The sequence below is a fragment of the Vigna radiata genome, chromosome 5 (genome assembly GCF_000741045.1).
Source record: "Vigna radiata var. radiata cultivar VC1973A chromosome 5, Vradiata_ver6, whole genome shotgun sequence".
Classification (NCBI taxonomy): Eukaryota; Viridiplantae; Streptophyta; class Magnoliopsida; order Fabales; family Fabaceae; genus Vigna; species Vigna radiata.
The window spans coordinates 36,160,522-36,229,517 of NC_028355.1; the positions used below are offsets into that span (position 1 = coordinate 36,160,522).

Consider the following 68,996-nt stretch of genomic DNA (forward strand, 5'->3'; position numbering starts at 1 on the left):
TCGGTAATGGCACTATCACTTACCGACGGATTTACCGAAGGCTTTTGGCCGTCGGTAAAAAGTGCGGGAATTTTCCCGCCCATTATTTCACTTACCGAAATTACCGACGGATTTACCGAAGGCTTTTGGCCATCAGTAAAAAGAGCGGGAATTTTCCAGCCCATTATTTCACTTACCGACATTACCGACGGATTTACCGAAGGCTCATGCCCGTCGGTAACTTTAATGTCACTTACCGACGAATTTATCGAAGGCTTTGGGCCGTCGGTAAAAAGAGCGAGAATTTTCCGGCCCAAATTCCGCCTCCAGTGTCAATATAATGGGCAAACACACTCATTTCTCCTTATTTTTCTTTACCATCTCAGTTTCACACCACCACTACTCATTTCTCATTTCTCCTTACCGTCTTGTGGCTTCAGCTCTCTGTCATTGCGGGTTGCTCTCCACCGTCGCAGGATACTCTCCACTATCACGGGATGCTCTCCACTTTTCCGATGAGCTTAACTTTTCCAGCGAGCTCCACTCAAGTTTTCCGGCGAGCTTAACTGTGCATGATAAAATGACACAACATCATCGGTCCTAAGCTTTTCCGGTGAGCTCAACTCTCCATGATAAAATGACACAACATCACCAGTCCTAAACTTTTCCAGTGAGCTTAACTCTCCATGTTTCCCTACGGTTATTCATGTGATGGTATTTTGGTGGTGGAGTTCGTGGAAATGAAAAAAAAATGACACAGAGCGAGGAAGGAAGAGGAAGAAAATGAACCAGGTCGCGACATTTACCGATGGATTTACCGAAGGCCTATATCCTTTGGTAATTACCGAAGGCTTTACCGACGGCCAATAGCCTTCAATAATTACCGACGGCCAAAATCCTTCGGTAAAAGTTACCGACAACCTTTTTACCGATGGTGTGTTGGCCGCCGGTAAGCCGTCGGTAAATGCTAATTACCGACGGATTTTGTACGTTACCGACAAATCATGGTCGTCGGTAATATCAATCATTCCTGTAGTATGCTGATCCGTGTGTAGGTTTTAATGGAGCTTCTTAATCGTGTGAAAAATAATTCTATTAATCCCATAGGAATCAAGAACCTCTCTGATAAAATATTGGATCAATATAGACTTGACCTTTACAGGTATTTTCAGACTTCCCAACAAAACGCTTTATAGTTATTGCATTTATGGTTAAATGTTTATAAATTTGCTTTGTTAGGTAATAACTGTTTTCGACTTAAAGCTTGTTCTAAAATACCTGGTTATTTATGACATTAATTTTTTTCTTAATGAAAAGAAAGCATATTATTTAAGCCTGATAAAACAGTCACTGACGGTAACTCACAAAAGAGAGGTAGGCTATCTGATTGTAACTCTAATTGAAAGAGGGAAGAGGGATTTAGCTAAAGAAAAACAATGATCCTGGTGGCATTGACTTTTGAGTCTATAGCTAGCCATCAAGTGCTCAACAAATAATACTTTCTTTTTCCTTTTCTTTTCCTCCTTGGTAGAATTGGGACTAATTTGAAGAAATCAAGGAATACCTAACTTGCTACATGTTACAATTTTACTACTATTAATTACTAACTACATAATGAGTTTTTCCTCACATAATATAACATAATTTTTCTTTTTTATACTTAGCTTCTCTAAAAGTTTTGTCTCAATCCTCAATTATTTAATTCTAGTTTTTTTTTTTTCAGAATTTTCTTTGTTCAGTGTTGAAGTTGCATTTCAAAGTTATTGAGTTGAGACATGCTTGAGGAAAAGTTTGACGTTTCCATTAATTATTTTCATTAATATTTGAAAAAAAATTCAATATGTTTTCACTTTGTTGGTTGTTTTGAAAGATTAGCATAGAAAATTATGAAAACAATATTTCTAACATAGGAATTTGGTTGAATGGTTTTCCTTCATTAATGGTTTTATTAAAAATTCCTATGTTAGAAATATTGTTTGCATAATTTCCTATGTTAATCTTTCAAAACAAGAAAAAAAGTGAAAACAAATTGAATTTTTTGCAAATATTAATGAAAATAGGAAATGGAAATGTCAAACTTTTCTTCAAGCATGTCTCTACCTAGATAACTTCGAAAATGCAACTTCAACAATAAACAAAGAAAATTCTGAAAAAAAAAAACTGGAATTAAATAATTGAGGATTGAGTCAAGGCTTTCGGAGAAAATTAGTATAAAAATGATAAGTTATGCTATATTATGTGAGGAAAAAAATCAGTATGTAGTTAGTAATTAATAGTACTAAAATTGTAACATTTAGCAAGTCAATTATTCCTTGATTTCTTCAAATTAGTCCCAATTCAACCAAGGAAAAGAAAAGGAAAAAGAAAGTATTATTTGTTGAGCACTTGATGGCTAGCTATAGACTCACAAGTCACTACCATCAGGATCATTGTTTTTCCTTAGCTATATCCATCTCCCCTCTTTCAATTAGAGTTTTCAGAATATAACACTTTCAGGACTTGCAATCTATTATTAAATCAGATAGCCTACCTCTCTCTTTGAGTTACCATCAATAACAGTTTTATCAGTCTTAAATAATATGCTTTTTTACACTAAAAAAAATTAATGTCATAAATAACCTTTAGGTATTTCAGAACAAGCTTAAGTAAAAAATATTTACTAAGGAGTGTCCTAAGGAGAAAAAGAAAAGAAAAAAAATGAGAAAAGTCCTTTGTGTCCTAAGGAGTGTCCCAAGGAGAAAAAGAGAGAGAGGAAGGATGAAAGCAAAAAGAAAAAATCGTATCAAAAACCCCTTCCTCACTCGAGAAGGACCATAGGAACAAAAAGGAAAAACAGTTTGAGCATTTCATGGAAATCTTCAAGAAATTAGAGATTAAAGTTCCTATGATTGGGACACTGCAACAGGTTCCTGGTTATCTTAAGTTCCTGGAAATCTTCAGTCGCTTAGTGCACACCCTCATTAAGCGAAACTAAAGGGTTTTCGCAGAACGACCCCAAATCGTTACGTGAATCCTCAAACAGATACCAACTCTTCACAAACATTCGCACAACGACTAAACTCGATGTGCTAATAAACTCACAAAGGTTCCAGACCTCAACTCCTCGCATAGCGCCCCAACTCGCTATGCGAGAGCCCCAGGTAGTGACTCAGACTCCCCAAACACTCGCGAAGCGCACCCATTCGCTATTCAAATTAATCTAGTATTTATCCCCGACTACCACTAGTCGCACAACGCCTAGATTCGCTATGTGAATCACCAAATAAAGAGCAACCCTCTACAACCACTCACACAGCGCACCAACTCGTTGTGCAAGTGCCCAAGTAGAGAGCAATTCTCTACAATCATTAGCACAGTACACCATTTCGTTGTGCGAATGCCTTAGTAGAGAGCATCTCACCAGGGTGACTCGTTGTGCGAATCCATTCGCTCAGCGAGTCTGCATAATCTACAGAACAAAATTTTGCAGAATTATGCAACTCAACCACTAATTACCAATTCTAACTATTTTTCCCAACTTCTAACACTTCTAGATTGTGTAATATACCTAATTAGGCTTTTCTAAGTGATTCTAAACCTTCCTAACATAAATCTAAAGTGTGTATGTTCCAATTTCTATTTCAAAACTGTAATTTTCTCAACCTAGAGACCCAAATCCAATTCTACCACTTTTGACATTTCTTGAACCACTTAGGGACTCAAATAAGTCCCAAATGACTTGTCTAAGCTATCCCAATAGACCAATACAACCCTTAACCCCTAGTTCTCATTTCCACTACCTCACTTCCTACAAGTTTACTTACAGACCAGCATAAACCATTTTAAACCATAACAAGGCGACTATATTCAAAATCAATTCATGATATAACAAATTTGCAACATTTACCACACCAAATCACATATCAAACATCATTCAAATCAATGCTAGATTTCACAGTTCAACAATTGTCACATTACAACGATACCAACATACAATTTTAGCTCTACTTTAAAACAGAAAATTTAGTCTAAACAACTAATGATCTAAAACTCATCTTATACCTACAATCTAATTGCTACAATCAAAGTACTCTAGCTTCCCTTACCTCTACATAACTGCACCACTTAAGAATTTGTCCCCTGACAGTTGCTTACACCGCAAGGTATTTCTATGAGAACGTACAACTCACCGATTGATGATGAAAAACCAAACTTAATACCAAATTGAAGCCAAGAATTGAAGGAAGATACCACAAGATGCATGCAAACAAACTTGTTGCATGATCAAAGTTTCAAAATATACGGAGAAAGGGGGAAAACGACTTACCAATGTAGATCAAGAAATTGATCGGTCTACATTGTTGCCCTTTACACTCTTGATCGTCAAATCGACAACTCAAATGAGAGATAATTTAGAGAAAAGGTAGAGAAACGGTAGGGAATAATGTTTTAGAGAGATAGAGTGTTCTTAAAGTAATGAGACACGTTTATAAAATTCTATTTATATTATAAGATTATTTTAAAGTAAAATAACCGGTCTCATTGTTTTAATACACATATCTACTCTAATACTATATTTTCTAGGTTCTTGCAGTTATTTTCACTTTAAATCATTTTTTTATAATTTAATATTTAACTAAAATTATTTCAAAAATCACATTATATTTTAAATTAACTACATTTATTAATTTTATTATTTAAAAATTAATCAAAAATTTATTTTAATTCATTATACTTTATTTTATATTAATTTTAATTATAAAAATAGAATTAAAATCTTATATTTTATTTTATTTTATTAAAAATATTTATATATGACATTTGATATAATTATATTTTATCCTTATTTTATTTTATTATTTTATCCTATTATATAGTATATATGAAATGAAATTAGCATGTATTACCACAATTCGTTCTCTTTCTTTTAGTGGATTTCAAAATTTATCCTCTCTTAGGTTTTTATTTTTTTACCTGCTTAACTTTCTTCTAAACACCGCATGCTAGACAAATGATTGTAATTTGTAAATCCTAAATTCAATGCCAATGTTAAAATTTTGTTATAGATTATACAATATTAAAATTAATTTTGCTTTTTGAATTTTAAACTCTAAAAGTTAAAACTGATTTTTAAATTACATAATATAAAAAATAAAATTAATTTTAAATAAAATATATTTTAAATTGTAAAATTTAAAATACAAATTTAATTTTTAAGTTTATACTTTAAAATTAATTGTATTTTATTTTTAGATTGTATAACACAAAATATCTTTATATTAAAGAATATGAGGTCATCAACTCATTTAACTTCAAATATTATGGAAAATTCAAATACCTACTTTGCTTGCATACTATAGTAACGAGATATAGAAATAAATTGGTTAAAATTTCATAACATTTTAAAGATAAATTCAAAAATAAAAAATAATCAAAATCACAAGGATTGAATGCAATCATGTAATAGAAAAGTAAAGAAATTTGGCTAAGCCAAGAAGAGGGAAGGTAAGATGCAACAAAAATTGGATCTCACACTTTTCTCTATTTTTTCTACTAGAAGAGCTTTGATAATTGATAAATGTTTATAATTAAAATAATTTGGGAAAAATATATCTTCAAATATTTTATTTGATATTGTTAAATAATTTCCTTATTTAACTATATTAATAAATATCAAAACATAATATTTACCAAATCTTTTTAATTTAGCATATATCTATTCTCAAATAATTTTAGATCTCTACAACAATCAAATATATTTTGAAGATATTGGATTATTCAGAAGATAAATCAAGGAGATTGCATTATCATAAAGAAGATTATAACAACAGAAAAGCCTAAACAAAACTCAATCCAATTTCTATAAAGAGACTTAGGAAAACACATTAAAGGTACTGAAGAATCCTTTAGGGATTCAAATTTCGTCCTCCCTCTCTTCTCTCATGTTCTCCACTCTTTCTTCTTCTATTTTCATGTTATTTTTACATTCCATGGAGTGTTAAACCTCTGGGTTGATTTTGCTATAATTTTCTAACTGGATTATGAGGTTAGATGAATAAATTTATTTGTTCTTTTTATTTATTCTTTTGATTCTTGTTGTGATTTATTTTTATATATGTCTTTTGCTTCTTAATCAATTATTAGGATTTATAAACACTATAAATTCTTTTTAGAGGATAAAAATCATTTTAATCCTAATATTTTGAATGTTCTATGTACAATAATGTAGTATGCAAGCAAATCAAACTTTCGTATATTACTTTAGACCAACATATTTCCGAAAGTAATTTATGAAATCAAGCTTTATAATTTTATATATTATTTTTTGAAACTGCATGTTCTAAAAATAAATTATCAAACTAAGTTTTAATAATGCTGATACAGTTTTAGAAAGATTGCTTTACGCAAATAGTTCTAAAATTTTAAAATGTAATACAAAAGAATGCTTTAACAAAATAAATAGTTCTTTATATTACCTTTTGAAATAACAAACTAGAAGTAATTTATCTAGTAATATTTTAACCAAATACACATATACAGATAGTAGGCTAAATTACCATCTAGAATAATATATAACAATTTCCAGAAGTGACTCTGAGAACTATATTTTAACAAAAATATGCATTTATTTCTAAATTATTTTCCAACACAGCCTACATAGTAAGTAAATTTCTATAGTAAAAAAGGGAAAATTAAATTAAAATATGTTATTGCCAAACCTAATAGTTATACATAGTTTTTAAAACACAAAATCATAATGCAACAAAATAATTAACTCTAATAATTTGGAATCACAACCCAATAACTTAACTTTGAAAGTCACACTCACTAGGGATAAAGATGGAGGTTTAAAATTTGAATTTAAAGATTAACAAAAATGGAAGTGTATAAATTGGGTTTAAGAGCATATACTTGATAATAACTGTGTATAAAAAGTAAATGGAGTGTGCTAAGTAAATTTAGAGATACAAATAGAAGAAGCCGGAGTTTAATTCCCCACCATTCCATTTCGGGCTAGCTTCACTAGGTGAAAGAATTGTTTCTTTTGTACCCCATAAGTTCCATCTCTACTCCCATAAATCTCAAAATACCCTTATTACACTTCTTCTACTATATAACAGTGGACTGGGCATAATATTATTATTATTATTTTTATGTTGGTTTAGAGAGCTCCCAAAGTAAGTGTAGGTGTTGAGATATAAATTTTGACATATTATGAGGTGAATATCTTTAAATTAATTTTAAAATATACACCTCAAAAGTTAAATTTGTATTTATAATTATACAATTCTAAATATATTTTCTTTAAAATTAAATTTGTTCTTTAAATTATGTAATTTAAAAATCAGTTTTAACTTTTAAAGTTTAAAATTCGAAAAACAAAATTAATTTTAATATTGTATAATCTACAACAAAATTTTAACATTGACATTGAATTTAGGATTCAAAATCATTTGTCTAGCATGGAGTGTTTAGAAGAAAGTTAAGGAGGTAAAAAACACAGATACGTAAAGAGAGGATAAATTTTGAAATCCACTAAAAGAAAGAGAAAGAATTGTAGTAATACGAGCAAATTTCATTTCATATATACAATATAATAGGATAAAATAATAAAAGAAAATAAGGATAAAATATAATTATATCCAATGTCATAGATAAAATACTTTTAATAAAATAAAATATAAAATATAATATTTTAATTTTAATTTTATAATTAAAATTAATATAAAATAAAGCATAACGAGTTAAAATCTTGACTAATTTTTAAATAATACAATTAATAAATGTAATTAATTTAAAATATAATGTGATCGTTGAAATAATTTTAGTTAAATATTAAATTATACAAAAATGATTTAAAGTGGAAATAACTATTATTACTAGTATTATTATTAGTTAAATAAAATTTAGAGTGATTAGTTTAAACAATAATTGAATAAAAATGTGTGATTAATAGAATGATTCTAATGTATGTAATTACTGTTGAATAAAATGTTAATTATAGATTTCCATAAAATTAATTGTTATCTAAATTTTAATAATTGTAAAAATATATTTATATTTATTTATAATAGTCCAATTGCATACCGTGCAGCTCTCTGGTGTGAAGGAGAAAGAAAAACCAAGAACGCATTCAGCTCTGCAGCACCGCCCACCAACAAACCGGCCACTAACAAAAACACCCACCGGCAGCACCACCACCATACACCACCGACACCTCAGCAATACCAGTCCACCAAGAAGGCGGCCAGCACCACCAACAAATACCCTTTATCAAAGTGCTTAAATCCTACCAACAGGGTTTAGTATCAATGGAAATTGATCTGTCAGAAGCAGAACCTGAGATCATTAATGACGGTTTCACGGCCAAGAAATCAAAGCAGCGTAAGAGGAAGAGTTTCATGGTGGAAGAGGAAGGGCAAATGGGGTCGCGAGAGAAGCTGGCAAAAAAAATCTTGTTGTCTCTTACTCGGCCTTCCTACGTCTTGGGATTGGGTCCCAAACCTCTGAGGAAGGAACACCGTATGAGGTTGCGCTATCTGCTGCGCAGACTCGTCAACCAGCATCAGTGGGTCGAAGCCAGTGGTGTTCTCAGTGTCTATATGAAGGGCACACTTAATGAGACCTCGCCCCTCAGAAATCGTCTTAAATTTTGGGTACCTCCTCCCCTTTTGCTCTTATTATTTATGGAATTGGGAATGTAGTGTCAAGTTTTATTTGCTTTTCAAGTGCCGATTTTTATTTATTTTTTACTTGTTTGATAATTGCTAGCTATTTGATTAATATGATTTTATATATTATTGTTATTATTTCTTCTATTTTTGATATCCTAATTGGCATGTATGCTGATCGGTGTGTAGGTTTTAATGGAGCTTCTTAATCGTGTGAAAAATAATTCTACTAATCCCACAAGAATCAAGAACCTCTATGATATTTGGTCGAAAAAAATTGGATCAATGAAGACTTGGCCTTTACAGGTATGTTTCAGGCTCCCAACTAAAGGCTTTATAGTTGTTACTTTTATTGTTAACTGTTTATAAACTTGCTGTGTTAGGTAGTAACGGTTTCTGACTTACAGCTTGTTCTGAAATACCTAAAGGTTATTTATGACCTTAATTTTTTCTTGGTGGAACAGAAAGCATATTATTTAAGCTTGATATAACTGTTATTGATGGTAACTTCCAATGTTATATTCTGAAAGTGTTATATTCTGGAAACTCTAATTGAAAGAGGGGAGAGGATCTAACTAAGGAAAAACAATTATCCTGGTGGCAGTGATTTGTGAGTCTATAGCTAGCCATCAAGTACTCAACAAATAATACTTTCTTTTTCTTTTTCCTTTCCTCTTTGGTGGAATTGGGAGTAATTTGAAGAAATCAGGGAATACATGACTTAATTTTACAACTATTCATTACTAACTACATACTGAGTTTTGTCTCACATAATATAGCATAACATATCATTTTCAAACTTAGTTTCTCCGAAAGCCTTGCCTCATCCTCAATTATTTAATTCCAGTTTTTTTCAGAATTTTCTTTGTTCAGTGTTGAAGCTGCATTTTTGAAGTTATCTAGGTAGAAGCATGCTTGAGGAAAAGTTTGACGTTTCCATTTCTTATTTTCATCAATATTTGCAAAAGATTCAATATGTTTCCACTTTCTTTCTTGTTTTGAAAGATGATAGGAAATTATGAAAACAATATTTCAAAATAGGAAACTGAACGAATAATAAGGGACAGTTTTTCATTATTAATAATGAAAACAGAAATGTTTTCTCAAACCAAATATTAAGTTTTTAGATTTGACTGTCTTAGTAATTTTAAAATTATTTACTTATTAACTTTTTTTCACGTGCAAGCTGTATGATAGCAATCAGGTTGTGATAATATGTTTGCTCCCATGTTATGTTTAAACTTGCTACTGGGAAGCTCTATCGTTTCCATTGCAAACAATCTCATCAAACTCTCTACTGACTTATTGTACCTGATAAATAAATTATATTTTGTAATTGAGACATCGATTGTGCATTCAAATTGTAAGCTTGATTTGCTTAGTCTTCAGTTCTTAATGTAGAATTTTGTTTATGGAGCAGAGCAGATACGCAGTCCACTTTGAGTTCATCTTTTTCTGTCTTATGCAAGGCAATGCAGGGGATGCATACCAACTTGCTTTATGGTATGTAATTTATTTTTAATGTGTTGCCCTTTGCAGAATATTATGTGTTGAACCATGATGCCAAGAGTGTATGATTTCATAATTTCTCATTACTAAATAATGTGGTGAGCTGGTTGCCTGGCATTGTCATTATATTTTTACCAGGATTGTATTTTTTCAATAAAACCTGAATTTCTCATAATGTTTGATAAGGTTGTAATGAGTTGGTAAGTTTTATCAATGTAGAAAAACAAACATAATTGCATAAAGTCAATATTCTAAATGATTGACACGACCCCCAATGACGAGGATGAATTTGGGATTAGTCTGATCCTGGAAATTTGGGGATGGATTAGTCTTTATAGTGACTTTTAAACATACCTTGAATTGTCTGATGTCCTAGATAGATACTTAGCAAGTCTTCTCACCATTCAAGAAGTGCCCAGGTGATGCATCGTTTGAATATAACAGTTTCAATATCCTGGCAGTTATAATTGCAGTTTGTTTCATTTATTTTCTGCTATGTTATTCAATATACATAGGTTAGGTTGCCTAGTAAGTCCTACTGGCGTAGCTAAGTACTAGATACACGCCCAAATATATGCAAATTGATTCAAACAAGACCAAATTATCATGTTATGCTTTTGGCACTGAAGTGTATTATGAAATGTCTTCTAATATGAACTTTCCATTCACAAATAGTTTTCCTTCATTGATGGTGGTTTTCACTTTAAAAAATATAAAAATACATGTCAGTGTTTGAAAAATAGTGTTATAAGGGGTCACCAGGTTCTAATTTATTTTCTTTATATTCCCTTGCTCTTTCTATCCTTTTTCATTTATTTTTGTCTTTTGGTTTCTCTTTTAGTATTGAACAAAACAAAGTTGATATTGATCCTGTATTAAAGATGATGATGGGTTTGACATTCTATGAGCTGTGGTATTCTTCAATCCCCAAAGAATTCCAGTGGAGAAACTCAGATCAGTTTGACTTGCAAGAGAACTCACCTATGGAGATCTCATTTACCAATAAAACTGGACAGTCAGAGTGGTACAATTCAGTTGAATCACACATGGCTGAGTCCCCTTGTCAACGCCATTCAGATGCCTCTATCATGAATGATAAACATATATCTAGGGATATTGTATTCAGTGAAGACATAGAGGTTGGTACGCATAAAAGAGAAAAAACACATCAGAACTTTCAACCAGAAGGTTTTTACTTAAGTTCTGAAGAGCAAAACGGATTTGGAGACCCTTTTTCTAACAATGGAGGTCTTACGCAAGATATCTTACACGGCCTTGGTAAGTGTTGTTTTTTTTTTTTTTTTTTTTCACTTAACCGGTGGAATATCTATATTTTGTCAACCTAAGAGTAGTTTTGCTAAACAACCCCTCCCACTATTACTATGGTTTATGTTGGTTCTCATCTGACTACTTGAAACTTCAGAAAATGCCACTAATTCAGCACCGAGACTTTTCATGTTTTTTCTTTTATCCATCTCTGTTTTGAGTGTGATATAATCCAACTGACATACTTTCACTGGATCAGAGCTCTAAATTGTTGTGGGTGACAATTTTCTTCCCCTTTGAATATCCCATGCTAATCTGTTTATAATTTTCAGAGGTCTGTGTTAAATACTTATATATTTTCAGTTCAGACAGGCTCCCCTACAGGAATGTCTCTCTGTAGGCCTCCATTAGATGAATAATTTATGATAGGGAGCTTATTCTTCCTGTGGTTATGATGTAGCAGAGAGATTTCCCAGAGAAATCCAAGAAGCCCAACGCAAAGTGATTTGAGGAAATATGAAACAAAATGTAGAAGGAGGGAACTAGGAGCCCAAGAAGGGATATCTTCAATCGCATCCAAGAAAATGATCTCTACCAATTACTTAGAATATTGTAAGGGAAACTTGCTTTCATGGGTAAAAATACTAGTAGTGGTAGTGATCGGATCCAAAGAGTAAATGGGCCCAACAAGCCTCTAACCCATGAAGTGAAGCATGGTTCAAGATGGGAAAGGGTATATTTGAAAAAATGATACAACCTTTAAGGTGTATGTTAGGAAGAAGGTTCAAAATCCGAGAGGTTCAAAATCAAAGGTTTCATGACAGTTAAGGGTGGTTAAGCAGTTTATGGGTGGTTAGAGGTAGTTATTAAGTTTAGTAGGGGTTATCTTTTAAGGAGGAAATGGTTCCTCTTGGTGGGTGTGATGGAATCCTTCTTGACATAGTTCTCTTAGTTGTATTTTTACATTTCATCGTACGCCTAGTTTAGCTTGCAAGGAGCATAGGTCACTATAAATACCCAGCTCCTCACTTGTATTCCTTACTTTTGAGATGAATGAGAATTAGAATTTTTGAATCAGAAATTAATTCTCTCTTGAAAGTCACAAGGTTAGAGAGTCCAAAGACCTCCTCTAGCCACCTTCCAAGCACCTCTCTCATCTTTCATTTTCCATTTTTCATTGGTGCTTCTCTCTCATCATCAATACCACTTCACCATTACTCTGCTTCATCTTGTGGCACGCATCAGCAGAGCTACCACGTCTCCATTCGCCACACGTCAACCTTTGTCTTGTGCACCGTTTCATCACATCTTCATCTATCACGCTTCAGAAATGAAATTCCATTCGCATTCTCTCTCACATCAACCATTCTCTCTCTCGAGCAACTCACAGAACCACAACTCATTCTTCACTTGAGAGTCTCCTCGTCGCCAGCCTCTTCTCGGACACTCAAAATCAGGTTCTGATTCACCTTCTTCTTCATAACAAAACAATATCTTCGTTTTTCTTTTTCTATCTCCAACCTCAGATTAGGGTTTCTTCCTTCTCAGACCATTTTCTTCCATTTTAGCCGATTGAAACCCTTTTTACCGATTGATTTTCGTTTTCCACCTTTCAATCTTTGGTTTGAACCGATTAATCGGTTCCTTTTGAGTTTTCCCTCTTTTTCTATGATTCGTTCATGATTTTAGGGTTTTTCTTCGATCTTGTCCGATTTCTCTCTTGATCTAGAAGTTGTTAACATATTTCGCTGCGTATCTCTCGTTAGAGAAGCTTGGAGGAGCTTGACTGGCTTTTGCGTCGCGCTAATTAGTCAGCTCCTCAAGGTTTCTTCCATCAGGGTGGGTTGTATTTTCGTTTTTGGAACCGAGCTTGTCCTGTGCAGAAGCGATTTACTTCCCTTGGAAGCTCTTGAATGTTTTTTGTAGTATGTTTTCTTTAATTAAAGTATTATCTTACGTTGTGTAGTAAGATTCGAGTGCTTATTTCTTTACTGAATCTGAAAATCTGGTTTCTTGTTCCCAAGAAGCCTTACAATTTGGTTTGACCTGCCGGATCAGTCAAATACCATGGAGAGCAGAGTAAGTACATTAGAGAGAACTTTTGAGGAGAATAGAGAGGAAACTAGGGCCAACTTTCAAAGATTCAGTGATATGATAGAGGATATCTTGCGAAGACTCAAGAACATGGAAAGAGAGAGAGGTTCTATGTATGGAGATAGAGTGGGAAGAAGAGAAGAGGTTGAGGAGGAATGGGAGGAAAATAAAAGGGAGAGCCAGTGAGGATGGATGAAAAGGGTGGAACTTCCTTCTTTTGAAGGAGGGGATCCAATTGGTTGGATAAGTAAGGCTGAAAATTTTTTTGAAGTGCAGGAGGTTTCACCTAGGGAGAGAATCAAGTTGGCCTTCATCAATATGGAAGGCGGAGCTAATCATTGGTTTAGTTTTTGGAGGAAGAAAACCAAAACACCAACGTGGGAAGAATTGAAGGAAGCATTGATAAGAAGGTTTGGAGGAAGGGATATATCTTCAGTATTTGAAAACATGGCTGCGGTTAGACAAAAAGGAGAAGTGGAAGACTACATTCAGGAATTGGAGATGTTAGTAGGCCAAGCAACAAACGTGACAGATGAACAATTGTTGGGATATGTTTTTTCAAGCTTGCATATTAATATTCGAAATCAGATTCGACGGCCATGGGTGTTGCTAGAGATGTGGAAGGAGTTTCGAGTGATGTAAGGTTAGGGGAGAGAACAACAACTAGAAGTAATTTATGTCCTAGTCGTTTTCAAGGGAGTGGAGGAATAGTTTCTCGGGTAGAAATAGTGAAGGAGACCCAAACGGAACTGGAAGTTCCAGTCATGTTGCCACGTCTAGAAGAAATGGAGGGGGGAGTAACCTTGGAGTCTAAGGTGGGGCAGTACGAATACAGGAGAAAACAAAACCAGAGGATGGTGGAATTTACCTTACCCTGAATATGTCAAGCAAAGGGAAGATGGTAGATGTTTTCAATGTGGAGGACCATATGGTCCTGGTCATAAATGTCCTGATAAGAACCTTCCGGGGTTAATTTTGGGGGAGAATGAAGAGGAAGAGGAGCCTGAAGAAGGAGAAGATAAGGACCATTCACGATCAATTTCCCTATTTTCACCTTGACAGCAAGGTTGTTCGGAATCTGGGGAGTATTGATAAGACCTTTAAGGTGTAAGTTAGGAAGAAGGTTCAAAATTAGAGAGGTTCAAAATCAGAGGTTTCATGACCGTTAAGGGTGGTTGAGCAGTTTAGGGCAGTTTAGAGGTGGTTAGAGGTAGTTATTAAGTTTAGTAGGGGTTATCTTTTAAGGAGGAAATGGTTCCTCCTGGTGGGTTGGTTGTATTTTCGTCTTCAGAACAGGGCTTGTCCTGTGTAGAAGGGATTTACTTCCCTTGGATGGTGAGTTGGTTGTATTTTCGTTTTAAGAACAGGGCTTGTCCTATGTAGAGGGGATTTACTTCCCTTGGAAGCTGTTGAATGTTTTCTGTATTATGTTTTCTTTAATAAAGTATTATCTTACATTGTGCAGTAAGATTTGAGTGCTTATTTCTTTACTGAATCTGAAAATCTGGTTTCTTGTTCCCGAGAAACCTAACAGAAAGGGTAATTGCGTGGTCTTGTTAGAACAGCGGTTAGTTAGAGGAGAGAGAAGGAACTTTTTCGTTAGTATCAGCTGTGGAGAGAAGGGGAGGGCTTTTTTGTTGTCTGGTTGAACAGAGAACCTTGTTGGTTACTGTAGAGGAGCCTAGCTCTGGGTAGTAGGATTCTTTATCTTGCTGTGCTTTCCTCTTTTGGGAATATCTTAGAGCTTTCGCTGATTTAATTAATCTATTCTCTTTTCTTGTTTATTCCGGGTGTAGATCTGTATCAAGTAGCCAAGGCAAAGTCAAGATCCCTTTGTCCAGATCTGCAAAAAAAAAAATGGTTAATATAATATAAAAAGTTTAGTTGATTCCCCAGCCTTTATCAGTTACTAATTTCACACTTGAGATGTGTAGTCCTTATTCTTTGGAAATTTAACATTGACTGGTGATATCATCAAACTAGTGTATTAAAGTATGGTGGGGGTTTGCCCTGTGATCTAGTTTTTTGGAGTTGAGTTAGGCTCAAATCCAAATTCTAAGAGTTTCAGAGGAGAAATAAGAGAAACAATTATGGGTATCTTATGTAACTAACTAAATGACACTTAGTCAACTTGTTAGTTAGAGTTAGTTTTTGATGAGGACAAACTGTAATGAGGGTATATATAAAGGATAAGGGAATATAGTATGGGATTTTTGTGCATTGGTTGAGAGCAACAGGTTCCTCAAAATTCCTGGGTATGCTGTTTTCTATAATCGTATCACTATTTAGTGACTACCATAAACAGTCTCTTGTCTTCTCTGTTCTTTTACTCTTTCTGTTCTTTATTTTTGTTATATTCTGGTACCAATTTTTTTCAAATTGGTTTCAGAGCTTATTGCTCATCATTTCTTGGTTTTGGTAGTGATTACTCTCTGGTTTACTAGTAACTTCAATAATGTCTTTTTGTGCATTTACATAGGAGGACTTGATTTGTGGTTGCTGCCCTTGCATTTTTCTGATGAGAGCAATTTGGAGGAGTTCATGTATTCGCAAATAGATCAGCCTAATGACTATTACAAAAATTCAGTGAAATATTTGCAACTAGCTCTCAATTCAGAACCTTCTGCTTCGGCAGCATTACTTCCATTGGTACAGGTATAGATCATACATTTCAAGTAACTTTGATGTAGCCACTAAACATCATTTTGTATTTCGTTCATGTTTGTAATGCTTTTACTTGTATCCTTTAGTAATGCCAATGTTGAATTAAACCATGTGGAGTGTACCAGGTTTCAATTCATTCTAAATATTAACGTTGCATCCCTTGATTCTGTGTATTAGGACAATGATGTCTTTGTGCTTTCCTTTCAAAGGATATGCTTATGATGTATGTTAATACTATGTTTCTTCTTTTTACCTAAATGCTTAATGCACCTATAGCATATTATTATTGTTGTTGCATTACACAAAAATATGGAACAACATTCTGTTAATAATTTCTTAGGAACTTTCTGCAAAACCCAAAACCATCTTCAACACTAAGAGCAGCTCTTTGTTTCTCGTACTAGCTGTGTAGTTTGTTCGTGTGGCAATTGACATATCGTTCTGCTTTCCTTAACTGTTTATAGGCATCTACCGCCTCTAATATTAGAAGCTTTTGATATGTCCTTAACATTGTACTAGACCCTCAATGTATCAAATGATTAGAGGTTCAATCCTTGCAATTCCCATTGTTTAACCCGAGCAGACAAGACAACTATGTCCTTGTATCTGAGCTTTTGAAAGTCCTCTGTGCAACTGCATGCTATTACTAATTGGTTCTCACTCCTTTCATGTGCTTATTTTGTTACACACGTTGTGGAAATATCAGTAGCTTGTATTAAATGAAATCAATTATCCATCTGAAATTGCACAAAGCAACTGATTATGTTCAGCTTTGCAATTCTCAAAGCGTATTCCCTTTCCTGGATGCACATGCACGTCCGTACTTTGCGTCTTTTATAGAAGTTATTTGACAGTTGTTTTCAGCATAGGATAATCTTTTAGATATAAAAAATAGCTTCACTTTATTTTTTATTGCCAGCTGTTGCTAATTGGAGGACAAGTTGACGAGGCTCTAAATATGCTTGAGAAGCAGTGCTGTAATGCAGCCTCTGTATTGCCATTAAGGTATATCCCTTATCTTTTATAAGGTGCTCTTTGTTATGATTATTTAGGTTACTGATGTGCATACCCTTGTAGAGTGAGGGCTGCTCTCTTGGAGCGTTTTGATCGAAACAACTCTGGCATGCTTATCTGTTTTGAGAATATATTGAAGAAGGATCCAACATGTAGTGATGCCTTAGCCAAACTTATCAAGATGCACCAAAATGGTAACTTCATTTTGAATCATGTCTTTTATATGATTTGAATAATTTATATCGCTATTTCTCTCAAGTTGAGTCCAATTTGAACTTGAAAAGAAATGGAGAAAGAATTTAATGAAAGAAAAATGGGGGAACGGCAGCAGGAGAAGAAATATAGTGACCATGAAACTGAGGAAATCCTAGCCTGCAGTTTTTCCTCAATTGTTATCTTTTGTATTAATCTCTTCAAATTTAAATAAGTTTCTGTGATTGGATGTCACGCCTTGGTTCCTCTAATCACAGATTTAAAAATATTTGCTCTGATAATTTCTTCTTCTGCTTAATAATACATGATGTCTATGTTGTTGATTGGATTCGTTGGTACTTTGCAGGAGAGTATAGTCTTGAGTCTATGCTGGAAATGATTGCTTTACATTTAGATGCTACAGATTCAGAACACAATACGTGGAAGGTGTTATCTTCATGTTTCTTAACACTGTATTCCTACGAAGAAGACTGTATGTCTTCATGCCCCATGCAAACTAAAAATGGACACAAGCAACTTGGTTCCTTTGACAAAACCCCTAAAATATTTACGGATGGTACATCAGGAAAATCTTGGTATCTTCGCTGTAGGTGGTGGATAACAAGACATTTCAGCAATAGCAAGCTAGAATCAGAGATTGAATCAGGTATAATCATATCATTGGAATGGTCAAACTCTTCCAACCATGTTAAGTGACAGTGAAGTTACAGTATCAGTGTCTATATAAACTTCACTAGAAATATTGTTGCATGTTCACTCACTATTATTGTTTTATTTATAGTCATGCTAATGAGTTTTCTTGAATTGTCTCAGGTGATTTGCAGTTACTCACATGCAAAGCAGCATGTGCATCGTATATGTATGGACGCGAGTTCAGCTATGTTGAGAAGGCTTATTCTCATTTAGAGAAAGAAAATGATAAAGAGTTGTTGTCTTTCTTGGATAAGCACAGGAGAAATTCATTAGGAATTTATAAAAAATTTCGAAAGAAATTAAACATATAATATAGTGTGATTTAATTATATTTGCTTCCTTGATCTCAGTTTCTTGTATGACGTCTATCCCTTCATAACATCATACAAAATAGTAACTATTACTTTCGTTCAAAGTTATAAATTCAAAATCACAATTTTAAGAAGATTACTCTGAGACACCAATAAGTTCAAATAAATTTTCGCTTACTAATGCTAATTCTTCCATGAAAGTTTGGAATTAACAAATCTTTAAAGACGTCCAAGCATAGCATATAATAATTAAGCAACATTTTCTTTTTTTACATTATCCATTCGTTTATATCATGTATCATATTATTACCAATATTTCAAACATCAAATGCTAACTAGAATCAAAATTAAATCTTAGATCATAAATCTAAAATTGAACCTTCTCATGATCTATTTTTTTTTTTCAAAAAACTTAGTTTTGTCCCCTTAATTACATGCAAAAGTATTATTTAAGTTTTAAATTAAAATTTGAGTTAAAACTAACTTTTCTTTTCTTGGAAATTCCTTGTACTCAAAAGTATTGAAAGTTTGAAGAAGAAAAGGGAGCAAACGTCTAACCATCAAAACACCTTAAAGATATAAACTTAAAAATCTTTTTTACCCAACAAACCTTCAAGTCATGCATGTAGCCTTTAGAGGAATATAGAAAAGCTTACTAAAGACAATGTTTCAAGATTGAGTGTTCTAGATTTCTCATAATTTGATTTGTGGAAGAAAATCTTAATTGTAGAAAGAAGGTAATGTTTTCTAGATTAGAAGAATAATTGATGTTTTTATCATGAGGTGGATAGATGTATATATACATAATAAGTTGAAGAAGTTTTCTTTAAGTGTGCTATGGGAGCTTCTAACATAATGGAGAAAACATCCAAAAACAAGAACGAAATGTAAATGAAACCAAACAATAGACTAAGATTGCAAGAGGAATTCAAACAAAACACCTTTAAATTAAAATCAAATAATTAGTACAATGAATATTTGTCACTCGAAGAAGTTCTTAAATATAAGAATCAAAGAGGTTTATAATATCAAGTTGCTCTCTCATAAAATTTTATTATATTCAATCTTTAAGTGTATTTTTTTTTTATGATAAAACATTTATTTATAGGTTTTAGAGTCGATTCTTCCCTTTCTAATAGTGTCACAATTTAAAAAATGGAAAAAAGTGATATATATATATATATATATATATATATATATATATATATATATATATATATATATATATATATATATATATATATATATATATNTATATATATATATATATATATATATATATATTAATATATATTAGACAGTATTGAATAATCTAATTCACTCTTAAAAGCTTATAATAACGTTTTCTAGACTACATTATCTTATAAACAAAACTTTATGAACAGTTGATAAAAGGAAACATTTTTCTTAATGAATCGTCTAATAGACAATATGGACAACACACAATGTTTTACAAACATCATCTAAACATCTAAAAAAACATCATCTTACAAGCCAACGTTTTATGAACAGAAGCATCTATCTCTATGATAACACTGAAATTTTATCATGTGTTTTATTCAAAATACTGTTAATTAAGCAAGTGTCTTATGAAATGTACCGTTTAATAAAAGACTGCTAAATGTTGCATATCTATAACAACTTTTGAGAAAGCATATAATTTTTTACAACATTTGATGATCATATATGTTGAATGCTTTATTAAACAATGCATTTATTGAGAAAATGACAAATGATAAAATGTTTTAAACACACAATATGGTCTATTGCTTATCAACATTCAAAATATTTAATGCATGTACAAGGTTTTGATGCTTGTATACTTTGTTCTTGATATTGTGCAAATCACAAAACAGAAAGACTTTATCAGAATCAATGCACCTAAGAAAAAGACGTTGAGAGATCTGAAGAACATTCTGGGAATGTTTCCCTTGAAGACTTATGCTTTAACGCATCGTTCAAGCTACGTTTTGCTAAAAGCTATGACAAAGCATTGTACCTTTGCAAAGTAGACTTAAGTTTGACTTCTCACCTAAAAAGGCTACCTGCTCAATATGAAGACAACCTCTATGTCTAACTGTCATTTATCAAGAAAAGCTATAAATAGATGGAAGCTTGAAGAGAAGACAAGAAGGATAATTTAGTGAACTCGTGAACACTCAAACAAGTTTACTCTAGTCATACATAATCTAAACCTAAATTTTTCTAAAGAAAGAAACATTAGCAAAATCTTAGGTTTCTGTGTATTGTTTTTATCTTCTCTTTGAGAGTTACCAATATGTATTTGCTCTTAAATAATGATTGTGTTGTACATTCTGAAAAGAATTGAAACACTTTGAGTAGCTTAGTGTAGTTAAATAGTCTAAATGAGTTGTCTAGAGTTGAACCATAAGTGGTTAAACTTGGACTAGTCGTGTTGACTAGGTAAACCAAGAGTGGTGAGAATACTCGTTGGAAACTTGGAGAGGTAAAATTTGTGTAATCTTCTTGAAGATTAGTGCAAACCCTTATGAGTTCTTAAGGGAGAACTAGACATAACTTAGGTTGAGTGAACCATTATAAAATATATGCTTTATTGCTTTGCTCTTTAAAACATTTTCCATTTACGCACTTCATAAAAACCGATATCTAAACATCTTTTTTAAATTATATATCTTTTACAATCCGTTAGACTGCTATGCGAAAGACTTTTAAAAACACTATTAGCGCTCCCTCTAATGTCTTTTTGTGATTTTCTTATTTAAAATATGTTATTACCAAAGCTTATGCATAGTTTTCAAAAGACAAAATCATAACGAAACAAAATAATTAACTCCAATAATATTAGTGAATAAATTTGGAATAACAACCCAATAACTTAACTTTGAAAGTCACACTAAGGCACACTCACTAGGGATAAAGATGGAGGTTTAAAATTTGAATTTAAAGATTAACAAATATAGAAGTGTATAAATAGGGTTTAAGAGCTTGTACTGGATAATAAATGTGTATAAAAAGTAAATGGAGTGTGCTAAGTAAATTTGGAGATACAAATAGAAGAAATCGAAGTTTAATTCCCCACCATTCCATTTCGGGCTAGCTTCCCTAGGTGACATAATTGTTCTTTTGTACCCCATAAGTTCCACCTCTACTCCCATAAATCTCAAAATACCCTTATTACACTTCTACTATATAACAATAGACTGGGCATATTATTATTATTATTATTATTGTTATTATTATTGTTGTTATTATTATTGTTATTATTCTTGTTATTATTATTATTATTATTTTTATTATTCTTATTATTATTTATTCCATCTATATTATTCTAATATAGATGGAATGACTGAGCAAACTATTTTAGACATGACTTGTCAAATGACAATGGCAGTTACTGCCCATAAAACTAAAGGTTGTAGTGACAAATTTGCCGCTATAGCCATTGTACAAGGATTCACTGGCCAGTTAAAATGTTGGTGGGATAATTTCTGCATAGAACAAGATAAATTAACAATAATTAATAGTGTGAAAACTGAAACAAATCAAGAAGATGCATATTCAACTTTAATTTACTCAATAATTCAAAATTTTGTAGGAGATCCGAATATTTTTAAAGAAAGGTCTGCAAATCAATTAGCAAATCTTTACTGTCCAACAATGTCAGATTATAGATGGTATAAAGATAACTTTTTGTCAAAAGTAACTTTAAGAGAAGATGGTTTTGCTAGATTCTGGAAAGAAAGATTTTTAGCTGGACCGCCTAAGTTATTTGCAGAAAAAGTAAAAATGAATTTAGAAAGACATTATGGTAAACCAGTAGTGTATGATGTGTTAACGTATGGTCAAATACATAACATAATTGTAGAAACAGGAATACAAGTATGTAAAAATTTTAAGCTACAAAATAAATTAAGAAAAGAGAGTATGGTTAATAAAAGAGAGATAGGAACGTTCTGCCAGCAATATGGTATGGAACCTATTAGAGCACCAAGTACAAAAAAAAAATAAGTAGAAGACTAGAAAAGACTTATAAAAAACCTTATAGAAAATCATATAAAAAATTCCAAAACAAAACAAATAATCAAAATATAGAAAATAAAAAAGTTGCAAGAAAACCCAAATATAAAAAACTAAATAAAAAAGAAAATGTATGTTGGAAATGTGGTAGGCCAGGCTATTATGCTAATAGTTGTAGGGTAGCACAAAAGATAAACCAAATAGAAGATGAAAAATTAAAAGAAAGCTTATTAAATATTTTAATTAATTCTGAACCAGAAGAATCTAACAGTTCAGTAGAAGATGAAGATAGTGAATTAGAGATAGAACAAATTGAGCAAGAAACTTCTAGTGAACATTTAGAAGAAGATAGTGAAGATGATTACTGTCTAGGCCCAGAATTATTTAATTGTACAAATTGTAAGAATATAAATATGCTAACAAGAGACCAAACTTCTACGTTAATCTCTATAATAGATAAATTAGAAGATTCTCCACTAAAAGATGAACTTTTACAACAATTAAACAATTTAATAACCTGGACAGTGACTCTACACCTCTTAGAAAATTTTGTTCGTGATTTTGTCAACTTTTTACAACAATATTTAGATATTAGTTGTGGACTTTTGCCTAATTTAATTTTATAAAAAATTTTGTAAAATGAAATTTTTATTTCATAAAACAATACACTCAACAAATAATCAACTTCATTAAAAAAAGTATTTTAAAATTTTTTCTTTTAATCTAGAATCTCATTTTTTACAGAAAAATTAAATATACTTTTAATTTTTTAACTTTTATAAAAAAATTAAAATTAATCTATTTTAAAATTTTGAACTAATTTAATTCTTTAATTTTATAAAAGAATAGTTTTTTTCTTAAATGAAACGGTGTCAAAATTTTGCTAAACTTTGTAACGCCGTTCAATAAAAGTTAGTGACGTTTTATACACATATCAATTAAAAATTATATTTTTCAAATAAATTAAATTGAAATGTCTTTTGAAAACATTAATTATTTTGGAGAGAAAGGATTTTTAACAACAATCTTAAACAAATAAAATAATATCATTAACGTTAAACTCATAATAATAATAAATTCAATAACAATAAATGAATAATAATAAATGTTAATAATAAATGAATTTAAAAATTCAATAACAATAAATGAATAATAATAAATGAATAATAATAAATGAATTTAATATATATAATAAATTCACATCATCTTTAATTTAAAACTTTAATATGAACTACATCAGAAAAATATTTTATTTATTTCAACTGCACCCTCACCTTTAATGCAAATTAATAACTAAATGGATAATCCTACTAAACACAAACCTACAAGGAGGTAACAACAAGACGAACAACGAGACAAAAGAGTTTCTCAGCAGTCAATAATATTTAAAATTTACAAAATTTAAACAATTTACAAATTCATTCATTTTATTAATATCTTTCATATGTTCTCCTATTGTTCTCACGTTATATTCTTTCATTACATAATTTAATGACAGAGAAAATACTACATTGTCGTTAAATCATGTAAAAACCAAAAATAAAAATAAAAATTTTAAAAATAATGAAAATAATTTTTAAAAAAATTTAAATAAAATAAATTATTAAAATTTTTTATTTTAGTCTTTATACATAAAGTTTTTTTTTTAATTCCTTGTGACTTTATTGTTTGTTTATTGTAGTCTTTGGGTATATTATAATTTTTGGTTAGCTTGTTGTATAACATTATCATTGTTGATTAGGCAATTGTATTGAGGTATTATAGGATGATATATATTGTTATTATTTTGATTATTTCATTTTATAGAGTTTAATGAGAGAGAATGATTAAGCTCTTTTTGTTGGTATGGTAGTTGTTGTTCACAAAGCTTTTTTAATTTTATTTTTTTTCAATTTTCTTCTAAGAGCACATAGAAATGTTAACTTGATTAAACATTAAGATGTTTACATATAATCAGCTTATGCTAGACCAGATAACTACTTCATTGGTTTGATTAATCTTAGCTTGATCGCCCGTTTGTAATTTTTCATTTTATATTTTCACTCTCAAAATCTGATTGAGAATTAATGTTTAAAATTAAAATTAGATATTAAAATCTTAATATGATATTTAGAATTGGAAGTTAATTTTTGAATCTAATTTACAAATTCATTTCTTTTAATGTTAAAAGTTTCATACCAATTATAAATAATACAATTTTATAATATATAAATGAATGCAAACTTTACATTATATTAATTTTAAAAAAATTGAATAAATTTAAAGTTAAAATGTTAATATATATTAAATTATCAACGTTATAGTGAACATCTCAATGTATATCCTACCTATGTAGATATATCTCTCCATAAATTATTAAATACTTCATAGATAGATTTTTCTTGAGCTAAACTCTTCAGTTTTATCAGTTTTACATCTCTTAATAAAATCATCGACAAAATTTAGTAATTTTTAGTATTTCTATTATTTTACGTGGTTTCGTGATAGTAATAATATTTTCATAAATTTTTAAGTTATAATTTATTATTGTACTATATATTGATGTTAGCAAAAGATTATGTGTTAATGAAACATTGATCCCATTTGGGACATCTTTGGAAAAATAACTATTTTTCATGACAGCCAGTGTTTACACTTGTTAGATTTATTCCAATTCTAGTTCAAGAGAATACATATTTTCTCTAGTTAGTTTTAGTTGTGTGCTTATTTGATATTATAGGACTAAGTATGAATTGTTTTAAAAGTTTCAGTTATAGCTTATAAATATATGCTCATGAAATTTTTTGTTCGAGTTTAGTTTTTACAACTTTTAACATTTTTATTTTGTTTAAATATGTTTTTAATTCTTTAAAAAGGGAAGTTATTAATTTGGTTTGATATTTTAATTCTTTTTTTTTAGGCCTTTACTCTTATAATTTTATTTTTGGATGTAAAAGAAAGATATCAAGTAAGAGATTAATATTGTGACTTTTCCGATTATTAAAGACAATTATGATGATCAATTATTCATCACCCTTTCAGTATTTAAAATAAACTCATTTGTGAAAGATGATCAAAATATTATCATTCTTTGAGTTAAGAAAAATAATAATTAATGTATCATATGACTATTTTGTTAACACTGAATCGAATGATCCAAACCGTCAATCATGTCACAAACATAACCACGAGGATCATCACCGAACGACTGTAACCTATGAATCAAACAATCAACTATCAAACTTAATATTGATTAACTTATGATAAACCGTATGTATTACTAATGAGTCATAACTAGATCGTCGTTAATCTAAAACTCGCATCAAAATTCATAAATACAAATTTGAAGTAAAGACGTAAGTTATAACATTTAATAGGCAACTTCCACGTTTGAGTTTGATTGAATGAACATTTAAAATGAACAACATGGTGAAAACAGACATTTAAACTTTCAGAACACCTGATACAGTAAACGATTAACTTTGATTCGGACCTTCACAACACTGAAACAATAAATTTTAAAAAAAAAACAATATTAATGATAAACATTGAAAAGACCATCAAATATCACCCATAACACTTAAACATCATTAACTTCACATAAAAAAAATGACATTACAAAAAAATACTAAATTTTTCATTTTTCAATTTTATCAAACGTGCAATTTTTTTTAAAATATAATTTTGCGTGTTTAATGAGATGTCATCATATCTATTACAATATTTTTATTTATGATCTTACGCTTTTTTATCGATATCACATGAATTCAGTTATTAATATTTATAAAATTAAAGGGGAAGATTAGATTTAATTAACCTTTTTATAGTAGATAGATAAATAAATTTATTTTATTAATAAATTAAACAAATACATTGTTTTATCACCTAAAATAGAATAATCTAAATATCATTAAACCCTAAGAATAATGATGTCGTTGTTGTCATTTGTATTCATGCATTCTCTTTAATAGTGTACATGCTTGTTGTTGCATTCATTATCGAAAACGAGCAACATAAATCATTTACAAATATCACTAAGGTTAATTTACACATGATCTGTATATTTTTATCATTTTAAATAAAATAAATAAGTGAGAATATAGAATGTGAAATCAAGTCATGAATGCAAGATGATTGTGTTTACTTCTGTTCCAAACTCCCTCCTTTGAGATGATGTTCTAAAGCTAGAGTTAAAAAAAAATGTGTATTTTTATTTAGTCTTAATTATCATATAAAATTTGATTTGATAATAATATTTAAGGTATAATTTAGTGATTACAGGTGAAGATTTGAATAGACTCATTCCCACAACAATATTCCTAGGTTTAGAATAAAAGCCTAGTGGAGCAATTGTACAACGTTTGTTGACCAAACAGGTTAGTCAAACTGTGACCAGGTCACACAGTTTAGGACCAAAGTTTGACCATGTTTGATCTCATTCCCAAAACAAAGGCTTTCTCTTTCTTTGAACATGCTTTTAAAAACACCTTATACTTTTGGGACTACATAATTTCCTCTGACTAAACACATGAGAATGTCGTGCAAAAATATTATGCCATGTGTTTAAAAACACTTCCATCAACATGAGACGCGTTTACATATTTTGAAAATGTGACTATTTTTTATATCCCATGTGCGTTTAAAGTCAACAATGGTTGTTCAACTCAGTACCACCATTTTGAGATAAAACAATTCTAAATAACTTATTATATAAAAATGTCAGAAACTATATTGAAATTTTCAGTAACTCTTGAAAGAAAAACGTCCAAGAATAAGTGCTAAATCATTTCAAAATAATTTTATCCAAAATCGATTATATCTTTCATTTTTTCAAAAACATTTTTGTGGCTGATAAAAAAGCTGCGCTTAATCACATACTAAATCACATACTAAACACAAGAGAATTTGATAAAATCAACTTTATTTTCAGCTAATCCAAAAGCACAAGCAGCGATATATAAACGCTATGCAAGCCCATACATTTCGAAATGATTAATGAAGCAGGTGGTGATATGACTACCTGAAGTTACTTCATCAAACAGAACAAAGTCTGTACAAGTTGATAGATACAAAGTTCTGGTGCCAACATTAAATGAGTTGGGCAGTATGACGTCTATATATGTGCAAGTACATATACAAAATACATAACAAAATATGAATTCTGTTCAAAAATAAATTAAGGCACTAAGAAGGAGGAGAAAGATGTTCGATTTCATTGCTTTTCTATACATCCTTCCTTCCAGGAGTCAAAGCCTCTGATTTGCATATGGGGCAGACATTTTTCACAACCAACCATTTCCTTAAGCAATCCGCATGGTATTCATGCTCACATCGAAGAACTCCAATCTTCTCCTGGTTCTTGAATTCTTCCTGTGAAATAAACACTCCAGTTAGTAAGGGGTGATTCATTAGTACATGACATATACTCATGAAATCTGTTTCTAAATGTTCATACCTGACATATTATACAAGAATCTGTTTCCTGATCATCACAAGCTTCCTCCTCCAGATTAATACCAGTAGCACTTGAGGAATAGGATTTTGTTTTCAACTGATTTGTGATTGTTTCCTCTGATAAACCGGTGCTAACATTGNCAATCCTCTCACCCAATGCAAGGAGATCCTGTCATGAGTTTCAAGTGTAAATTATTCACAAATTATCTACAACCTCTATCACACATATATCTTCATTGACAAGAAAATACAATACTAATCTTTGTATACTTACCTCATAAGACATATCCTCAATGTCCAAGCGCATATCTCTGTGATGGTCAACTAAATTTCCCACTTCATCAATTAAAGCAACATCCTGCACAAGTTGTAATTGACAAGAAAATCAATATATTTATAATGAATAAAAATAGTATTATTCTTTTTACATAAGAACAGCATTAGAGTTAAACAGAGAGTATTAAGAGATTGGAAATATTACATCAACTTGGAGGAAGCCCACAGGTGGAAGACTTCGGTGTCCAAGAGTTGTCTCTGGCACAATCCCCCTATGAGGTCGATAAATCCGGAAGCCGGCTGATGGTGCAGGGCCAACATGCCTAGGACCTAGCTCAAAACCAGGCTGCGGTGGAATAGCAACACCGCGTGAAGGATTTATTGGAACTCTAAATGATGCTGCAGTTACTGCAGGGTGAAAGTTGATATTATGACCTCTTACTCCTTGCATAGGCATTGCTGGGTGATGATAATTGTGGTGCTGTTGGTTGACAGGAAGAGGGTGAGGAAACCTGAGGCCATTTCGGCTCCCAGCTGGATCATGATATCTCTGCAAACCCATACTTGCACTATCTAATGAACCTCCATTTACAGTAGGTGCTGAAAATAGTATGGAGAAAGTCAGAAAACCTAAACTCATAACCAACACAACAACTTCAAAGAAAAATTTGAGCATTTCGTTTGGCCCTTAATTGACAAGATAGGAAGCAGATCATACATCACACAAAAAATACCTATGCATTAACTCCAGTCTTAGGTGGAAACTAAGGGGATATAAAATCAAGGTTTATTATAAATTTATTGCCTGACTGAAAAACAACATTCACGAAGCTGCAATTAACACTTATTCACGACAAAACAAGAAAGAAATTTGCAAATTATACACTAACAGAACATCCAAGTAATGAACTAATGATAGTAAATCACTGAAAGAAGAACCACAAAACACATGAAGAGGAAAAAAATACCTTGTACATAAGGCATTGGAAGCGACTGATTCCAGGGTGTAGTATGGCCATCATTATTGTTACCGTTCAACTGCTGGTCCAACCACGGAGGAGCAGCTGGCTGAAAGTGCTGTCCTAAATAGTTTCCATGAATCAAATGATTATGGTCATGCACCATGATAGACTCACCTGGCCTGTTCCATGCACTACCATGTGGTCCTACTTCCACAAGTGAAGGGACACGGAATGAAAATGGTGCAGCATCCATCATAGCAACACCATCAGCAGTGCGTCTTGCATTAGGAGGAGCAATTGAAGAGCTAGATGATGCATTAAAATATTGGTAATTTCCTCTCATCCCTTCAGCAATTTTCCTTTTGTAGGGACCTCTAACATCATCCATGAAACCAGAATTTCTTCCAAAATTATCTGAAGAAACCCCAGCAACTGCAAATGTACTTGAACCAGGCAACTGCTCAGAAGCTCTGTGATTTAGAGGCAGAGGGAAAACACCAGCACCAGAAGAAGGATTAATGCCAGAATAATATAAGTTGGCTGCCGCTGGCACACCCATTTCAAGATTATGGGGATGCTGAATGCCATTGTATTGTGTAACACCATACATCCTAGCATTGTCATAAGCGTCTGGCACAAAGTGAGAATCAACATTAGTTGTGTTCCCAGAAGCTCTCACCATTGCATGCATATTATTCGGCTGTGAGATGTTTGTGTTTCCTCTAGTAAGGATACAGGGTTCAGAATGATGATAGCCTCGTCTCTGTTGATCCATTTCTGAATCCGTTGTTTGATCCATAATGTAGAGATTTCTCTGGATACAAACTAATCCTGATATTCCAAGCAGAGTGAATGAAACCGGTAAGAAACACATCAGAGGAACAAAAGATTAAAACCAAATCTACATGTAAAAAAAGCAAATATTCAGCACAAGATAAAATGTTATCAAACTCAAATATTTCATATCAACATTATGGAATTTTTTTAATCATTCCAGGTTACATAATGCTTCCATTAATATAACAATACTCACCTCTAAATGGTTATATTTTTCCTGATTAATTTTCTTAATGAGAAAATGTTGCCAAATGAAGTAAGCAGGGATGCCCAAAAAACATCCGTCTACATTCATATAATTACTCCAATCTCCTTCAATTACACAGAATTTGCATGCAACATATAATAAAATCACAGAAACAAATACCCTATGCATAGCAAAGGATGCGGTATTAGGTAAGTTAGTAGCAAAAGAATTCCTTTGGCAAACATGTGAAATAATCAAGGAAACATTGAGTGGACATGAAACATGCAGCTTCGTCTTCCAAGGCAGAGCAAACTGCTGTATAAAAATGGCAACTCCAACCCACAAAAACACAACAAAAGTATCCATATCAGTGAAAAACTGAGCAAGCCCGGTAGAATTCCTTCAGGTGTGCTAAAAATGACTCTGTAAATGAATTAAAATACATGCAATTTGAAGACCTTGTAATCATTATGTGAAGTTCAAAAGTAAAGAATTCCATAACCCCTATGAATGATGAGAAAAATTATGGGCATACATTAACAAAAACAAAAATCCTCCGCCCAGAAGAGAAAAAAAAATCTTTCTTTAATCACTTCAAAGAGTCAGAACCAAACAAGAAAGTATTTGACCCATATCAACCTCCCAAATTCATCACCGACCGAACAACATCAAAAGAACAGATAACAATCCGTACCTTATTATCATCAAAACAAGAGCTTGCGGCTTCTAAGTTTCAGAGATCAATATAACTTATGGAACACCCCCAAAATCAACTCTGTTGAAAATTCACAAAAAGATTAAAGATTTTTTTAATTTTGTTCAAAAAGGCAAATTTACAAACGGAAAATGTCAGAAACTAAAATCGGGTGAATGTGATCACAGCCCAAGAATGCAAGTTCCTTCCTTTCATCAGAGAACAAAAATGACACAATTTTAACCCTAGGTAGCAGCAAAAGGGGCACAAAAGTTGGGTAAGAAAATTGAACAATTGATTTTAAGAGAATTGAATTACCAGAGGGAGAATTCGAGGGGGGGCAAGAATGATTAGAACCGGTGATAGAAGGATCGGAGAGAGGAAGGGGAGAGAGAGAAAGAGCAAGAGGGGTTAAGAGAGAGGAAGAGAATGAATATGGAAGAGGAGAGGATCGTGCCTTTCATTGGAGAGAAAATTTCATGATCCTTTTGTAATAAGAAAAAAAGAATTAATGCTATTTTTCTTTTTTTTCTCTTTTGTCTTTATTATAGAGAAATTTTGTAAGGGAGAAAATCAAAATCTAATTATATTTCCATTAAATTTATCAAAATAAAATATATATATATATATATATATATAATTTTTCATGTCATTATTTCATTATAATTCATTGTATATAATTACTTTTATTAAATTAATTATGAATTTTTATCTGTTTGACCATATATAAAGATATTAGAAAAAATACAAATTGTAAATCATTATATAAAAAGCCTCTTAACATCTTACATAAGTTGAAGTTTATTATATAATAATGAATGATGGGTATGATAATATAAAAAATAATTTATATAACTTATTATTATAATCTAAGTATATTTTTTTACAGCACTCCATTGAAGTATGTAATTTAAGGAGTGGTTCTTTCCCTTTGAATGGGTTTCTTCAATCAATAGACAAAAAAAAATGATTTGACATGCAAGGCAAGTAAGAGGGATGACAAATAAATACTAATAACATTATTTAATCAAACTTATTTTTCTTCTAAAAATGAAAGATTTATTTATCTGTGTCAAAACTATTTTTTATATGAATACGAGACATTTTTATGGAAAATAAAAGTAATTGAATTTATGACATTATACCCACAATACAAAGGAATATGGTTACCAAAAAAAACTTGAGTTTTTCTTTTTAATATGTTTATGAAAGTTTAAGAAACATGGAAATTTACCAATTTGTTGGTTTAATTAAAAGAAACCATATTATTTATCACATCCAAATAATGTGTAGATAATAAGGCATGTAACAATTCATCAACTAATATTTGATTTCCTAGGATTGTAATAGGTTTGTTTTTGGTAAACTATCAAAAAGTCCTCACCTTTCAACCAACTTCACCACGTAAACCATAAAAAATTCTAGTTGATGTCTAATGTAGTGTGTGTGGTTGAAAAATGACATAATTTAGTTTTCTTATTACATGAATTGATACTCCTATTTGTTTGCTTATATATTTAAAAAAAAAAAAAAACATTTTTAGATATCCTAGGAAATGTAAGAAAATGGTCTTGGATTAGGTATTTTAGGTTCTCAATCTAATCATGTATTGCCATTAACACACACTTCGAATTGATTATTATAACAAACCTTTCTTCTGGTTAATTTTTCTTTTTCCATAAATAATGTCATTTTCTATAAATTTGCGTTCTAAATTTTGCCACATTACCTAATATTTAACACTCTATTAAAAATAAATAAATTACTATTAAAATGGTAAAACTAAGTTAATGGTGGTATAAACAAACACTGATCACATAATATTTAGGAGGATGACTGAAAAGTATAATAAAAATGCGAAAGTATTTTTTTTTTTTTTTTTGCATTATTTTAATTTTTTTTAAACGACACGTACAAAGAAAAACGACACGAGATCTTGAAATGTAAACCCTCTTCTCCAACTACAAACAAATTATTAGCATGCATGTTTCTTTTTCTTCTGAAAAATTTATTCATATCATTGCATTCATCTCTATTGTGAATGGTGTTCATTGCGGTGGTGCATGGCTGTTGAAGACGTGGAAGAAGAATTCTTGTTTTATTCTTTTTCATGAAATATTCGTAATATTTATTTGAAATGTTCAGTATTTTTTCCCTTGTTTTTTTCTTTCAATTCTGAATTTTTTCTTACAAATGCAGTAATTTGATTCTTCACCTTAACATCACTCATGGAATACTATGTGCGTAAATGGACTATACTACTATACTACTCTCAATACCATCAACTCTTTATTATTAGTTTGTCGTTAGTGTTAATTTATCATAGTTATTAATTGACACGTGTTTAATGTAAGAAAAAGTAAGATAGAATAGAATATTTTGAAATTGTGAAATTTCATTCTGAATTTCTTACAAATAAGACATAATTCACCGATCAGAAACGTCTATGTCATTTCATGTATGATCATAGCTTTCGTTGTAATTTTGTGTGATTAATGTTAACACCTAAAAGTATATAAAATGTTAAGATAACAAATGGAGTACATGCATAGATGCACGTGGTAGAGGATGAAACGATGAAACAGGTAACAAAGATGATTTTTTTTATTGAGATAAATACTTTTTTTTATTAGGATAGATACTGATAGTATAATAGAAAATGGAAGTTAACAGTTAAAATTAGAATGAACTAAAAACATACCAATGTTAGAAAATATAAACATAGGATAATAAGAAAAAGAATATATATATATATATATATATATATATATATATATATATATATATAATATAACTTTAAATGAAAATAACTTTGAAAATCTTAAATGTAAAAAAATAATTTAAATTTCTATATTACCATTAAAATAACAAATAGTTAAGATTAAATTATATATTTTTCTTTATCTTTTTACCATCTATTTACTAAAATTTGTACAAAATTGCACATACACTGCATAGAAGTCTCTTTATTTAAATTTATTATAAAATGTAAATTTGAAATAAAGTGATTATTACAATTATATATATAATTAGAAATGAGAACCTAGTAGAAAGGTGATAAGATTAAAGTAAAATAATGACGTGTAAGATGTTTATTAAGTATATTAAACATGTAAACCTAGATAACGAAGTAAATAAGAATAATTTAAGACAATTTGTGACAAAAGAAAAACTAAGAGAAAAAAGAAAAAAAAAATTATTTAATTTTAGATAGAATTATGTAATTTAGCATTTTATTTACTTTTAATTTTATAAGATTTTATTTTTTTAGTCTTATAGTATTTTGTTTTTCGATATGTTATGGTTATGTAACTTAACATAACATAATTAATATTTCTTATTTATTTCTTTTAAGAAGGGAACTTCAGTTTCATGTCTCTAGATGACTATGAAGACCTTAAGAGTAACTGAATCCAAATTTGACAAATTTTGATTTTGATTTAATGATAAAAAAACAAACAATCAAGTTATTGACGTAGAATCATTAATATACCTAATTAATTTAATTCATTAAATTTGTTTTTCATGTTCACATGCAAAGGTTATGGGTACGTTTCAAATAAGTTTCTTTAACCAAATATTTAATAAATATTTAATAAGGTTATTTGTCTTAAGTGCCCCACTTTCTTATCTTTAGTTTGCAACTCCCATAAGTAAATGTTCTAAAATTAAACACCTGGAATGCTTTGACATGCATTTTGAGGTAACATGCAATCCTTAACTTTGTTCTTGAATTCATGTCTTCCATATGTTTATTGTTATAAAGAGCAGTTATGCAAAATTAAGATGTACAAGGGACATGGAGGTATATTCCTAGGACAACCTCAAAGAAATACCAATCTTCAACTCCAATTGCAACAAATATTATAATTGATTTGTTTTTTTTTTTTTATTTCTAGAATGAAATTTGTATATATGAATAATAGAGTTCAAATTCACAAATTTATTTTGTTTTATTTATTGTTGCTACATCAATGAAAAACCATGTTTACGTGGGAATGCTTTTTTGCGTTAAAGTTTTCTTGTGAAGTAAAGCTGATGAACATCTCATATTCACGCAACTTACTTAATAGAGGCCAAACATTTCCTTTGTATGAAAACAAAACAACTACTGATATAATTTCTGATCTCTTAGATAAGAGTTTTTAACAAACAATAACACTTTTTTAAACATTTGTTGGTCTTCTAATTGAAAATGAGAGGGTCTAATGTTCCAGATAGATATCAATGATTCATCAACCAATACATGTTAATTGTAGAAGATGATAATATTTTAACAATTTTTTTAACAACTTTTTGATAATAGATTATGTGTCATTATTTTATTAGTTTGTATATTTGAAACAGACTAATCAAAATTATCACCTATTAGTTATTAAAATATTTTATTAATTTTGTTAATATTTTAATCTTTTATTGTTAATTATAGAAGTTATAAGGTGAATCCACATTACTGCAGAAAATCTATTCCAGTATTAAATGGAGATACTTCTTTTCTATTTTCAACATAAACTTATGTTTTAGTGAGCTGGATACACACTTATCACATTTTCTAATACATTAATAGCTATTTTTTTCTCACCATATTTGATGTTGAAGAGAGAAATAGAAAAAAGAAATTGATAAAAAAAAATTAAATATTTAATTGTTTATTAAAATATAAATTTGTGAGAAATATCGGAAAATTGTTTTTAAAAATTATATAAATTAATTGATTTGATTGAAAATAAATTATTTGAATAATATAATATTCATTATAACTCATCATTTTTTTTTCACTTCAGCTATTCACAGGTAAAATGAAAATATTCATTGTTCAAGAACTCACTCTTACTTTGCTTCAGGAAACTAACAAATTCATCAACTATACCAATTAGGTCTTTAGACCTAAAAATGATCTAAACAAGTTGTATATATTGGGAAAGTTTTTCATTCACAAGTTCAACAATTATCTTCCAATTATAATAGACTTAATTATTTATATTCATATCACATCTATATATATTATTCTTTTTTTTAATTGGTAAAAAAATATATAGCTTATTGGTATTTTTAAAGTTGATGTTTTGTCACAGTGAAAAAAAGCATGCATCAAAATGTTTCATCATTTTGTGTACTTATCTGAATATACAGCAGGAAATTGAAGCTGATATGGGAAAATAACTTTTTTTATTTACCATCGTTGAGTTCTTCCCCTTTTGTGCAGTCTGTGTCTTCTGTTGCTGAAACAGTGTTAGTGGATCTTCAGCAATCACACAGCAGTACAGTGTTGATTAAAGTAAAAGCAACTTTTCATATTTCCTGTTTGGCTTAACCAAGATGAAATTAAGGTGAATACCACAAATTGAGAAATTGAGCTTTGTTACATAAAATACGCAATAACTTGATGAAGGATGAGTGGAACATGCAAAAGGAAAATTAACTATGTTTTTCCGTTGGTATATTATTTTTAAGGCTTAATATATCTGATGATCCTTATTTTTGTCAAGTTTGTTCACTTTAGTTTCCATATTTTTTTCTGTTTAATGTTATCCTAAAAAGTATAAATTTTGTTCAATTTGGTTCTTTTTACTAACGTCGTTTAAATCGTTAACGGCAGACAGTCCAGGTATGCACAACAGTGTTGAGATGACATTTAACTACTACCACATCACCAAAAGTAGAGTTTCGTGGCAGCCCCACCCCAAAATTAGGGTTTTGCATTTGGGGGAAACCTTCCTGCACTTGCACCGCGAGAAGAAGGAAAATGTTGCTCGCTTTGCTTCAATGGAAGATGATTTCGTGAATTGTGCAACTCATGGTAGCATGAAGAAGACGAACATAGTTATGTAAGAAAGCACTCATGGTGGCCGGTGGAGGCAAGCAACGACACGATTCTAGGTTTCTTTGATTTGGGATTTTTTTGGATTTGGTTGTGGTTCTCTGTAGGTTGGAGAAGATGATGGCACTATAGCTTTGCACAATGGCGGCAAGGATTGTCGCGCTGACGATGAAGCTCTCGATTTGGATGATTCATGATTGATGCGCGAGAATGAAGATTCGAATGGAGTTCGAGATTAGGGTTCCGTGATTTGGGGGAGATTTCAACTTTGATGGTGGTGGCCATGGATGTTGCGCATGATGGCTACCATGGTTCTCTGCAGGTGCGACTTCAAGGCGGCATGGTGACTTTGGACGATCTCTGTGGCGGCGATGGCATTAGGGTTCGGTGGCGGTAGGGTTCGATGGGCTAAAGGTTGAAGAAGATGGTGACGTGGCAGTAGTTAAATGTCATCTCAACACTGTTGTGCACACCTGGACTGTCTGCCGTTAACAATTTAAACGGCGTTAGCAAAAATGACCAAATTGAACAAAATTTACACTCTTTAGGATAATATTGAACAAAAAAAAAAACACGAGGACCAAACAAACTTGACGAAAATAAGGACCATCTAGGGTATTAAGCCTATTTTTAAATATTGTATTTCGTTTTTATATTAAACTATAATATATATATATATATATATATATATATATATATATATATATTATGGGGTTTGTTAACGCGTACGCTGGTTTTTCAGTTAGTACATGTTAGCAATGTGTACCGGGTTTTAGTAGACAAAAGTACCCTTATATATATCATGGATTTTAAGTTTTAAGGTAAAGGGTATTTTAATAATTTTCATTCTCAAAACTAAAAAAAAAAAACCCAAACCTTTATTCACCTCTCTCATTCCTCTCAACCCTTTCTCTTTCATCTCTTTCACTCCAACATTTTCTCTGTCATCCCTACTGTAGCCCCAATTGAAAAAAAAAATAGAAACCCTTGAATAAATGTTGAATTTTATGGAATTTGTATATTGTGATAAACATATAATGAAATGTGGTGTAGATGTCTAAATGATGTATGAAAATTTTGTGATTTATGAAGGTTTTATTTACATGACTTAATTTAAAAATGAAATTTAATAATGATAAGAAGGGAAAATATATAACACATCCTCCAATAAAAAAATCAAAGTCAACATCATCAATTATTTTGTTATTAAAGCAGAAAACAAATGAACTAACAGAGCAAGAGCAACAAATTACGTTGTCGCGAGTTATTGTGTATGGCTGAGGGAGAGTATGGAGATGAGAGAGAAACAAATTGGATAAGTGAGGAAGGTGGATTAGGGTTAGGCAAGAGTTTCTGATTTTTTTTTTCAATTGGGGCTATAGTAGGGATGATAGAGAAAATGTTGGAGTGAGAGAGGTGAATAAGGGTTTGGGGGTTTCTTTTTTTTTTTTTAATTTTGAGAATGAAAATTATTAAAATATCCTTTACCTTAAAACTTAGAATCCATGATATATAAGGGTACTTTTGTCTACTGAAACCTGGTACATATTGCTAAAATGTACCAACTGAAAAACCAGTGTACGCACGTTAACAAACCCATATATATATATATATATATATATATATATATATATATATATATATAGGTTTAATAGTTTTGTTTTTAGTTTCGCTACCGTGTGTCAAGTTGGTCATACACACGGTAAAAAATTCTTAAAAAAGTTTCAATTTCGCCCACACCTTATAAAATTTGTCTCAATCAAATCTCTTCTATTAAATATGAACGAAAAAAGTTAACAATTTCGTGATGTGGCAAAAGAGTATCATAATGTGACATTGTCTTGAGATATTGCTTGTGACCTGTCAGCGAATTAGAAGGTGACATGAAATTAGGATTTACAATTATGAAAAAAGTTAATATTATAAAATTAGGGGTTTTCAAGAAGAAAAATGAATTTGGGCATTTGTGATAGAGGATTGTTGAGTTCGTCATCAAAGAGAATTAGTCATCTACATTACGAGCAAAAAAGAATCACAATTTAGGGTTTTGAAATGCATTTAGGGATTTGGAAACACATTTGGTTGAGGAAGTATTCTTCTCTTTTCTTCTTCTACTTCTCTTCATTTCGTGCATTCTAAAAATTTTACCCTTTATTCCATTGTAGTGACACCTTCCTTGGAGTTGCACATGACACCTTCAACACCTTCAATGAATCCGGATTCGGAAAGCATGTCATGTGTGCCGTCTTTATCAATCTTTAGCCCACTGTCATCGATGAAGTCCAATACGACGCTTATAGCCAACTCCTCCACCCTGAACAACTCATCTCTGGCAAGGAAAACAGCGCCAACAACTTCGCCAGAGGCCACTACACCGGTATCCATCTCTCACTCTCTGTCACATTGTAACTCACTTAACTAGACCTAATTTTCGATTTTTCCCCTTTCAGTTAGCAAAGAGATTGTGGATATGTGCCTCAACCGTGTCCGCAAGCTCGCCAACAACTGTGTCGATCTCCAGGGCTTCCTCATCTTCAATGTCATCGGCAAAGGAATCAGTTTCGGTCTTGGATCCCTCTTGTTGGAGCGTCTCTCTGTGGATTACGGCAAAAAGTCTAAACTAGGGTTCACCATGTATCCTTCTCCTCATGTTTCAATTGCCATTGTTAAACCTTTAAAAAATTGGTTTTGCCACATTACCATACTCATATTTGAGGGAAGAGATTTGATTGAGACAAATTTTAGTAGGTGTCGATGAAATTAAAACTTTTTTAAAAGGGATGACCAACTGGACACACTATAATGAAACTAAGGACAAAAGTTGGATCAAAATAAAATGATACATGACCCATTAAACAAAAATCTTTTATTTTGTTTTTATCACCTTTTTTTCTATAATTTTTTTATTATAATCATTTATTATTTTTAATTATTTAAGTTACGATTTAATTTTTTTAAATATTAAAATATTATTTAATAATGTTTGAATAATTTAGATATTTAATTTACTTTTTTCTAAGGTATTCATTTTAATATTTTTTTTCTTTATAATAATGTTTAATTGAAATAAATGAACAATTTGACTCTACAACTATAAAAAAATAATAAGTTGAGTCAATTCATTTTTATTATACTGTAATAAAAATATCAAAAAAATTAGAAGAATAAAATAACATTAATCTACTAATTTATCGTGATGAGTTGAATTGGATTATAAAATTTTTAACTCATAAAAAAGTGATTCATATTGAACCGATCCATTTTTAATCAACTCATGGTAAATAAACTCATGTAAGTAAGATTGATTAACTTTTTGTTGTTACAACTAATTGACAAATTAATTTTGTTGTGACTCATTTTGAAATATTATGATGGACTCAAATGTGATTTAATAAGATATAAGGACCTATAGGTTATTATAAGAAATATAAAATAAAATAAAGATACAATGAAACTCAACTTGATGGATGTTGGTTTACAAAAGAGATTAAGGTTTTGTCTCTAGTCATAAGGTTCTCTAATTGAGAGTCATCAAGAAAGTATCATAGGAGAAAGAAAGGCAAAGAGATAAATTAAGAAAAATAGGTTGAACAATAAAGAATGAAAAACACATTCTCATTAATTGGATCTCTCATATATTAAAGTTAGTATCCTATTATGATTTATAATAGGATCCTGTCTAGGAAAGACTACGATCTCGCTTCTGAATTTGAATATTCAAGAGTCACAATAAAAATAAGTCAAAGAAGAATGTGAAATAAGACAAGGATGAAGACGCCACAATCTATAACACATTGATAGGTCAAGAGGAGATTTGCCACAATTTGATAAGAATCTGAGCTATAATCCAAGAACCAAGAGAATCATCTCTTAAATAATGCAAATGCATATAATATGACCCAAGAGTATTTACATTAACTTTTTGTACCTCTATATATAGGCACATAAGTTTAAGAAAAATGAAAGAAACTGTGGTAAATTATTCTCATGATCTTCATATTCTTTAAGTTCCCTTCTTCACGGAACATTATGAGATTCAAAGAGGCGTGTTTTGATCTTTGATATTGTCATAGATTCTTTGAAGGGCTAATGTTTTTCCTCAATTCTTCTCATACATGCTTAGTAGATAGTCCTCTGTCATATCTTCCTTCTTGAAGAGGATTTGTCTTGAAATTCATACCACTTGAAGATTATTTATCATTTTCCTTGTTGGAAAGAATTTTACCCGAATTCTAGAAGATCATATGCACAAACATAAACATAAATCAAAGACACAAGTCTAAAATAATCAAAAATAGAAATTATACTAAAGTGATTTTGGATTATTAAAGAGTTTAATCTCTTATTATCAAAGGTTTGGAGGTCTGCCTCCAGGGTCAAATACTCACATGCAAAAATCATCAAACAATTTTAAATTAAAGATGCAATGGTAAAAGAAAATAAAAAGAATATTTTCCAAGTAAACAATGAAATTATAAGTATGACTTTGATTATTTGTAAGTTGCTTAGAGATGGTCAAACAAGCTAACTCATATGTATATATTTCTAAGTTTGCTTCCATACTAAAAGAATGACTTTGAATATCCAAATGAATTGACAAATAAGCTAATATATTGTGAAACACATGTTTTTTGAGTTATAAGCTTGCGTCTTCCTTTTATGTCATTCTATCTTCCTTCCCTTGATAATGTCATGACTATTTGATAAACAAATCTTTCTTTGGTAACAAAACAAAAAGAGTTAAGTTAATATTTTCTGTTAATGACAAATTAGGATGCTCTCTTCTTTTACTCTCTCTTCTTTTGGGAATCGACAAAGAGAAAGAAAAAAACATCCTTATTTGTCATTAAAAGAAAATACTAGCTAGACTCCTTTTTTTTTCTAGGGAAGATTTGTTTAACAAGGAACCATGACATCAACTATGGAAGGAAAATAAAATGACAAAAAAGAAAGACACAAATTTACAACTCAAAGAACCTGTGTTTTCCAAAATATTTATTTTTATCTTATTCTACATTTTTTTTTGATTTTTTTTTTGTGACTCTTGAAGATTCAAATTCAAAAACAATAGTACCCTTTCCTTAATAGAATTGTATCAATTTATGTATATAAATGTGTGATAATCGTGAATATTAAAATCCTATAGTGTTTTTATGTTGTGATGATTAGAAAAATAGGACAACTACAAATTAATTCACATATGTTATCAAAGCCAAATTATTAAATTTATGATTCTTCATTTTATAATGTTTGTTCTCAAATTATATTGTACTCAAGATAAATTCTCACAATGAATTTAGGAATTTCTCTATATGAATCCTAATTATTATTAGATTTAGGAATTCTTGTGTTTTCCCCAATTATTTTTACGTTATATGCTACAATTGATTTCAAGTTGAAATCACAAATAAATGTGTATGTTTTTTTTTCGCTGTCTGTGGTAATTAATTGAATGATTTTCAAGGTTTGAAAATTTGAATAACCCTGTTACGTGAATTCAAAGAAGATTAAATTTTGAAAAATTGCATGTGTCAATCGCGGTTGAATAGCAAACAATTGCTTTGAATTGGAATTTATTGAAAAACGTTTTTACTATTGCTGCGTGGATTAAATGCAATGGAAAAATCGAAACCCATATGATCACGAATTGTTTGCAGTGATGTTATTGGTTTTTGTGACCAATAGAATTAGAATTAATGTTGATATTTTATTATATCAATGATGTGTTTTTTAATTTGCAATAATCTGTATAATTTGTTATTGTTAAATTAAAAGTAATGAGAATCTTATATATGATTAACAACACTTAAATGTATTTATTTGAAATCAAGCATAACAAATTTTATTAGTTATTAAAGTGGTCAAAATTTTAAAGTTATTTAGTTCCAAATTATTAATGATTTTATTTTAATTGTCGATAATATTAATGTTAAATTATGAATAATTGATTTATGGATTAATTGAAGTTTATTGTTATAAAGTATTTGTGGATCATCCAAAAGTTGATTAATTGTTTTTATTATTAATGAGCGTGATCATATGTTGAATGTTATTAATGTTTTATGTGAGACTACAGCTCTTTATGAATTTATGTTTTTTTTATGTTTATGTATGTAAATTATGATAAAGAAAACAAATTAGGTTATTGTTATTATTATTGTTATTCAAATAATATTATGTTTGAATCCATTGTGGACTTCTCATTCTAAAATCATATTAAGGAGAAAGGGATGATACAGTAGTACAAATGAAAGGGAACATGTTAATGTTCTCATTATTTATGTATAAATGATTATGAATAATGGCATAACCAATTTATGTAATGTTCCGGTAGAAGTAGAATTCCCTTCACAATTTATATTGCGTGTCCGATAGCCCCAAACTTCTATCACCGTCCAACTCTGTTCGCTGAGTACTTCAATCCGGGCCGCTCGAGTACCTGCTAAAGGCACTCCGACGCTCAAGTCAATAAGTGATCAAAGGGATAGAGATAGAAAGAGAAAGTATTCAGTAGAATAAATTAGCATTCAATGTAACCAACCACCCATTACCTGTTGACCTATATTTATAGTTTTTGTCATGGGCTTATGATTAGTCAATCTTTAATCACGGCCCAATTCTGGACCCATTTATATTAATTATGCTTTGCTCTTAATCTGTTTTTAGCATTTCTCTTTGGTCAGGGTTTTGTGTTGTCCGTCCTAGACGACCAGTTTGAGAAGCGCATTCCATCGCCCTTGCACTCAATGCGCCTGTTGATGCCTTTAGCGAAATGGGGGGCGTCCTCCTAACGCTCGGGCCAAGATCTCTTTTCGTAATACCGGTCGGATTTTCCTGACCGTTCGTTCTGTCCGGTCCCTACGGTACAGAGGCCCCCCAAGCCCTAGGTAACCTAGTTGTCGTAGGGTTTGCGAGGAAGGCAGGGCTGTCCGTGGCACTGACGCCTCGGTTCCCGTGAGTGTATGTTTAGGCAGGAAAGTACACATGGCAACCTCTGATCGCTTGTTCGTGCTTGGAAACTGTATCGTCTTGCGATCTGGGCCGCTGATCGTGTTTGCTATGGACGGTAGCGATGTGTTTTAGTTTTTCAAAAATTTCCTATAAATAGGGGTGCTGGACAAGTTGATCACTACTTTTATCAATCTCCTGCTCTCGATTCGTTTTCCCCCAGGTAATAAAGATGGAACATGTTTATATCGAGTCTTCTCTAGAGTTGTCAGGTCGCGGTGGCGGTGGCGACGGCGTGGGCAACAGTGGTGGCAATGGCGGCGATCGTGGTGAGGGGATTTCTTCTACTGGTTCCATTTTCGATGAGGCTCCTACTTAGCACAATGCCGGTGCGGATGGCCGAGATTCGCAATCTCCACCTCCTGCCATCGACGCGGATCAGCTAGTTCACGGGGTTCCCTTATTTTTGTTGCGGGGCGGGGTTGTGGTCGATTCGGTTCCTCTGGTCCCAATTGGGGGTTTGCCGCCGATTATGGGTTACGACTGGGCCGACTTTGATGTAAATACCTAAGTATCGACCCTTTCGCGTACTGGCCTCGGGGACTTTGCTGATCGGTCTTATATAGTGAGAGACGAAGCTGACGCACGGTCGATACGTCTGGCAATCAGTCGTGAAAATGAGCGTGTTTGCCACGGGAAAGGTTCCCACGCAGAGGATTTTTTTCTTCGTTTATGCGACGTTTTTCGAGCAGTTGCATATCCGGGTTCCCTTTACCAAGTTTCAAATGGGCGTCCTGCGTCCGTTGAACGTGGCGCCTTTGCAACTTCATCCCAATTCTTGGGCTGCGATTCAAGCCTTTGTCGTGATGCGCTTAGCGGCCGGTGTGATACCGACCATCCCCTCATTTTTGTATTATTTTGACGTTCGCCCTCCGCCAAAGGGTGGTTGGGTCTCTTTGACTTCTGTGATGGATCGGACCTTATTCAAGCCATATGTCGAATCCTATAAGAATTTCAAGGACCAATTTTTCAAGGTGGTGATCACAGCCGCCGGTCGTCAAGACTTCTTTGATGAGGAAGGATCTCCTCTTTTTCCTTTGTATTGGACGGAAAATCCCACGACGATGAAAGCCTACTCCAAATACGACTTGGACATTGCCGACCTTTGTGTCGTCGATGTTATTGACACCCTCCCGCGTCGCCTTCCCGCCCGCAACTTGGTCGATTGCCTTCCTTACGAGAAGTGTAGCCGAAGGGCACTCGGTATGGTATCGGTTCAGTTTGTATTTGATTTTTATCGTATTGACTTAACTGAATTTGTTGCATTTTTTTCAGATATCATGGCTGCTCCAAATCCCCGCCAATCGAACTTCTTGATTTCCAAGAGGGGGTCTTCATCTACACCAATGGCCAAAGGGGGTGTCGTGCCGCCCCCCAAACGTCCTCCACCCCCTGCCCGAGTGACTATAGTTGTCGTTCGTCCTCCACCCAGCGAGGCCGTTCTTGAAGGTGTGCCACTCAAGGAGAAGACAAGTCTTCGTGGGAGTTCTCATGCTCCGGCCGGCGAGGGATCTTCCCAACCCCTCATTATCCTCGTCGCGAGCACTACTCTTCCTACTAAATCCATTTCTCAATCAGCCCCTGTGGGGGTATCCATCCCGAGCCGGAAGAGGAGAAGGTATCGCAAAGAGGGCGATACGTCTTCTTCAAGGAAGAGTCGCCGAGAGGACAGTGATCCGCCCGTTATTCTTCCGGGTGGGGTATTCAGCACTGATTATAATGTGAGTCGGCGTGTGGACTTGAATATGGGTCCGGCTCAAAGAGCTATAGTGGAATCAATCCCCAGCCCAGACATGTTGGATGCGATTTTCGAAATGTCTTCTCGGACGGCTTCTATGGTGGGTTTTCTTCGACAATTCGGCGACGTTCGGGGTGATGAAGGTTGAAAAACAGTTATTTTCATATGTTAATTTGGACCAAATTACACCATTTACTACTTGGAATGAGCTCAGAATCAAGCAAAACTCAATAAATGAGTCTGGAGAGAGTCAAAAGTTATTTTTAGTGATTTTATGCTTATTGTAGCTAATTTGAGAAAAGTAAGAATGGAGTTGAAGATACAGGTCGTTGACTCAAAAAAAGAGCAGAAAAATGAAGTTTTGAAGAGTCGACGCACCGCCCAACGACACACTTAAACCGTTGGGCGGTCCAGGACGAGGAGTTGACATGGAAAATGTCACTGTGGGAAACCGCCGGGCGCCAGCGATTGCTGTCGGGCGGCGGTAGAAGGATATGGGAAACCGCCGAGCGGTGGCGATTGCCGTCGGGCAGTGGCGGCAGGTTATGGGAAACCGCCAGGCGGCACACTTAAACCGCCCGGCGGTGGCATGCTGGACTTGGGCTTGTTTTTTACGCGCTCCTCACCTATAAATACCCCTATTACGAATTCAGAGTCATTCTTTTGACAGGGGAGAACGACCAGACCTAATTTTGCTCTCTGGAGAGGATCTCTTGGATGCTTAAGCTCCTTTTCATCTTTTCTAGGGTTTGTTGTTTCATTCTTCTTCCATTTTTCATCTAGTTTCACCATGTCTATGGTGAACTAAACCCTATTGTTGTTGGGGAATACAATGTAATCTTTTGATGCTCTCTCTTATTGAAACTATTGAATATTTATATGGTCTCCATATGTTTTGATTGATTATTGTTGGGTTATCATCTGTGCTTAAGGCCTTTATCGTTTAACTCATTCGGTATATTGATGTTTGTCGTTATTGATATGGGGACGTACAGTAATGACATGAACTGGTGAGTAATCTCTTGATATTGCAATACCACCTAGGGATAGGGGTAGGACGATCAATTGCGCTAACTTCTGTTTATAATGCGGTATTAATTACTAGGGGAGGCTAGGGATAGCAAGCCAGTAGTTAATATTAGGCCCTTTTCGCTGAGGGATCGGGTTAAGGGGAGGCTAAGAAAGTCGCATAACAATTAAATCAATCTAATATTCAAGGGTAGTATGTAAGAGAGAGCAGAATATATGAAATTGTTAGTACCCAACAACATCCCTTCATCCATTGTTTTCGTTTGTCAATTGAATCAACTTTATCTTTGCATGTTAATATTTTTGTTCTAAAAATCCAATTTATTAATTTTTATTTTTCAAGTCTTATTATTTTAATTCACGCGAACGAGAAAGCCACACGAGTCTCTTGGGAAACGATACTTGGTCTTACCATTTATATTACTTGTACGATTTGGTACACTTGCCAATTTGTCAACACGGGGTTCGGGGGAAGTCAAGGTAGCTCTGTCGAAGGAGCAAGAAAAAGTGACTACCCTCGAAGCAGAATTGGAGAGTTTGCGCAAGGTGCGGGAGGCGGATAGGAAGCGGGCGGCTGAGGTCTGGAAAGAGCTTGCAGAAACCTCTACAAACCTAGAAGAAGCTAAAGAAGAGCTGCAAGGGGCACGTACAGCCAATGCTAGCTTAACTGAAGAGTGTAAGCAATTGAAGGAGGCTGTTGTTACTGAACAAGAAGTTGAGAAAGACTCCAAGAGGGAACCATTAAGCTCTAAACCGACCTTGATGTCGTTCGGCTGGATTTGAAGGCCGCCCGTGAGAGGATATCTGAGCTTAATACTAGCTTGGTGACAGAACATGAGCAAGGTTTCTACAAGGCTTTGCGCCAAGCGGAAGTACTTCTCAAGGTAGAGAAGCCTTTGGCTTTAGGTTTCGACCTTGAGAAGGATGTATATGATGGAGTGCTAACGTATGTGGCTCCATCGGCCGTAGCTGAGGTGGAGGTAGTCGGTGAGGCCGTCGCGGGGGCAAGCGGTGCTGCAGCAGATGATGTTTAGGCCTTTTCATTAACTAAAATGTATTGGGGTATCTTTTTGGGATTTTTTGTTATTTGTTTTTTCGGGCGGATGTTAAACATTCCTTCGATTGTTTACCTTGCCGCCCGTTATGATAGGGCATATCGTTTTGTACACCCCTTTTGAATGTATTGAAGTTTCTTCATATTTTTCCTGTTTATGTTTTTCACTTTCTTGCTTAAGTCACGGATGACTCGCATGTGTTTTTCTTTCGTTCGTTTTAAGTTATTGTCGAGTGAAGTGCGTTCGAATTGGGGAGAATTTCTTTCATCACCATGTTATTCCGAACGATCGGTGGTAGCCAGTCATCGTCAGGCCAAGCTGACAGGAATTTTCCGTTCATCAGCTTGGTGTAACGGACGATCGGCATTGGCCAATCATTGTTTTACTGAAGTTTGGCGTTTTTCGCCGGTTTACTTTATTTGCTCTTTTTGCGACCATGTATGATACATGAAAGCGCCCTTGTTTCATTCAAAACGTGCGTGCAGTCACATTTCCTAGGCTTTAATCGTTAGCTAAAATACAATTTCAAATGAGACGCATTCCAGGTGTTAGTCAAGTGTCTTCCATCGAGTTTAGTCAGGCGGTATGCCCCATTTCCGAGGACTTCTACCACTTTAAATGGGCCCTCCCACTTGGCCGCTAGCTTCCCGTGGTGAGCCGCTCGCCTTGCTTCTCCGGTCTTCCTCCACACTAGGTCTCTTTCTTGGAAGTTTCTAGGACGAACCTTGGGGTTGTACTTCCTTTCTACCATTCGCCTGCACGCTTCTGCCCGTAAGACCGCTCGGTCTCGTTGCTCTTCGAGGGTGTCTAGCTCGACCCTTAACTCCTGATTTTTCATATTAAGGTTGTCCATGTTTCTTCGTAACGAAGGTTCCCCTAACTCGACTGGTAGCATGGCATCGGTCTCGTACGTTAGGTTGAAGGGGGTTTCCTCTATTGTACCGTGAGGGGTGCATCTATATGCCCATAAAACTTCTGGTAATTCATCCACCCAAGCTCCCTTCTTCTCACCCAATCTTCTCTTCAACTCGGAAACAATGGCTTTGTTCATGGCTTCTGCTTGTCCGTTGGTTTAGGGGTGTTCGACGGAGCTAGTCGCATGTTTAATTCCCAATTCTTCAAAAAAATTCTCCAGTTTCTGGTCGATAAATTGACGGCCGTTGTTAGTGACAATCATCCGCGAGAGTCCAAATCTACAAACTAGTTTCCAACAAAACTTTTGAACTTGCGCGGCCGTAATGGTATCCAAGGGTTCAGCTTCCACCCACTTCGTGAAGTAGTGTACGGCCACAAGGAGAAATTTCTTCTGGGTCGGTCCTGGGGGAAATGGTCCGACGATGTCCATCCCCCATTGAGCGAAAGGCCATGGTGCTACGATGGAATGGAAATTATGAGGTGGAGCGTGCGGTTCGTTTGCATGGGCTTGGCACTTGAGACACTTTCGAGCGAATAACATGGCGTCCTTTTCCACAGTCGGCCAGTAGTAGCCGGCTCTAAGAATCCTTGCTTTAAGTGTGCGCCCTCCGGTATGAAAACCGCACACGCCGTTGTGTAGCTCATCCATCACGTATTGGGCTTCTTCTGTTGCTTAACATTTGAGTAGAGGCGTGGAAAAACCCATCCGGTATAAATTGTTGCCCACGATAAGGAAACAGGCGATTTTTTTGGTGTCCTTTACTGAGAGGGATTGCCCTTCGTCCTTTTTTTTTTCATTAGCTCCCTGATTTCTTTGCGTCAATCGTTGGTTTCTTCTGCCATTATCGTGTAACATTCAATCGACAGCTGGAGCAGTACCTATCAGATGATAGTCGTGAGTTGCCCCTTCTCTTTTCTGGCACTTAGTTTGGATAGCATATCGGCACGGACGTTTTGTTCTCTCAGTATGTGCTGTATACAAATCTTTTCAAAGTCTTGCACTAGGGTCGATGCTTTATGATAATATCTTAACAGATGTTGCTCCTTCACTTGAAATTCTCCGTTCATTTGCCCGACTACAAGTTGAGAGTCCATTTTGTAGGTAAGTCTCCGGGCCCCCATATCCTTAGCCAATTCCTATCCGGCCACCAAAGCTTCATATTCGGCCTGATTGTTAGAAGTTTTGAGTTTGAAGATCAACGAGTGCTCGACTAGGAAACCCTTTGGTCCCTCCAAAACTATTCCAGCCCCGCTGGCGGCCCGCCCTGAGGCTCCGTCGACGTATAGTGTCCATTCTTCCCCCATCTTTCTCTTCTTTTGCGCCACCGGACGAGCCTCCTTACACAGGCTTAGTCTATGGGACATGACCGAAGGGTGTATTCCTAGCATGTCGGCTGTCGTCCATGCGAAGAGGTCCCTATTGCGCCAGAGGGTGTCTCGCAATTGTTTTTCAATTTCTGGCTCCAAGCCCTGGGCGATGGTGGTGGTTTTAGTCTCGTCTTGTCCGACAACTACGGGCAGTGTATCCCCGATGGGCTCCAAACGGTCGTCTGTGTTAGTTCTTGGATCCAAATCGATCATGGTCACTTCGGACTGACTGATTCATCTTCTCATTTCCTTAGGAAAAATTTTCAATCCCGCTGTGTAACACTCTCGAGCCGCTTTCTGATCTGCTCGGACGGTACAGATTGCTCTACGGGATGTGGGGTACTTGAGGGTCAGGTGAGGTGTGGACACGATCGCTCCAAATAAGTTTAAACATGGTCGCCCGAGAAGAGCATTATAAGATGTGTTGGCTTCCAGCAGTAAAAATTTGATTTTCTTTTCTTCACTGTCTCTTCCCGTCTCCAGCCGCATGCGTAAGTCCAAATACCCCATGGTGTCCACCCTTTCCCCAGCGAAACCGACCAGTTGGTCGCCGAACAGGACTATTAAATCCTCCAATATATTCATTTGCTGAAACATTTTCCAGTAAAGGATATTAACTGAGTTTCCTTGGTTGACTAGTACCTTGCTCACTCCGTAACGTGCAATTTCGACCGTAATCACCATAGGGTCGTCTTGTTCGGGATCAGGGGCGTGGAAGTCTTCGTCGGAGAATGTTATGGGCAACATTGTTCGTTTGGGGACATCTACGGCATGTATGGACCGTAGTGTCCGAATACTCCTTTTCTGGGACGAAGAGGTAGGGCCGCCGCCCACGAACCCCCCCGAGATGGTGTTTATCATTCCACTGAGGGGACGGTTACTGTCCCGTTCGCGGCTTCAGCTTCTGCTCCGGGGTCTCCTGGAATCTGCTTGCCTCTATCCACCCCAATTATGGTCGTCTCGGCGATCTGTTCTGCCAACCTGGTGAGGGGTTCGTCCCCGGGAGTCATTTCGGCGGGGACTTATGCGTCGTTCGGGAGATTTCTCGGGATGATATCCCATTACGTACTTCGATAGCTGACCTGCCCGGATCATTTCTTCGATTTTATCTCTGAGCGTCACGCAATCTTCAGTATTGTGGCCCATATTCTGGTGGTATAGACAGTGCTTACTACTGTCAGCCCCCAGTGGGGTGGGGCGCTTTTGAAGAGTTTGCATAATCTGCGCACTGAGCGCCTCTTGTAATATTCGAGCCCGCGGTGTATTCAATTGTGCGTACTGCTGGAAGCGTGGGCTTCGTGGTCCTTCTCGCGTTCTACTGTGGTGCCTGATCGATTTCCCTGACCCTCCTTCCTACCCTCCTACCACTCCGCTTTACTATCTTGTGCCTCATTTCTGTAATTTTGCTTCATGTTTTCCACTCGGATTTCGTCCGCAGCTCGTTGGCGTAACTCCTCTATAGTTTTGGGTGGCGTCCGACAGACACTATCTTTGAATGGTCTCGGTCTTAAGGCCAACATTATATATTGGAGGGCCAACTCCATGCTAAGTCCTTTGACTTGTCGTATAGTCTTCTGGTACCGGTCCATGAATGCTTTAAGCAGTTCATCTTTACCTTGTTTTAAACTCATTAGGTCAACGATGGTGACATCTTGTACGCGGCAAGCCGCAAATTGGCTCTTGAACAGACTACTCAAGCCTCTGAAGTTTTCAATGGATCTGTTGGGGAGAGCATCAAACCACTCCAGAGCTTCACCTTCCAGTGACAAAGAGAACGCTCGGCACCATATGGCATCGCATCCGGTCCGGAACGCCATAGCTTTGGTAAACGACTTGATGTGTGCTTCTGGGTCAGCTGTCCCGTCATACATCTTGAATTGGGGGGAACGAATTGGTCTGATATGCGTACGTCCATTATGGTTTGAGCAAACGGCACCGGTACTGATGGCATTTCACTCTTCACCAATACCATGCTCTCCCCCTTCTCATCTCCCCCTCCTTGCCTCCTTTCATCCTCCTCCCGAGCGCTACTGTGGGTTTCCTTATCCTCTTCTTCCAATGGGACGGTTTTCTCCGGCCCTCCCCCGACTCCTGCGCCCTCCTAACTAGCTTTGCCTTTCAACTGGATCAAGCACTCGGCCCTTACAGTTGTCATCTCCTCATCATGCTTCCTCTGCATTTCCTCCTATTGTCGTTGCATTTCCTCCATTCTTCGCTCCAACGCCCGTATCACACCAGCTGCATCGTCTCCGCTCGTATTTCTTGTGGTCACCATTGGTACTAATCCTCCGGCCCCACGGTGGGCGCCAAAATGTTCCGATAGAAGTAGAATTCCCTTCACAATTTATCCTGCGTGTCCGGTAGCCCCAAACTTCTATTACCGTCCAACTCTGTTCGCCGAGTACTCCAATCCGGGCCGCTCGGGTACCTGCTAAAGGCACTCCGACGCTCAAGTCAATAAGTGATCAAAGGGATAGAGATAGAAAGAGAAAGTATTCAGTAGAATAAATGAGCATTCAATGTAACCAACCACCCTTTACCTGTTGACCTGTATTTATAGTTTTTGTCATGGGCTTATGATTAGTCAATCTTTAATCACGACCCAATTCTTGGCCCATTTATATTAATTATGCTTTGCTCTTAATTTGTTTTTAGCATTTCTCTTTGGTCAGGGTTTTGTGTTGTCCGTCCTAGACGACCGGTTTGAGAAGCGCATTCCATCGCCCTTGCACTCAACGCCCGAGCCACGATCTCTTTTTGTAATACCGATCGGATTTTCCTGACCGTTCGTTCTACCCAGTCCCTATGGTACATGTAAGGTTTTTTTTATGCGCATTATGATTTATGTATTAAATCACATAATGTTATGACATTATGAGTCAAGTGGGAGAATGTTAAAGTTCATTGATGAATTAATTCTGTTTATGACTCATTTGAAATATTATGATAGGTCTAAATGTGATTTAATAAGATATAAGTACCTATTGGTTATTATGGGAAGTTATAATAAAATAAAATAAAACCCAACTTCATGGACATTTGTTTATAAAAAGGATTATGGTTTTGTTTCTAACCATAAGGTTCTTTCATAGCAAGTCATCAAGAAAGTGTGAGAGGAGAAAGAAAGGCAAAGAGATAGATTGGGAAAAGGAGGTTGAAGAATAAGGATTGAAGAACACATTCTCATTGAATCTCTCATGGATTAAGGTTAGTATCCTATTATGACTTATGTGTATGAATGTGTGAGAATCATGAATCTTAAGATCCTAGAGTAGTTTTCTAGAAAGAATTAGAAACATGGGAAAACTAGAAATTAATTTACATTTTTTACACCTCTATTTTATCATTTTAGTTTATAAAAATTATTTAAGATATTTTTCTTAACAAATGATGAGTAAGATTATATTATAATTGTGAGGACCAAGAAAATGGAAATTTATAATTGATAGTGCTTTAAAAATAGTGAGTCTCAATTATTTTAATATTAAAAGGGTTTATATAAATATGAAGTTCTATAAAATATCTTTAGTTTTGTATCTTTTAATTATATTATATGTTATGATAACATTATTTTATACTTTTTAACTGTCTTAAGTTTTGTAAATAAATTAAACTTCTCCATAGCTTTTATCTTTTCAATCCTCAAGTTTATCTTGTTTTTGTATTGTTTTATATTTTAGTTATTTTATGTTTTTTTACCTCTAATTCCTGTTTTGAGTGTGTGAAATAAGTCAACAGGAAACTATTTTGGTGAAGGAAAACAAGTTAGAACTCAAGGAAGCATGATTAGATAAGAAAGATTGATTTATAGACAAATACTCACTCCAAGGATATTAGAATCACACCCAGTGCTGCAAACAATAAGAAAGGACTCACCTGTAGGACTATACTACCAAGGATCACCCCAGATTAGCAAAAAACCACCATCGGATGTCAGGCTAAGTCACTAGATGAGTTAGTTTCTCGCTAAGTGAAAATGATAGCCTAAACCTATAGTATTCAAGTCGTTGAGCGAAAATATGGGTCGCCTAAAGTGTTAAAAGTCAAAGAGTGTCAACTTTTTGGTCTCGTTGCACAAAAACGAAATTGTTGGGCGAATCTGTCAGCTCAGATACATGAAAGTGGGTATTTAATCATGTTTCGCAAGAATTTTGGGAACTCCTTAGTTTTACACAAATAGAACCACCTAGAGTGCTTGAGAGAGACTCTTGGACGTTGTTTGGAGTGTTGGGAGGCTTTACATATGCTCCTTGGGTTTCCTCCTTCGTCCATGATGGTTTTTCCCCTTTTGGGGTTGAGAAAGATGATGGGTTGCATATTAGAGAGGAGAGACATGATTGAAGCTTGGAGTAGTTGCAAGCTGCCTTGGGAAAGGGCCTTCATCTTCTTTATGGTTTCAATTTCTTCTCTATCTCTTCAATTTTAAAACCCTAGGTTGTCTCCCATGGAGAGTTATTTCTATTTGTTGAGGTTATATGTAAAAGACTGAATTCTTTTGTAAAATTGCGTTATTAATATATATGTTTTTCCAATTCAAGTCAGTATTTGATTTCCATGCTTAATGCATGTGGATTGCTCCCATGCTTGATTTGTGATTCTTGAGATGTTGGGAAACATCTTTAGAATCTAAACTTGAAATTTTCCTAATGGATGCTTGTATCTAGGAATAAAATTTGGCTCATTAGTAATCTTAGACTCTTGAAATCAATGCATGATTTCGCTTGTTGAGGATTCAAGGGATTGAAACTTAATGAGTGATCATAGGCTCAAAGGCTCTAAGAATATGATTTAAGTATGTTGGTGAGTTAATTTTGACTTGAATATGGAATTGGGATGTTTGTGAATACATGAGAATGAAGTGGATGAAATCTAATCTTGACAATTATAAATAATCTGTTAAATTTCTTGTTGCATATCAATTATCTGATAAAATAAAAGAGTTTTCATTGTGTTTTTGTGAACTTTATGGTCTAATAGGGTTATTGAGTGCAAGAGTTGTTGAGTGTTAAACAAATCCCTTGGGAGAGAAAAATATTTATCACTTGCTACATACTACTGATGCACTTGTGGTTTTCCATTAACAACTTACAAACTTCAAACACATCATGCGTTGCAAGCAATAATGATGAAAATTTGAGGTTGGCAAATTTGCCATACTATGGGAAGTTAGAAGACATAATCAAGTTTAACTATTACGATTTTCTTAGAGTTGTCTTCTTTAAATGCAAGTGGGTAGATACTACACTATCTAAAGGATTTGGAAAGGATGCCTAAAAATTCACTTTGATAAACTTTTCTCAATCTATTCATACGGATGAACATGAATAACATAAACTATACATTGAAGCTTCATAAGCATAAATAATGTATTATGTTGATGATAAAGTAAACAAGGGTTGAAATGTTGTAGTCTATATGATGCCAGTGGATTTGTATGAGATGAAAGAAGTTATTAAAGATATCATATTTTAAATTGAGTCATACCATGATCTAGATTTAAATAATTTATTTACAAATGAAACTAAGGTAATAATATTGACAAGGGATGATATATAATGAATTTGTTATTATAAGTCAAGCGATATAAAAATGTATGAATAATTAGTAAAAGTATCATGGTAAGATATTTACTCTATTGTCATATTTTTCACCTAGAATTGATATTTATTTGATAGGTCCGATTTGAATTATATTGCTACTACACTTTGCTATTTTACTATAATTTCTCTTATACATCTTCATTTGCAATAGTTTAGAAATATATTCTAGTTTAAATAACCTTAACTCCTAAAATCAAACATCATTACAAAAATTGCTCCCACTCAATAACCACTTATTCCTCCTTTTGTGGCCTACTTCCTATCGCAACCAATGTTGCGACGGGACGACGATCTAAAAAGAAAACAAATTTGGAAAAAGAGATTTTGGAGTCGCCACCATAGTTTATTCTGGAAAACTACGGAAAAACCATAAAATGATAAAGCACGGTCCGCGAAAACCAAAGATTAGGTTCGGGAGTCAGTTACATGTAGGGAAGGTATTAACACCCTACAACGTCTGCCCGAAGGCAGTACCTTTAATTAAACATGCGACTTTGATGTGGTTTTCAAAATGTTTAACTATCCCCAAAAAAGACATTATAAAGAAACAAAATATATTTTTTAGTTTTTTAGGGAATTACTCAGAGAATTTGTATGGAAAAGATTTGGATTTTTGGGAAATGAACCTGACAAGGACTGGCCTTGCTCCTACGTATCTCTACTTTGGATGGAGAATCAAGGATCACGTAGTTCTGGTAGAAAGATTGATTGTTGTTTGAAAATGTGAATGTTTTATATTCTTGGTATTTTTATGTAAGGAAGAAGAAAAGGTTTTCTAGCACAAGGACAATGCGAGCGATCACACATGTGCTTAAACCTTTAAAGTATTTCTTTTATAAAAAGGAAGAAAAGGTTTTCTAGCACAAGGACGATGCGTGCAATCACACATTTGTTTAAACCTTTAAAATATTTTTTATTATTTTTATAAAAAGGAAGAAACGGTTTTCTAGCACAAAGACGATGCGTGCGATCACACATGCGCTTAAACCCTTAAAATATTTTGATTATTTTTAGAAAAAAAGAAGAAATTTTTTTCTAGCACAAGGATGATGCGTGCGATCACACATGTGCTTAAACCCTTAAAATATTTTTGATTATTTTTAAAAAAAGAGAAGAAAAAGTTTTAGCACAAGGACGATGCGTGCGATCATACATGTGCTTTAACCTTTAAAATATTCAAGAACCATTTTTTATTTTATAATTTTATCATTTTTATATTTTGTAATTTTAAAAATTTTGCCTAATTTATTATATGAAAATAATTTTTTAAAATGAAATCAGACCATATTTAGTTTTTAAACAAAAGAAGAATTTTAAACCCTACGAGCTATGAAAATCTATTTTTCTAGTTTTTTAATTTTAATAACTACATAAATATTTAAAAATAAAATAAAAGTCTAAAACAAAATTAACGCATATTAGCATAAAAGTAAAATAATAGCATAATAGTAAAATAAATTGTACAAATAAAATGCATGAGTGATGGACAAACAACATAACATTAGTTAATATATGAGGATTGTGTAAAGTAACATAAAAAAACAAATAAAAAGTAAATATAATGAAACCAAAGATTAAAACCAATTCGGTGAAGAAAAGATTGAAAGGCTATGACCAAATCCAAATATGATAAAATGTAATAAACATAAATATGAAGATAAAAAATAAAAATCAAAATAGAAATGAATGAATGAGGAAATAAACAAAATAAAACAAGATAACTAGGCAGAAAAAGAAAAGAAACAACGCAGCAAAGAAGGAAAAGGGGTTGGGCCCAAAGTTTCTTACCAACCAGAAAGATCTCCTTCTCCTTTTTCTGTTCCCTTATGTTCTCTTCCCAAAATTCCCTTCTCTTTTTTTACCAGGTGCGTATAATATTATTGTGATCTTGCCTTAATGGCGGATTAATTGTCAAATAATTGTCAAAAAATTGTCCAAAGGAAATCATATTTTTCTCTTTAGGAATAAACTGAATGCAGCAATCAATATATGATTTTTAATTATTGCTTGTAATTATTGTCATAATGTTGATTCAAATTATTACCAAATAAAACAAAATTTCAAAAATATTCTAAAGTAATCTGTCATACATTAAGGAAGATTATTTTAATATTTTTTCCTTTACCCACCATTAACCATTACTCTCTTATTCCTCAATTTTAATTATTTACTTTCCCGGACGAAATTGGGAGTTGACACTTCCCAACCACATATTCCTTCCACCTATACCTTTTATGCTTACACATCCACATGTTCATCCTCCTATGAATCCTACTATACATCCACATATTCCTCCTCCTATGGCTCCTACTCCACAACCACATATTCTTCCTCTATTAGATACTATTAAATAACCACATGTAAGACACAAAGTTAAGTAGATATGAATGATACATGTTATAGGTAATTTTAAGTTGTATTCTACTTATAAATGATATTTTTTTTTTATAAAATTTCTAAGTATGTCATCATTTGATAGATGAACAAGGAAATACAAAAAAGTTCATTGACAAAGCCATGTTTATTTGAGGATGCCTTGTGGTGATCGTATAATTTTGTCATTTGATATGTAGTTGTGAGCCAATGGAGAAATAACTTCAGATCTTTCTTCATCTTGTGGTTGTATTGTTACAATATTTTACATTCGTTTTCAGTTTTACTCAAAATAAAAATTAGGTTTTTTAGTTTCTATGGTTAGCCCCAATTTAGAAACTCATTTATCGTAGTTATTAGGTTTTGTGATAGTGTTAGGAAATTCAAATATCTAAAAATAATAGTAGAAACCGCAAAACTCTTCCCCATTTATCATGTGTGTATATTCATATATTCATCTCTTCTTCTTTTGGACCTGAGATCTTTTTCTACAATATTATATACTCTTTTTTTTTTTTTTAAATTCATTTTTTTTCAAACATCAGAAAAATTCGTTGAACGTTATTGTTCCCTTTGCATTTCAAATAAGTATAGAAATGAAAATATGAATTTATGGAATCGTGTTTATAATAGTTCATTTTCAAGAGAAAATCCAGTTTCCAACAACCCCGATGGTATTCAATAAGAGCAATGATCTTTATTGGTTGATTTTCATCTAAGTGTAGAATAAAATGTAATTTTCACCTATGATTGTTATGAATAATTTTATTTTTAATTTTGCTTTTAATTAATAACATACTTGTCTCATAAATTATGTAAGAGAAATATTGAAGTTAGAAAAAGGGCAAAAAAAAAATCCTAATATAGGTGTTTCAAAACTTTTGTCTACAAAACATGAGATTGTAAATTTTTTTTTCATTGTTGAGTTTAATAAAAATTCTTGTAGTGTTGTTGTTGTAACCAGGATCGCAATGAGACGATAAACCATTGAAAAAAAATGAAAGAATTTGTAAATCAAAGATTTTGGAGTTACAACCATATATTATTCTGAAAAACTATGCACAAACTGAAAAATAAGACATGGTTTGCGAAATCAGGTTGAGTTTGGGAGTCAATTACGCATAGCGAATGTATTAAGTACTAAGATGATGTGGATGATCACACAAGTACTTATATCCTTAGAAACATTGAAAAATCATTTTTTTTGTGCTTTTATAATTTTTATTATTTTTGTATTTTTTTTTTAAAGAAGAAAAATGTGTTTGAGAAGGTGTGACACACAAATGTAAAGGACTATTGTGGGACATGAAAATGAAATAAATGTTGTAAAAAATATATTAAAAGAGAAATTCAAAACCTTAGAAAGTGAGCAAAATATGTTGAAAAAATTGAATAAGGAAAAATGTGTGTACCGTAGTGGAAAACGTGAAGAGAATGATGGTGGAGTAAGAAGACCTTGCTCAAACCAATTTGTTTATGAAGATGCATGGAAGATGAAAATGATGATGATGGGATAATGATGAAGGATGAATGGTGTTTAGTTTTGAGTGTAAAGAAATAGATAAAGTATGAAGTTTAATGTATAGAGAGGAGGTATGAAATGATAGTGTGTGGGAGAAAAATGGAGTGGAGTTTTGGGGGAGAAGATATTTGTGTTCTTGGTGAAGAGTGATGGTGTGGAGGAGAAGAAATATGTGTTTTAGAATGGAGTGAATAGGTTTTTCTCTTTTGTAAGTGAAAATATGTGGGTATTTATAGAGTAACGAGTAAAGATAGTGGAAAAAGAAAAATAATATAAAAGGTGAGTGGAAAAATTAGACAAAGAAAGTTGATGGAAGAAATAATAAAAAAGTTAATGGAGAAATTAGGTGAGAAAAATTGCTGAAGAAAAATAATATAAAAATAAGTACATAAATTAGATGAAGAAAGTGATGAAAGAAATAATACAAAAGTTAATGGAGAAAATAGGTGGAAAAAATTGGTGGAGAAAAATAATATAAAAAGTGGATGGAGAAATTAAATGAAGAAAGTGTATGGATGAAATAATAAAAAAAAAAAAGCTGGAGAAAGTAGATGAATGAAATATTGTTTAAAAAAATTTAGTGGAAGAATAGAAAAAAGTTAATGGAGAAAATGAGTAAAAGAAATAATTTAAAAATTGGAAAGAAATTAGATGTAGAAAATGGATGGAGAAAATATTAAAAAAAAAGTTGAAAGAGAAATTAAATGGAAAAGTGGGTGATATGAAAAGTGATGTGGAGGGTGAGGTGTGAGAAGAAAAACATAGGATGGTGACAAAGTACAATTGTGTTGGGTTAATTGGCCCATTGGAATGAGAGGTAAAAATGAAAAATTGAATGATAGATTTAAAAATAGTTAATTTGAAAGTACAAATAGTAAAATGAATAATATTTTTTAATTATTTTTTATTTTTAATTGTTTTGTTTCCTTTATGTTTTTCTTTTTTATATATTATTATTTTCGTTGTTCTTGTTTTTTTTCTTCAGAAATTAATTTCTAATTTATGTTTATTTATCTAAAACATTAATTTCACAGCTTCTCTTATTTACTTTTTTAAAAGAATTTAAATAAAATTATTCTATATTGAAAAAAATGGAATGTTGACCGTTGTCCTCCTTTACTTAAATTTTATTAGATAATATGAGAATTTGACATCTTTATATTATCATAGTAAAAGATAAGTAAAGATATAAATATTAATTTTGTCTAGATTTCAAAATGAACGAAGAAAAAAAAGAAAAATAATAAGAAATCTTCAACAAAATAGATAAGATAACAAATTTTATGAAAATGGTCATGATCCAACAAAAAAGTTTACTTGATCAATCTTAATAAGGAAGGGGATCTCATCCAAGTTGACAACCATTACCATGTAACGAGTATTGATAATTTTTTTTAATCTGACTATATGAAGGGTGTGTCAATTCTATGGATGAATGAATTGAGGTGTGTAAACCTTGTGGAGGGTGTATCAACCTTATGGGTGAAGGAAATGAGATGTGCAAACCTCGTGGAGGGTGTGATAATCCTATGAATGATGGAAGTGAGGTTGATAAGTGTGGAGATACTTGTTTCATACTTATTGATTAGCTCAGAGTTGTGATTATTAATGAATTATATGTTTTCCTCATAGAAAAGATGTAATAGTTAGTAGGAAAGTTGTGTAGTTCTTTGTACAAGAATCTTATACATCATTGGAGTTTTGTCGCCAGTTTCTTGCTAATCCAATCATCATATTTGAATGACAAATTTGAAATTGCTGAGCGTTTTTTAAAGGGTTTAAATTTCAATAGTGAATGATTGATAAGGTAATGGATTTGCCCCAATTTGAAACCAGAGTGAAGACCTCATGACATAAAAACTTGAAAATATGGATGGAGAAATTAGATGAAGAAAGTGCATAGAGAAAATTTGAAAAAAAAGAGAGGTGGAGAAAGTATGTGAATAAAATATGATTTAAAAAAGTGAGTGGAAGAAATAAAAAAAGTTAGTATGAAAAATAATTGAAAAAATTAATATGAAAAGTGGGTGGAAAAATTAATGCGAAGAAAGTGAATGGAGAAAATAAAAAAAATGAAGGTGAAGAAAGTAAGTGAATAACATGATTTTAAAAAAGTGAGTGGAAGAAATAGAACAAGTTAATGGAAAATATGAGTAAAAAATATAATATAAAAAGTGGGTAGAGAGATTAGAAGAAAAAAATTGAGGAAGAAAATAATAAAAGAATGTTGCTGGAGAAATTTTATAGAAAAGTAGTTGATGTAAAGGGTAAGGTGTGAGTAGAAAAGTATGGATGGTGAGAAAGTAAAAATGTGTTAGGTTAGTTCACCCATTGGAATGAAGAGTAAAATTGAAAATTGAATTATAGGATTTTAAAATAATTAATTTGGGGTGCAAATAATAAAATTAATAATATTTATTTATTTTTATTTTTTATTTTGTTTCCTTTCTGTTTTTTTATTAATTACTTTTATTGTTCATGTTCTTTTTTCTTTCAAAAATTAATTTTTAATTTATGTTTATTTGTATAAAATTTTGATTTCACAGCCTCTCTTATATACTCTCTTTTTTTAATTTTTTAAATAAAAGTGTTGGACAAAATTGCATGTTGATAGTTATATTGGACTTATATTCTCATATATATTAGGAAGTAAACCTTGGACATGTTGTGAGTTAGGTTTGTGTCAATACAGAAGCAAGATCTATTACGATAATAAGTTCAATTAAGGTATTTATATATTTGTATACTTTTGTAATATGTTTTCACTTTGACTTTTTCATTTTATCATATACTTATTAGTTTAGGTCAATGGTGGTGTTATAATATTGGTAATCACCTCAACACATGCAACTCATATTACAATACAAATATATTTCAATCTTAAATATGTAATTGTATAGTATGGATTGACTAGTCAAACCAAATCCCCAAAATGAACGGTCGGTCAACCCATCTAAACCTTTGGACTAGCGTAGACCGATCGGTCACTAAATACATTGATGACTCATCGGTCTCCTACATATTAAAGACAATATGATTAACTAGGCAAAACATGCTTAACATATATTGGGTCGTAATTGGGCCAACCTTAACCAAAAGCTCATTTTGAAACCTATAAATACAAAGGTAAGGTAAAAAGGTAAGTGAGTTACATTTATTTAGCATTTAACTTAATTGTGATAATCGATCGGTAACTAAACTTTAACTTGAGCGTCAGAGTGCCTTTAGCAGGTACCCACCCACCCTAATTTGGATTCTACAGGAGAAGACTCTAAAGGACATAAGGTGAAATAAAGTGAAACTAGGAGCAGTGACTGGATCAAATTGTGAAGACGTAGTTCTCGACCCTACATACCGAAACAATAATCATAATCATATATATGTTAAGGAATAATTGTCTAGCATTTAACTTTTTAACTTTTGTTTTTTTACACTACTTTCTCAAATTGAGTTTGAGGATATGAGAATCATGCATGTCATAATTATGGATGACCAAACAAATTATATCTTCTCATCATAATGAAAATCAAATCAATTATAAGTACCTTTTTTTACTTATTAAATTACAATCATTTATAATTCAATCTTGTTTTAAGTTCCATTAACTTCTTCAACATTGGAGTGATTGTTAAAGGCCCTTGAGTAAGTTTTCATGAAATTTGTTGTTTTTCTTGAAATTTGTATATCTTTGAGCACTGCTAAAGAATTGCATGGAAATCCTTTAATCCCTTTTTCTTGTAACTTTTGGCAAACTTCAAAGTGAAAGTAAGTTGTCTTCATTAAATTCATCACTCCTAATTAATCATTGCATGTTATTAATATTCAATGTTTTCATTAAGAATTCATTAAGAAAACATTAGGTGCTTTAATTTTTTAACTTTGGATACTTGTTAACTTTGAAAATACATGTACTTAAACACACATTATATGCCTTCCTTAACCATGTGCTCTGAAACTTTAAATATTAAGGAAGGAATACTTAGGAGTGTGAAAAATAAAAATATCACAACTTTAGTTTGGGCTCTTTATTATAACTTTTAGTTTCACTATCTTGTGCACATTTACATGGACTCAATTTCAATATTCATCTTTGAGTTTCAATTTCAATTTCAATATTCACTTAGTACTTTTAAATTTATAGGAGAAAATGACACAAGAAATTAGTAAAAGTGTTAATTTTAATGAAATCTCAGTTGATGATATTGTTAGTAAAGTGTTTGGGAAAGAATCATCCTATATGTTTACATTGCTCAAGACCAGGAGATCTTTACAATGTTGCATTTCAGCCCATAACAAAGATTTAGTAGTGCAAAGCGTAATTTTTAAATTCTTAGTTAAATGGAAATTCTCAATTGAAAGAGGGAAGTTATAAAGTTGAGAGAAAAGTTAACAACTTCTAAAGAAAATGTAGACATTAAAAAACGTCATCCTCGTATACGTCCAAATGAAGGAAGGACATATTCCACCTGAGTTAGGTGTCACATTTTGTAATTCGAGTAATGTACTTGTAAGGTTTTATATTTTGTGTGTATAATTTAATATCTTGATTATTATTTTTAATTATGCTAACATGATATGATTCTAATTTTACATAATGAAGAGAGTGGACAAAAGGTACCAACATCATGAGGAGAATCATCACATGATAATAATTTCCATGAAGTTTGACATATATGTTGGGATATTTCAAGACTTAACTAGATTGATTTGACATATATCATGTGATATTTTTTGGATCTAGTAGATTGGTTTGACATATCTGATATTTTTATATCTAGTAAACTAATTTGATATTATTTTGTTAGAGACATTTTATAAATAAATAATATGTGTAATATCCTAATTAAGTAGGACCATTCTACTAATTAAGGTATTACAAATTAAGTATTAAGTATAATCAAACTTATAAGTATATAATATGTTTTTATAGTCCTCCATGACAAATCATAATTTAAAATTTTCATAATAATTTCATAAACTATGAGAATCTATACAGTACAAAATTTATATGTCAAAGTTATAACTACTCACTATTCAGACCTTCAACGATTCCAATTATTGCTCATCTCTCCCATAACATCAAGAATCAAGTGTCTATGACACAACACAATCCCTATGACTTAGATATCACAATATAACCCTCATGGCTTAGATATCACAATATAACCCTCATGGCTTAGATATCACAATATAACCCTCATGGCTTAGACATAACATATACATTTAACTATACTTTTAGAAGACCAATGTGTTGAGCAACCCAGAGCCTTTATACCTATCATAACTCACTTTTGCCTCACATGAGATATATAGACTTCACATTGGGAGAAAAATCCCACTCGAGGGGTAAGTTCCTTATTTGTGAGGTCCATTCCTTTCCATATCAAAGTTCCATATAATAACCCATTTGACTCTCAAAAATGCTAGTAGAGTCAAGGTCTCTTTAAAGTCCTTTTTAGTAGACTATCTAACATCACCTCAATGTAGTACTCATTTTGTAGAAGTCACCATGTTCACATTATCTACACAAAATAAATCATATATCATAGTATATTACGACTCCTACCCCAACTCTACTTGGTCAGTCACCCAAAATAGTACATTGTGATTAACACCTTAGCTCTACTCAACCACACCCTTATTATTTCAAAATCTTAAACTATTCATTTTCATAATCTCATATAATATCATTAAACCACATCATATATGTATTTTCCTAAATCCTCACTTATCACATAACATAAATTATATATTTCTTCATTTTAAATTTAAAGGCTAACCAATTATCATTTATTTCCATCTCCTCATTTTATGCAGCGTTAACTCAAATTATTAGATACCTAATCCATATTTTATTTTGACTTACAAAACCTTTTTCATATATCACATTGACTATCTCCAACGATAATTTATACTTAACAATAAACTTAACATAGGCATAATGAGCATGATTTATATTCTCCAAACCATCATATTTCGAGCACAACATCATTCAACCATAAAATTTCCTAATTTTGAATTTCTCTTTTTAACAATCTATAATTAAACTTCGAATTGTATTCCATTCATAATCCATAAAAGGAATATTTTGCTTTTATTACTCAAAACAACAAACGATTTTTTAATCACATATCTATAACTTATCTATAACTGATAATTTCAATGATTAAAGTGAAAAAACATATTTCAAGAACTATTTATTAAAATTCCAACCATACCCAATGATTAACGAAGTAAGAATTATAATTTTATTAAGAAAACTTAGAAATAGAAACAAGATGACACCCAACACGCCTACAATACCCAACATTATGTGATATTGTCTCCATTGTCATAATGATGCCCAAAAATTTCTACCTAGCACCCGATGGTTTCACTAAAAAATAGTTCTATAGATAATTTTTTAATATGGTAAAATAGTAACATTGTTATCACCATCTTCAAAAATAATTTTAAATAAAATAGATAATTAAAATATTGTTTACAAAATTAATGAAAAAAATATTGAAGTTTTAAAAAAAATTTGGTAACGATTTTTAACTTCTAAAATTTATAATTATTTGTATACAAATATATTTTTTTAATATTACATGAAAATAGTATATATTTTTTATTTATTAAAATTAATATACCTTTTAACATATGAAAAGGGTATATATTACAAATCATGGCACAATAATTTCGAAATCCCAAATAACTAAAATATTTTAATCATAATTCATTTTATGAATGACAGAAATGTTAGTACATAAAAACCATAAATTTTATGCCACTTTATTTTTAATAAGTTAAAACTTAATACTTATATTAAATTTCATTTTGTGTGCGTGTGAAGTGTCCGTGTGTAATTTGAACGAAAGTAATATTGAAGAAGTATACATTGTATAAAGAAAAAAATAATGCAATGTAATTTATATTATAAATATAAAGTTATATACATTTATTTCTGGCGAAGTAATAGTTTATTTTTATTATTCGTTTTATTATTACATATGTTATGATGATAATTTTAAGAGTCAAAATGTAAAAATATAACTAAGAAAAAAAAAACATAAAATCTTTATACGGATTGAAAAAATCTCCCTGGTTATAAATAACTAAAATCTAAAATTTAATATATACTTTTCAAATATTGAACCGGTTGATTCTTCTCATCCTTTTAAACAACGTTTTAATATTTTTTCCATGAACTCATCACTTAACTTTTTATTTTTTATGTGATTTTAATTGAAGTACTTATTACATTATTTTTTGTTTTCGCATGTCTCTCTTCATATTAATTAAATTTATAGAACCATTAGAAAAATATTATATTAAAATTTTAAAAATAACAAATGAAGAAACATTTTCCTTGATAAAAAAACTGAGAATTAAAAAGAAATAAACCAAGTTATTTTAATTATTTATAGTGATTCATTTTTATCATCTCGTTCATATATTTATGCTATCACAAACTGTGTATTATTTGGGGTGTGACCAAGTTAAATGGCATATAATTTCTTAAGTAATTTTGAAAATGATATATTTATACAATATAATATATTTAAAATATATTTGTTTATTATAACGATACGAATTAATTAAATGTTAAATTATTGAAAATAATTGTTAATTTAGCCTTTATTAAAATTTTAGAGTTTATTGAATAGTAGAAAAAATATATATTTGATTTTAGTTCTCTTTTTAATAGTAAAATATTACTAAAACTAATGAATATTACATATATAATATTGGACTACTATAAGAAAACAAATTTATGAAAGACAAAGTCTTACATGTGTAGAATCATCTTATCTCTCAATTGTTTCATCCTCACCTCTCGCAGGAGGAATTGTAAAGAACCTCTCTCCAAGCTCACACCATTAAAGTGATCATCACAAAAAAGAAAAAATACACAGAGACAGACAACACACAAACAAGGGTAACCTAGATTCAAAACAATTAATGATACTTTTATGTATACCTATTTAAACTAGTGTTGTCAAAACGGGTCACCCGACCCGACCCGGCCCGGCTCACTACGAGTTGATCACTTAGTGAGCCAACCAAACTCGGCTCATTTTTAGTGAACCAAAAAAAATTCGAATCCGATCCGACCCACCACTAGTTGATAGGTAAACAGATTGTCTCACTGGCTTACTTAATTAAATTTTTTTAAAATAAAAAAAATAAAAATATATATAATTCAAATCTAAAAAAATTTCACTCCCAACCTAGGGTGTTTAATTAGTTTTGAAAATAGGGAACTTAAATAATTTTTTCAAACATAAAAATAATAAATATTTTTTTATAAAATTAAAATTAAATTTTAATAAAATAAAATTAGGTAGGTTGGTTGGTGGGTCAACCCAGCTCACCATGAGTTCAACCCGGATGAGTCAGGTTGAAATCTGACCCAACATAAAAAAATATAATTTTTTCAAACTCAACTCGGCCCGAACCTTTGGTGGGTTGGTTTGACTCGTGGGTTGTGACCCATTTTGACAGCTCTAAATTAACATTGTACATAAGGCAAACATATCAGAACACAATCACCAAACATTTTATGCAATACACTATTATGAATGGACTCTCCGGACTTAGAATGATTGTCGAGCTATGGCGGGTTGTGCACTTGTGGTGGCCTCTATTGCTTTGCAAAGTCATTGCTAATGGGTTTCACATTATCACACTTACAAGGTTAGTTTATTCCATGCCTTGGATCATAATGGAAGCACCCAAGACTAAGACCTCCTGCTACTCTTACCACATGTGTCAATCTTCTCTACTTGAGAATGAAATACCATTAGAGTTTCAGGTTAACTCCCAAGACTGAGCTCCCTGCATTCATTCTAACACACTTGAATACACAAAGAAGTTCCACCTTGGAACTAAGCTTCATAACTTTGAAACCATTGATATCATTTCATATTCACATAGTACACCAATACATGAGACTACTCATCATACATTAAAGAAATAGAAACAACCATACAAGTCATTAGAAATCATCCAATAAAACAATTTATTCATGGCATCTTGACACTCATATTTAGTTAAGGAAAAAAGCTCTGAAACCTTCACCAACAGCTCCGGAAAGGTCCAAAACCCTCAAAACGACCTACAGAATGTTCAAAATGGACATCTAGAACCCTAAAAACTCCCAAAAAATGTTGTAGTGTAGTCTAGTGGCACCTAGTGGCACCACACCGTGCTGCCTAGCGATATGACAGTAACCAAAACTACTATGAATTTGACTTTGGGGACCTTACCCTCAACTTCTATTGACCCTTAGGACCCTCTAGAACTTGAGAATACTTAGAGAACCCTACTACAACTCAAATTGACACTTGAAAACCCATTTTTCACTTCTACAAGCTATCCAATTTCATTTCTACTCTTTTAAGCCCTCAAACCAGATTGCAACCTACACAAACAAGTCTAATTGCACTTGCTACGACACTCCAAAACCACATAATACTCCCAACTGTCATACTTCTCATTTTTACTTCTTAAAACCCCTAAAATTGGCTAAAAACTCAACCTATAAAGCCATTTTCCATTTCAGAATAGATTTTACTAGTTTAAACACATAGACAAGTCCTAATAGGTATAATAACATATATCTAACCTTCCAAAAGAGTGCAGACCATTCACCTAAACATTTCACTACTCAACACCTTCTTTTTACATCAAAACCACTTGAAAACAACCCCTATAAACTACCCTTTTCATTTCATACGGTTTTCAATTATATAACCCTCCTAACAAGTTCTAAATAACTTCATGACAGTGCCAAAACATAT

At 32.5% G+C, this 68,996-nt stretch overlaps 3 protein-coding genes and 1 pseudogene across 5 annotated transcripts; 2 read left to right on the forward strand and 2 right to left on the reverse strand.

The window, feature by feature from the left end:
- Positions 1 to 8,033: 8,033 nt before the first annotated feature.
- On the forward strand, positions 8,034 to 18,451 carry LOC106759939. The gene is made up of 9 exons (XM_014643334.2): positions 8,034 to 8,615; positions 8,820 to 8,936; positions 10,051 to 10,133; positions 10,981 to 11,417; positions 15,979 to 16,154; positions 17,083 to 17,168; positions 17,241 to 17,371; positions 17,737 to 18,036; positions 18,204 to 18,451. Exons 1-9 carry the CDS (start codon positions 8,271 to 8,273, stop codon positions 18,392 to 18,394), a joined length of 1,866 nt encoding a protein of 621 aa, XP_014498820.1. The 5' UTR covers positions 8,034 to 8,270; the 3' UTR covers positions 18,395 to 18,451.
- An 8,875-nt stretch (positions 18,452 to 27,326) lies between these two features.
- Positions 27,327 to 31,263, reverse strand: LOC106762627. 3 transcript variants are annotated; one of them, XM_022781607.1, is made up of 7 exons: positions 31,101 to 31,262; positions 30,783 to 30,863; positions 29,071 to 29,895; positions 28,308 to 28,702; positions 28,101 to 28,184; positions 27,828 to 27,995; positions 27,327 to 27,742 (listed from the first exon to the last, which is right to left on the reverse strand). In XM_022781607.1, exons 3-7 carry the CDS (start codon positions 29,861 to 29,863, stop codon positions 27,596 to 27,598), a joined length of 1,587 nt encoding a protein of 528 aa, XP_022637328.1. In that variant the 5' UTR covers positions 29,864 to 29,895; positions 30,783 to 30,863; positions 31,101 to 31,262; the 3' UTR covers positions 27,327 to 27,595. The 3 variants fall into 3 exon arrangements, with proteins under 3 accessions (XP_022637328.1, XP_014502116.1, XP_022637329.1); XM_014646630.2 differs by lacking the exon at positions 30,783 to 30,863; XM_022781608.1 differs by lacking the exon at positions 27,327 to 27,742 and having other exon boundaries at positions 27,842 to 28,011; positions 31,101 to 31,263.
- Positions 31,264 to 36,886: 5,623 nt separating this feature from the next.
- On the forward strand, positions 36,887 to 39,361 carry LOC106760681 (annotated as a pseudogene).
- Positions 39,362 to 51,077: 11,716 nt separating this feature from the next.
- On the reverse strand, positions 51,078 to 51,587 carry LOC106760682. The gene has a single exon (XM_014644090.1). It carries the CDS (start codon positions 51,585 to 51,587, stop codon positions 51,078 to 51,080), a length of 510 nt encoding a protein of 169 aa, XP_014499576.1.
- Positions 51,588 to 68,996: the final 17,409 nt, after the last annotated feature.

What these genes read in the sequence shown, in the direction of transcription:
- LOC106760682 (XM_014644090.1), bottom strand. Translation starts at nt 51,587, where the DNA reads ATGTATGACGGGACAGCTGACCCAGAAGCACACATCAAGTCGTTTACC.
- LOC106759939 (XM_014643334.2), top strand. Translation starts at nt 8,271, where the DNA reads ATGGAAATTGATCTGTCAGAAGCAGAACCTGAGATCATTAATGACGGT. An exon ending in TGAAGACTTGGCCTTTACAG is followed by an intron (nt 8,937 to 10,050) that starts GTATGTTTCAGG and finishes TTTATGGAGCAG; the next exon opens with AGCAGATACGCAGTCCACTT. An exon ending in GCCTCTGTATTGCCATTAAG is followed by an intron (nt 17,169 to 17,240) that starts GTATATCCCTTA and finishes ATACCCTTGTAG; the next exon opens with AGTGAGGGCTGCTCTCTTGG.